Source organism: Gymnodraco acuticeps, unplaced genomic scaffold (assembly GCF_902827175.1).
Source record: "Gymnodraco acuticeps unplaced genomic scaffold, fGymAcu1.1, whole genome shotgun sequence".
NCBI lineage: Eukaryota > Metazoa > Chordata > Actinopteri > Perciformes > Bathydraconidae > Gymnodraco > Gymnodraco acuticeps.
Window position 1 is genome coordinate 425,408 of NW_022990032.1, and position 72,089 is coordinate 497,496.

A 72,089-nucleotide genomic window follows, 5' to 3' on the forward strand; every position below is an offset into this window, starting at 1 on the left:
TAGACGCTTTTATCCAAAGTGACTTACATACTCAATACTGCAGGCAATCCCCACAGGAGCAATTTGGGGTGAAGTGTCTCAGGGACACAATGACATGCGTCAGCACCCTAACCAGTGTGTCATTGTTGCAGTGGGATTTGAACCTGTGCTCCCCTGATCCGAACACCAACGCTCTAATAATCTACTGCGCCACAGCCTCCGCTGGTATAATTCCACAAGTGGTGATAGGATGATAATGGTGATACACACTCTGTACACTAGGTGGCGGTATGCACCTTAAAGTTGTTTGCAATCCGCCTTTAAATCGAGAGACGAAGAAGAAGTAATGCACCGGAAGTGATGGTCTCGCTCTTTCTAATGGAACCAGATCACGTCTCGTGGGTTCTCTCGGTTCTCTCGCTACATCCATGGTTCTCTCTCGGTGTTCCTGAGGAAGTGTGTGTGCACAGCTGATCCGTCCATCGTCTGTGTGTCTGGATGAACCTCTGACTTTGTGCTCTTTCTTCTGAAACCTTTAGCTCGGACTCTAGAAGCTAGCTTATCATGCTAGCTGGTAACACGCTAGCAACACAGAGTGAGAGAAACAGGAAGTGGTGATTTAGTAAACATGAGTGTTGTCCTGCTCTCGTTGGTGAAGCAGCGACTCACTGCGGCTGCTGAAGACATCTTTGTTCTGTTTGAAAGAACGATATCAGAGTACGAGGAGGAACTGTCTCGTTCAAAACAGGAGAACGAGAGACACCGGAAACTACTGGACGCTGTTTTACAGCCTCAGCTTCAGATCCACAGAGCAGGTCTGTTCCCTCTTTATTCACTCTCTCTCACTCTTTAGACTCTGTATTAACTCGTTAGACTCTTAATAGCTGTCTCTGCCGCCTGACGCTCTATTTGACACCATGTTCATATTTCTGGAGTAATTATACCGTTTCTTGATGAACATAAATATTGTTTTTCTGGCATCACTTTAACATTTTATGGGGGAAATCTGCATTTTGGTATGAGGGTGCATGCTGAGAGTAAGAGGGTGCAGCGCCCCTGTTACCCAGTTTAGAGAACTTCTGAAGTAATTGGAAACAGGACTCCAGAGAGACACGGGGAGAGCAGGAGCTTTGATGGCTGACGGTTTATTTGAAGTTTCGGCCGGAGAATTCACAAGACGTGTCACGAGCCATGAGTTGACACAACGGATTCCAAACCAATTCCGAGGATCTGTACCCAGACCCAAGTATTTAGCTGGTTCTGAGAGAATAATCAACATTGTGCATGTTGACAGTCACATGTATAGCAATAAACTGGTCATGACGACGAGGTCTTCTTTAGCCTTAACTGGCGTGGTTTATTTTCATATGTGCAGTGCACCACTTGACCTGCTCTCCATGAGAGCTAGAGAGAGAGAGATAGAAGGGGAGGGAACAATCCCTTATATCTGATACCTGACGTCAGTTACAATAGCTGCGCCTCCTTACGCCTATAGTGCCCTCTTACTGTGGAACAGTTATAGTGCAGTTACATGCAGACATATTAATACTTACACTTAACACTCCCACTTATGAATGACATGTATACTGTACAACTTTTCCAAAAAAAATAACAGTTCAAAACATCAAAAGAACAAGGCAGTCAATATTACATAATAGGCAATATTTTACACACCGAACATTTTTTCTATTTCAGTTTGGAGACAGGCTTGGTCATAGCATCTCGTTCCAATTTCGCCCAGACTGTTTCAGGCCGTAAATGGATTTTTCTAGCTTGCACACTAGCTTCTCTCCTTTCTTCTCGTAACCTTCAGGTTGTTCCATATATATGTCCCTATCAATGGGTGCGTGCAGGTAGGCTGTCTTCACATCCATCTGGTGTAAAATCAAGTCGTCTTCGGCTGCCTTCTGCATAACTACCCGTACACTGGTCAGATTAGCTGTAGGGGAGAATGTCTCACTGTAGTCTATTCCTTCCTTCTAATGGCACATTTCCACTGCAGCGGGTAGCCCCGTTTAAGCGTCCTTAACCGTCCTCAAGCGGCCAGGCCAGTTTTTGTTGGCCTTTCCATATAGCCTAGTACCGGCTAGCGGGTACTTTTTCCCTCTTTTTCCGGCCCCATAAAATCGTGGTTCTATCAGGCCAGGGCCAGGGCTGAACTAGTGACGTCAACACTCTCGACTGCTGATTGGTCAGAGAGAATCGTCACAAGATCGCGCGCGACTTCATCCCTAGCGTCGCATATATATTTAGAAGCAAGCTTGCAGCATTTTTATAAACAGCATTTTGTAAACGGATGAGCTACAAAAATGGCTACGTCTAATAAGAAAAGCACACCGTGGTCGACCGAGGAGGTGACGACGTTCCTACATCTCATTGGGGATGATCAAATCCAGCGGGAGCTCGACCGAAGAACTCGAAATGTGAACAAAAACAAAGCCAATCGCCCCGCCTACACTGCGTTGCTACCCCAGGTCCTAAACTGTAATGGAAATGCGCCACGGCCTGGGCCGGCCAGCGAGGCAGCCCGAGGCCTGAGCGAGGACGCTTAGGGACGCTTAAACGGGGCTACCCCGTTGCAGTGGAAATGCGCCATTACTGTAGCCTTTAGCTACAAACCTGGCCTTGTACCTGTCGTGCCCTTCAATACCCTCCTTGATTGAGTACACCCACTTGCCTCCCACTGTCTGTCTACCCTCGGGTAACTTTGTTAGAGTAAAAGTATGATTGTCCTCCAGAGACCTCATCTCCTCATCCATCGCTCTCTCCCATTTTCCTGACTCAGGGGATATCATGGCCTCTTTAAAGGTCTGAGGTACACCACTCACTACTCTGTAGCAGTAATCTATGCTGGTAAGTGTACTGTCATCCTCGTCACTTTCTCTCTGGGCATAGTCTTTCAGATACTTTGGGGGTTTATGTTCCCGGGAGGGATATCTCCCACTGCATGAGGCACGTGACGTCACCCTAGGGTGCTTCTCGCCATCATCCTCCGGTGGCTGTTGACCGTCTGTCTGCATGTCTGTGCTCAGTACACTAGGCTGTGGCGTCTCTCTTTTCTCACACCCTATTCTGGAGTCCAGCTCTGGCTCCTGTGTCTCGTTCTCACATGTTGTCTTTGTGACAAACTTTACTTACCGGGATAATAGACTAGAAAAGCGGGGCTGCCCTTGTCATGCCCTACAAAAAGTCCTTTCTCACACCTGGACTCGAGTTTTCCTCTGTCCTGTTGGTAAGCATAACACACTGACCCAAACTTGTGCATCCTGGCTAGATCACACCTTTTTCCTGTCAGTGCTGTATATGGGGTGGTGCCCGTGTGCTTGTTAAAACACCGATTTCTGGTGTAAGCTGCTTCTTGGACTGCATAATGCCATAGACTCTTAGGTAAGTTACCGTCTATTAGCTTACACCTAGCCATTTCGAAAAGAGTGCGCCCTTCCCTCTCAGCTATCCCGTTCTGGTGCGGGGAGTAAGGACAGGACGTCTCGTGTCTGATCTTGCTCCTTCTCAGCAGTGACTGAAACTCTCTTTGTAAACTCTGTTCCGTTGTCGGACCTCAGGCATTTTACGCTGCCATACGGAGCTACATCTGCAAGGAATTTCTCTGTGACCTGAAGTGCGTCACTCTTTGCTTTGAGAAAGTAAACAAACACTGCCCCTGTATACACATCTGTGAAAGACTGCATATATTTAAAGCCACCTATGGACTCATTATTTACTGGACCGGCTAGTTCTGTGTTAACTAGCTCAAGTGGTGTCTTTACTTTTTCTGTGGGACCTCTGTTCCTTGTTTGAGTGAACTTTCCCTTTATACACACATCACATTCTTTGTTAGGTCTATGCTTTTCACCGTTAATGTGCATGCCTACTGTTACCGCCTGCAGCTTCAGTATATCCTCGTAATTACAATGACCCATGATCTCATGCCATGTCTGAATATCATGACTGACATTACACACATCATTTTCATTACATTCTGTTTGTAGATAATACATTCTCTTGTACACCTCAATGTTAAATCTCGTACCGTCAGGCTCCACAAGAACATCGTTACCTTCATTGAAGAACACCTTGGCACCATTTGCAGTAGCAGATTTGACAGAAAATAGTTCTTGGGGGAACGAGGCTATGTAGAGGGCGTTCTTCAACGTCACTATACACCGGCGCCCGTCACTGTCTATGAGGCATACCTGTGCGTCTCCTCTCCCGTGCGCCAACCCGAAAGTGTGCTTCCCGTCTGCCAGCTCCATGATGTGTCTCTCCGGCTCGAAGGTGCTGTCAAAGTTCTTGAATCGGTTCCTGTCGTTGATAATGTGGGACGACGCACCTGTGTCCACGATCAGTCCCTTCCTTTGGGCCTGCTGCGACCGGCTGGCGTATGCTGTCTGCGCCCCGAAGGTGAAGTCCTCTCTTCCCGCTGCTCTCCGGGCGTCGTCTCGACTCGCCTCACTTCCACCGCTGCCGCCAACTTGTCCACAGCCGCCATCTTGCACGCGCGCGTACCGAGCGCTCTGTTCGCGCTTCTTTCTACACACTCTGTCTGCGTGTCCCGAAGTTTTACAGAAACTACACCAAACAGTTTTTGTGTAATTATCCTTTCGGTGACCCTTTTCTCCACATCGCCAATACGCCATCTCTGTCGGGGGTCCGGTCTTTTTCTTTGGCGCTGCCCGGGCCTTCATTACCCTTTCTCCCGCCTCCTAGGCGACCGGGTCTGAGTCTTCTGAGGCCTCGAAGTTCCGGAACTTGGCCTTGAACTCCCCCAGCGACATGTCCGCTGAACCGTGCGTCACCAACAGTGTGAACGGTTTATAAATCTCCGGTAGTCCCCTCATAACCATCACCATCATTAGTCCATCGCTCGGTGCGTCTCCTGCACTTTTGAGCGCCGTGATGATCTGTTCCGCCCTGATGACGTATTCAGTCACAGTCTCTGTGTTAGCTTTCTTCAGCGCGGTCAATGTTATATACAGGGATACAATCCGGGGCCTACCTCTGTCGATGTAGTGTTCTCTTAACACTTTTAGACTCTCTCGGCCTTTGTCCTTTGTGTCCCGGAATATCAGCCCCAAGCTTGTGTTGTCTAGGAGTGGTGCTATTTCTTAGTATGCGTCGGCGTTCAGCTTAGTATCCAGGGCTCGCGCGGCCTCCGTTATTTCTCCCGTGAGGCCCGTCAAAATGGTCTTTTTCAGCCCCACTCCGTGCATACAGCACAACATCCGCTCTTCCCAGAGCTTTTCTGGTTCAGATCCGGTTTCCCTTTTCTGCTCCTGCTCTGTTCACACCGCCCAGAGCCCGACTGGTGCTGCCGCTGCTGCGTCATGACGTCGCCGTTTACATCGCTGATTTGCTCCCCAACGGCATTACGGCGCTCACAACAACGGGGAACTGCGTCGGGTCGATGATCGTGTTGCTTTTAATCACACGAAGCCAGAATAAATTGAATAACGACTTCTCCAACCTTATACTTTGCTCCAGAGTGCCGTGGTTCATTGTTTATTATTGTGTTTCTGTGGCATTTACCGACCACTGCAGTGTTGGCTGCTCTTCCACGGGAGTTTATTCTCCTCCGTTAGCTCCCGGTTAGCTCACACTGCAGCGGCCGCTCTAAATTATTCACTGTCCGACTCACACAAGCAGCTGATACATATCCCCAGTTCCCCTTAGCCTAAGTGAATGTGTGTCAGTCTGAATTGACGCTGTTTGGTATCACAACGCTGTTATGAAAGTTTCTCTGGTATAAAATGGGTGATGTTAGCATAGCATCCGAAGCTAAACTGACTACTTGCTATTGCTATCCTATTGTGGCATAAACCGTTTTCTACAGGCACATTTTACTTGTGATAGTCGGACACGACAACCTGTGCAGCCCATGTATTGATTCCATCCGATAGCTGCTATAATACAAAACAACACGTCTGCCTCTCTCCACAATGATCAATAACAATGAACGGATGGTCAAAGTAAGGTACAAATAAACAGAATCACACGAAGCCTGGTTAGTGTTGCCTGACTTTATAAAGTATGTTTATAAGCACTACTGCTTGTAGGCAGGCCGCAGGCATGACAGTCGACCCATGTTCAGGGGAGGTGGGTTTAGTTTCCTGCACGCCTCGACGCAAGAGAGACGTAAGCAACGCCACCTCTTAGCTCCGAAGCTCTTGCCTCTAGACCGACAATTTTTTGGAGCTGGAAGTGAACCGGATTCCGGAGCTAAGAGCCGGCGCCGCTGCGGAGTGAACAGGAAAAACCGGCGCTTTTCAGGCTCCAGCTCCGAGCCGAAGCTGAAAAAGCGCTGGTGTGAAAGGGGCATGAGAGCACAGCAGCCAAGCTACAGGTGTGTGTGCTCAGTGAGATCAGTACAAACTGATAAACTGGGTCACAGTTATGGGCCTAGGAAGATATTTCCCCAACAGTTTCTCCCTTTTTATCAATTTTGATAAACAAAATACCCCAATAATACATTTGTTCGAATCACTAATAAATTAGATTATTCGTAAAGGGTGTTGGCATTTTGCATATTTTGTGACACGCTACAAAAAAGTACTTGCTGAGATCAAAATCTCTGTTGCAAAATAATGTGGTTTAATGAAAACTGGAATGATCCACTTATTCTCCTTGGACATGCAAAATAGCCGCGTTCACACCAAGTACTTTGCCGTACTTAGTTCCCAGCACTTAGTTCCCAGCACTTAGTTCCCCTATGGAACTAAGAGCCGATCACGTTCACACCGGAGTACTTTTCCCTGAGGGAAGATTACGCAAATGAAGCCGCTGACGTCACTTCTTCTTCTGCTTTGGGTTTACTGGCAGGCCGCAAACAACTTCACGGCGTAAACTGCCACCCGAAGTCCCGGGCCGGAAGTCCCTGGAGTAAATCGCCAGAATGCCGACACCTCCTCATCTCCACCGCTCCCATGTTTTATTTTGTGTTGCCATAAGTTAATCTCTCTGTATTTGTGCGCTGGGCTGATGCTAATGCAAGGATAATAAAATGGCGGCTCTACAAAAAATTTCAGAGTTTTACGGGGCGTGATTTGCAATTCACCCAGCCAATCAGAACTGGGGCACTTTGTTCCCCCAGGAGAGTACCACCTCTCAGCAGGCACTAAAAATGGGGGTAAAAGTTCCCTAAGTACTCTTTTTGGTGTGAACGCGACATAAGGGGTACTAACGGAACTAAACGGGAAAAGTACTCCGGGTTGAACGCGCCTATTGTTATATTAATCAAAGCAATCATTTCAACTTGTGGTCAACAAACGACCCTGTGTCACCCTCTCTTCCACACATACCTCACGCAGGTGAACAGGATTATAATGAGTGCCGCCCATATCCATGTGACCCAAGCCAACCAATCAATAGTGCTCAAACAAAATATCTTATATTAAAGTGGACCTATCATGCTATATTTGAACAATATATTGTAGGGCCATACCTATATAAATATATATATTTTTTTCAAAATACCAAACCGATCATGCATTTTAGCCATGTCTCATTTCGCTCTATTTGCCCCTTTCCAGCCCTGTTTTTGCAGGGGCTGATTCTGTGACGTAGCTTTAATGCAAATGAGCTGCAGCTGACCACGCCCCCCTGCAGGAGAGGGGAGCATGCTTTGAGATCAGCTGCTGGGCTCTCAGAAGAGGGGGAGAAAAAGTCCTCCGTGTTTTATTCTTATATTATTATATAGTCATTATTCATTTGTTTTAAAGCTCAATAAATAACAAAGAAAACCTTTGACCCGCACTTTTCAAATTTTGTCTGGAAGATTTAAATCTAACTGAAACTCTGCCACACGGTCCCCTCGTCCATTGGAAGAGGCGGAGAGGTGGGTGTTTGTCATCTGCTGGTGGACTAACCGGAGATAATTACAGTGCTGGCCTCGATGGGGAGGGATTGCATTGAATTACAGCTGCAGGAGCAAACGCTTGCCTCGGGGAGGGAGAAAAAGAGCCACAGCGAAGAATAAACAGAAGGGCAACCATGCGCGGGAAGTCTTCTTCTTCGCTGCTTTTGTGGCAGACTACAGCGCCACTTACAGGCCTGGCATATGTACTACAGCTCCAGCGCTTTCGAGCAGCAATGGCCGGCCGTGGCCCAACCCCACATTCCCCTGATAGGTGGAGAGTTGGCCATATAGGCGGAGCTCCTCGTTCCTGTCGTCAGACAATTTTCAAATCTGTATCAGATCCGTTGCAGCCCCGTTTTTAGAGATTTGGGTATGGAGGAAAAGAGAGAAGGTTTTCTGACACTTGGTGAGCTCCCTGACACACCGGGGACACATATTCATGTATAAAAGACATACAGAAGTGCATTTTGCATGATAGGTCCCCTTTAAAACAAAAGGCATTACTATAAATGTTTCATGGCTCCTACACAGTCAATCCATCCATCTTCTCCCGCTTATCCGTGGTCGGGTCGCGGGGGTAGCAGTTCCAGCAGAGAGCCCCAAACTTTCTTTTCCCTGGCGACATCAACCAGCTCTGACTGGGGGATCCCAAGGCGCTCCCAGGCCAGCGAAGAGATATAATCCCTCCACCTGGTCCTAGGTCTACCACTTGGTCTCTTCCCAGTTGGACGTGCCTGGAACACCTCCCTAGGGAGGCGCCCAGGTAGCATCCTAACTAGGTGCCCGAACCACCTCAACTAGCTCCTTTCGACGCGAAGGAGGAGCGGTTCAACTCCGAGTCCCTCCCGGATGACTGAACTTCTCACCTTATCCCTAAGGGAGACACCAGCCACCCTGCGGAGAAAACCCATCTCGGCCGCTTTTATCCGCAATCTCGTTCTTTCGGTCATGACCCATCCTTCATGACCATAGGTGAGGGTAGGAACGGAAATGGCCCGGTAGAGAGAGAGCTTTGCCTTCTGGCTCAGCTCCCTTTTCGTCACAACGGTGCGGTAAATCGACGGCAGTACCGCTCCCGCTGCTCCGATTCTCCGGCCCATCTCACGCTCCATTGTTCCCTCACTCGAGAACAAGACCCCGAGATACTTGAACTCCCTCACTTGGGGTAAGGACTCATTCCCTACTTGGAGTGGACAGTCCATCGGTTTCCTGCTGAGAACCATGGCCTCAGATTTGGAGGTGCTGATCCTCATCCCAGCCGCTTCACACTCAGTTGCGAACCGATCCAGTGAGTGCTGAAGGTCGCAGACCGATGAAGCCATTAGAACCACATCATCTGCAAAAAGCAGTGGTGCAATCCTTAGTCCACCGAACTGCAGATCCCCTCCCCCATGACTACGCCTCGAAATCCGATCCATGTATATTACAATCAAGATTGGTGACAAAGCGCAGCCCTGGCGGAGGCCAACCCTCACCGGAAATGGGTCCGACTTACTGCCGAGGACCCGGACACAGCTCTCGCTTTGGGAGTACAGAGATTGGATGGCCCTGAGTAGAGACCCCCTCACCCCATACTCCCGCAGCACCTCCCACAGTAACTCCCTGGGAACTCGGTCATACGCCTTCTCCAAGTCTACAAAACACATGTAGACCGGATAAGCGTACTCCCAGGCCCCCTCCAGGATCCTTGCGAGAGTAAAAAGCTGATCCGTTGTTACACGACCAGGACGGAATCCGCATTGTTCCTCCTCAATTTGAGGTTCGACCATCGGCCTGACCCTCCTTTCGAGTACATTAGAGTAAACTTTCCCGGGGAGGCTGAGTAGTGTGATGCCTCTGTAATTGGCACACACCCTCTGATCCCCCTTTTTAAAAAGGGGAACCACCACCCCGGTCTGCCACTCCTTCGGTACAGTTTCCGACTTCCACGCAACGTGTCAACCATGACAGTCCCTCAACACCCAGAGCCTTCAGCATTTCCGGGCGGATCTCATCCACGCCCGGGGCTTTGCCACTGTGGAGTTGTTTGACGACCTCAGTGACCTCTCCCCGGGAGATTGGTGTTGATCCCCCGTCATACTCCAGCTCTGCCTCTAACATAAAGGGCGGAGTTGTCGGGTTCAGGAGTTCCTCAAAGTGTTCCTTCCAACGCCCTAACACTCCATCAGTTGAGGTCAACAACGTCCCATCCTTACTGTACACAGCTTGGATGGTTCCCTGCTTCCCCCTCCTGAGGTGTCGGACAGTTTTCCAGAACAACTTTGGTGCCGCCCGAAAGTCCTTCTCCGAACTTCTCCCACACCCGCTGCTTTGCCTCGGCCACGGATGAGGCTGCTGCCCTTCGGGCCTGTCGGTACCTTGCAACTGCCTCGGGAGTCCCCCGGGATAACAAATCCCTGAAGGCGGCTTCCCTGACTACCGGTGTCCACCAGGAGGTTCGAGGATTACCGCCCCTTGAGGCACCTAGGACCTTGAGACCACAGCTCCCCGCCGCGGCTTCGGCAATAGAGGTTTTGAACACCGACCACTCTGGTTCAATGTCCCCAACCTCCACAGGAATGCCCGAAAAGCTCCGCCGGAGGTGTGAGTTGAAGGCCTCCTGAACTTGGGCCTCCTCCAGACATTCCCAGTTCACCCAAACTACACGTTTGGGCTTACCAGGTCTATCCAGAGGCTTCCCCCGCCACTCGACCCAACTCACCACCAGATGGTGATCAGTTGACAACTCCGCCCCTCTCTTTACCCGAGTGTCCAAAACATACGGCCTCAGGTCCGATGATACGATAACAAAATCGATCATGGACCTTCTGCCTAGGATGCTCTGGTACCACGTACACTTATGAGCATCCTTATGTTCGAACGTGGTGTTTGTTATGGCCAATCCATGACTAACACAGAAGTCCAGTAACAAACCACCACTCCGGTTCAGATCAGGGGGGCCGTTCCTCCCAATCACGCCCCTCCAAGTGTCTCCATCATTGCCCACATGTGCGTTGAAGTCTCCCAGCAAGATTAAAGAGTCCCCTTCAGGAGCCCCATACAGGACTCTTTCCAGGGTCTCCAAGAAGGCCGTATACTCTGAACTGCTGTTGGGTGCATAAGCACACACAACAGTCAGAGTTTTCCCCCCCATAACCCGCAGGCGTAGGGAGGCGACCCTCTTGTCCACTGGGGTAAACTCCAACAACGAAGCACCTAACCGGGGACTTGTGAGTATCCCCACACCCGCCCGGCGCCTCACACCTTGAGCAACTCCGGAGAAGAATAGAGTCCAACCCCTATCCAGAAGTAAGGTTCCAGAGCCGACGCTGTGCGTAGAGGTGAGCCCAACCAGATCCAACTAGTAACGCTCCACCTCCCGCACAAGCTCCGGCACCTTCCCCCCCAGAGAGGTGACGTGCCACGTCCCCAAAGCCAGCTTCTGTCGCCCGGGTCTGGTCCGTCGAGACCCTCCGCTTTCACTGCCACCCTTCTGGCAGCGCACCCGACCCCATCGCTGTTTCCCGTAGGTGGTGGGCCCGCGGGACGGAGAAGCGGAGGTGTTGCCCACGTTGCCTTGTCGGGCTGGGCCCGGCCGGGCTCCGTGGCAAGCCCGGCCACCAGACGCTCGCAGACGAGTCCTCCTTCTGGGCCTGGCTCCAGAAGGGGACCCCGGGCTTCCTTCGGGCCGGGTATCCTCACTTCTTGTGTCGTCTTTCATGAGGTCTTTTTAAGTCGTGTTCAATGGCATTAAAACGATAAAAACGCTGCTGAAGGTTAATCCAATGTGTCTGTCACTTTGAAATGATTACTGATAATTAGGGGTGTAACGGTACACGTACCCGTACCGAAATTATTCGGTACGGGCCCTTCGGTTCGGTACAGGTGTGTACCGAACGAATATAACGTTAAACGTAAAAAATTGAGAACGTGAACAACTTTTTGGAAGTAATCTCAGGTGCTGCGTCGCAGCATTCAGAGTAATTTGCTCACATTGGGTTCAACGCGTCATAGAGCGAGCAAGTCATGGCGAACGCAGATAAAGTTGAGCTGAAAATCCTCCAGCATCATTGAAGTCTCCAGTTTGGGAACATTTTGGTTTCGCAGTTACGTACAAGAATGACGGACAAAGACAGGTGGACCGAACCAAAGCTGTTTGTCGGCATTGTTCAACTAAAATTGGTTACGCGGCTTGCAATACATCAAACTTGCACACTCTTGAAAAGGCATCACCCGAACGTGAATATCACCGGTACCAAAAGAAAAAAGACTGAAGTGCAAACCCAACTCCCGCTAGCATGTAAGCCTCCACCACTCGCAAAAAGTTCAGACCGAGCCAAAGCTATTACAAACGCCAAATATCCTTATGTTGCCATGTTAGCAAAGCGCTACCTGGCTGTATCTGCTGCCACTGTCCCTAGAGAGGGTGTTCTCCACAGCAGGAGACATTGTTAGTGCCAGCAGATCTGCCCTTTCAGCAAGCAATGTGGACAAGTTCATTTTTCTTTAAAAAAACATGAAAATACAATGACAAGCAAGTCATAATGTCAAACTGGCTGCTTAGGAACTAGTACAGTTCAAATACAGATTATTTCAGTTCATTGAAATGCTGCACCTTAATGTTTATTTTATTATATTTTGTATTTATTTGAGTGAATACATGATTCACAGTTTAATAATAATAAAAAAAAATATATATATATGTTTTTGTTTTGTGAAAAAAAATTCTGCTGAACCGAACCGTGACCAAAAAACCGAGGTACGTACCGAACCGAAATGTTTGTGAACCGTTACACCCCTACTGATAATCCATCATTCCATTTATGTCAATTTTCATATTAGCTGAGTGTATCACAGCTTCCGGTTCAGGGGCATTCTGGCTATGCATCACTCATTCACCAATGGGTAATGTTTAGATGGATTTTAGGAACTTCCCCTCAATTCTATTGGCTCTAACGGTTAAGAAGAGATCTCAATCATCAAAATCAAACGAGGGGGCCAGAGATATGGAAAATTCACCCAAATGACCCAGAAGTGGGTTTTCTTTTCTAAATCTCTCTAAAAAGGTCAAATTTCACTTGTTTTGCATCAATCTTGATACAGGGTACTTATTATGTTATAGTTTGGATTCCTAAAGCTTTTAGTCTACTATCCCATCATCCAAGGGTGGTTTTCACGATAAGTACTGGTTTTGCTTTTGGACGGACACTATAATTTAATTTGTTTTACTATGTTCAATCTGAATTTACTTTAAAATAAACAAAATCTATATTGATTGTGACTTTTCTACATCCAACTCACAGGTTTATCATTGCTTTGAGAAAAAGGATTATTAATTTACCCCTTTCTTTAAAAGGGAAGATATAGTCATTTGTTCTGGGAATGTCATTTTCAAGCCTGAGACCTGAAAAACAGGCTCAGGGTTAAAACAGGTTAATGCAAAAAGGCAGCTCATCGGCTTATCACGCTGAAATAGAGAGATTTGTGCCGCATTGATGCAGTTATTCACGTTAACGGAGGTCCAACCAAGTACTGAATGCATACACATTAACATGATTTTCAGAAGGACAGCATTTCTATATTAATAACAAATCAGTTTTTGTATTGGTCTTATGTATTATTAAAATATTCTGAGATGCTGGATTTTATTCAAACTTTATAAATTGAATTGCTGATATAAACTCACTTTTCCATGTTATTTAATTTATTGAGATGCACCTGTATGAGTCCAAGTACAGGTTTAGCGAGGCGGTAAGAGATGCTAAACGACTACTCTGAGAAACCCCAACACCAGTTCTCAGCTAACGACTCTGGAGACAGGTCACAAACTATAAGGCTACGGCCTCACACTCCGTGAACGGCCGACCGATCTGGAAAAGCATTTAAAATAAGGAATGGATAAGGGCTGCAAAGTTAAAGAAGTGTTAATCGTGGTTAGATTTTAAATTCTAATACTCTACAGTTTTCTCTGAATTTGTGTTTCCTGTTTCCTGCAGACGTCCAGCAGCTGGTGGTGGTTAAAGAAGAGGTTCCCCCTGAGCAGCAGGAGTGGAGCTCCAGTCTGGACCAGGAGGACCCAGAGCCCCCCCCACACATTAAAGAGGAGGAACACTGTAGTCAGGGGGGAGAGCAGCTTCAAGGGCTGGAGGAGGCTGATATCACCAAGTCCACATTCACTCCTGTCCCTGTGAAGAGTGAAGATGATGAAGAGAAACCTCAGTCCTCTCAGCTTCATCAAAGACAAACTGAACACCTGGAAACAGAAGCTGATGGAGAGGACTGTGGAGGACCAGAACCAGCCAGGAACTCAGATCCAGAGAGACATTTACAACCAGAGACTGAGGACAACCCTGGAGACTGTTCTGAACCTGACACTGAAGACAGTGCTGATTGGAAGGAGACCAGAGAACCAGGTTCAAACTCTCAGAAAAATAAACAAAACCCTGTCAGTGATTCAAGACGTAGTGCAGGAGAGAATACATTTGGCTGCTCTTTGTGTGAGAAAACATTTACACAGAGATGAAATTTAAATCGGCACATGAGAACCCACACAAGAGAGAAAACATTTGGCTGCTCTTTGTGTGGGAAAGAAATTCGCAGCAAGTCAAATCTAAAAGTAGACATGAGAATCCACACAGGAGAGAAACCATTCAGCTGCTCAATTTGTAAGAAATGTTTTGGACGGAGAGGAGATTTAAAGGACCACTTGAGAATCCACACAGGAGAGAAACCATTCAGCTGCTCAATTTGTAAGAAATCTTTTGGACAGAGAGGACATTTAAAGTACCACATGAGAATCCACACGGGAGAGAAACCATTCAGCTGCTCAATTTGTAAGAAACATTTTGCACAGAGAGGAGATTTAAAGGACCACATGAGAATCCACACAGGAGAGAAACCATTCAGCTGCTCAATTTGTAAGAAATCTTTTGGACGGAGAGGAGATTTAAAGTACCACATGAGAATCCACACAGGAGAGAAACCATTCAGCTGCTCAATTTGTAAGAAATCTTTTGGACGGAGAGGAGATTTAAAGGACCACATGAGAATCCACACAGGAGAGAAACCATTCAACTGCTCAATTTGTAAGAAATCTTTTGGACAGAGAGGAAATTTAAAGTACCACATAAGAATCCACACAGGAGAGAAACCATTCAGCTGCTCAATTTGTAAGAAACATTTTGCACAGAGGAAATTTAAAGGAACACATGAGAATCCACACAGGAGAGAAACCATTCAGCTGCAGTGTTTGTGACAAAAGATTCACCTGGAGATATCTGGTCAAAATCCATAAGTGTGTTGGTCGTCAGTCCTCACAGCTTCATCAAACTCAAACTGAGGAGATCAGAGAGGCAGAGCCTCCAGCCAGCAGCTCAGCTGAACACCTGGAAACAGAAGCTGATGGAGAGGACTGTGGAGGACCAGAACCAGCCAGGAACTCAGATCCAGAGAGACATTTACAACCAGATACTGAGGACAACTCCGGAGACTCTTCAGAACCTGACCCTGAAGACAGTGATTATTGTTAGGTTCAAACTCTTTGAGTTAGTCCCAGTAAATGTGTATAACGCGATACCTGCTCGAAATGTGTTAAAATATCATTGCTCTAAGTGAAGTCTGAATGTGCATTAAAACAAATATTAAGCACAGAAACAAGTCCATAGTGCTCTTATGACACAAAAGTAACCAACACTTATGGCGACACTGACAGAGAACCAGAGCCAGCCAAGAACATGACTTTAGCTTCTCCTGACCCTGAAATCAGTGGTGATTGGAAAGATCTGTTATTCCGGTTAAACACTCGAAACCAGTGGTTCTCAACTGGTCAGGCCTCGGGACGCACTTTTTTCCTTTGTCAATAAATCGCGACCCGACATTTTTTTATTTGCTTTTCAGCAGACAAAATCAATCAGTGTACATCTGGACCGGGTGACGACATTACCTATTGACGCAGCAACCACTGTAAGTTATATTCTTGTTTAATTAGACTTCTCTGTTTCATTTATTCTACTCTGTATAATTGTTCTGTACATATTGTAGCTAAAACGGCTAAATCGCTTTTGAGAGATTTTAAATCTCAGATCTGCTCAGGCGAAACCTGCTTCACAGGTCTCAGCTCTCAATCCTGCATTACAATATAGGCAGGGCCAGTCTATTGATTGCGTGAAGTACAACAGCGTGACTCAGTTATCTTTGACCTAAAAAAGCATTTAAATACCGCATTTAAAATCTGATGAACTCAGTGTACATCTGGACCGGGTGACGACATTACCTATTGACGCAGCAACCACTGTAAGTTATATTCTTGTTTAATTAGACTTCTCTGTTTAATTTATTCTACTCTGTATAATTGTAGCTAAAACGGCTAAATCGCTTTTGAGAGATTTTAAATCTCAGATCTGCTCAGGCGAAACCTGCTTCACAGGTCTCAGCTCTCAATCCTGCATTACAATATAGGCAGGGCCAGTCTATTGTCGCCCATCAGCTGTAGATAGTTAACTAATTAGAGGGGCGTGGCCCTACAGCTGTGAGAACTCAGCAATCAGGCGTCCATTTTAGATAGCTCTTTCCTGGAGCGTCAGCTTAAGCGTCAGACAGCCGAAGCCTGACAAAGACATTAGAGTCCTGCGGGAGTCACGAGGGAGGCAAATCCTACTCTGATTGAGCTGGTGTCTTATTTCTCTTTTCTTTAGTTTTATAGCCCCTCATGCTATAATCATGTGTATTTTCTCCATTCCTGTTCATGTGTCTTCTCGCAATTATCACTGGCCCCGTGTATCTCCTAATCGATATAACCGGCCTGCTCTCATCTATCCCACATGCTCCACTGAGATCCAACATCTAGTTTCAGGTGGCCTGTGGAACTGCCAGTCAGCTGTTCCTAAGGCTGACTTCATCTCTGGCTACGCCTCCCTGCAATCTCTGGATTTCCTTGCTCTCACTGAGACCTGGATTACTCCATCCAACACATCCACCCCAGCAGCTCTCTCCACTGCATATTCCTTCTCCCATACACCCAGACCAACTGGCAGAGGAGGTGGCACTGGTCTCCTGCTCTCTCCCAAATGGAGCTTTTCCCTCTTCAAGCTACCTAACTTCACTCCTTCCACCTTTGAATTCCATGCCGTCACAGTAACCCATCCTATACAGTTAACCATTGTTGTTCTCTACCGTCCACCAGGCGCCTTGGGGGACTTCTTGGAGGAATTAGATCATCTCCTCTCACACATCCCTGAAACTGGCCCTCCCGCTGTACTTCTCGGAGACTTCAACCTCCAGACGGGGAAGATAGACGAACTAACATCCCTGTTAACCGCCTTTGCTTTCTCACTGTCTCCGTCCCCACCGACTCATAAAGCTGGCAATGTCCTTGATCTCATATTCTCCAGGAACTGCGCTACTTCTAACCTCTCTGTAAACCCGCTCCACACATCCGATCACTTCTTCATTTCATTCTCTCTACCCCTTTCCAAACATAACAAACTAATCTCTTCTCATCCTTCACTTGTCCGCCGTAACCTTCGCTCCCTCTCCCCCTCTACCTTTGCCTCGTCGGTGCTCTCAGCCCTCCCTTCCTCTGACTCGTTCCAACTCCTGCCTTCAAACTCTGCTGCAGAAACTCTCCTCTCTACTCTCTCATCCACTCTGGACTCTCTCTGTCCTCTCACATCTCGGCAGGCTCGTCAGTCCCCTCCTGCTCCCTGGCTAAATGATGCACTGCGTGCTAATAGAACCGTCCTTAGGGCAGCAGAGCGGAAACGGTGGAAATCCAAACACCGTGACGACCTCCTAACCTATCAGGCTCTCCTCTCCTTTTTCTCTGCTTCGAGCTCTCAGGCAAAAAGCACTTTCTTTCAAGATAAGATCCAATCTTCCTATTCCAATCCTAAAAAAACTATTTTCCATCTTCTCCACCCTCTTGGACCCTCCAAAAGCCCCTCCCCCCTCCTCACTTCTGTCAAGCGACTTTGTTACCCACTTTGAAAAAAAAGGTTGATGATATTCGCTCTTCTTTTTCTGACTCCCCTTTACTCACCGCTGGGTCACCAGACCCTCCTTCCACCAACACACTAACCTCCTTTTCCCCTCTCTCTCCAAGTGAGGTTCTTACCCTCATTACCTCTGCCCGCCCTACCACCTGTCCTCTGGACCCTATCCCTTCAAACCTCCTTCAGACTATCGCTCCTGATATTCTACCGTTTCTCACCCATTTCATCAAAACTTCTCTAACTTCTGGTCACTTTCCAAACAGTCTCAAGGAGGTAAGAGTAAACCCTCTCCTAAAGAAACCTACTCTCAACCCGTCTGATGTTATAAACTACAGGCCTGTCTCTCTCCTCCCGTTCCTGTCTAAATCACTTGAACGCGCTGTCTTTAAACAACTGTCCTGTTATCTCCATCAGAACAACCTTCTGGATCCGCACCAGTCTGGTTTCAAGGCAGGTCACTCCACAGAAACTGCTCTCATTGCTGTCACGGAGGAACTGCACACTGCCAAAACTGCATCCCTCTCCTCTGTCATCATCCTGTTGGACCTGTCTGCTGCATTCGACACGGTGAATCATCAGATCCTCCTTCGCACTCTCCAAAAACTTGGAGTTTCATGCTCTGCACTTTCCCTCCTCACCTCATACCTGAAAGACCGTACCTACAGGGTGACTTGGAGAGGGTCTGAGTCCGACCCTTGTCAATTAACTACGGGGGTCCCTCAGGGCTCTGTTCTTGGTCCCCTCCTCTTCTCCCTGTACACAAACTCGCTCGGATCAGTCATTAGCCCGCATGGTTTTTCATACCACTGCTACGCTGACGACACCCAATTAATTCTGTCCTTTCCCCGCTCAGAGAACCAGGTCGTCGCACGCATCTCTGCTTGTCTAGCTGACAACTCTCAGTGGATGTCTGCTCATCACCTCAAGCTCAACCTTGACAAGACTGAGCTGCTCTTCCTTCCGGGAAAAGATTGTCCCACTCTTGACCTAACAATCAACATCGGCACCTCAGTTGTTTCCCCGACTCAGACTGCAAGGAATCTGGGTGTGACTCTAGATAACAACCTGTCATTCACTGCAAACATAGCTGCTACAACCCGTTGCTGCAGATACACGCTTTATAACATCAGGAAGATACGTCCCCAGCTGACACAGAAAGCGACGCAGGTTCTGGTCCAGGCTCTCGTCATCTCACGCCTAGACTACTGCAACTCCCTCCTGGCTGGTCTACCTGCATGTGCCATCCGACCTCTGCAGCTCATCCAGAATGCAGCGGCTCGTCTGGTCTTCAACCTTCCTAAATGTTCCCACACCACTCCGCTCCTCCGCTCCCTTCACTGGCTTCCGGTAACTGCTAGAATCCACTTCAAGACACTGGTACTTGCTTACCATGCTGCGAATGGATCTGGCCCTTCGTATATCCAGGACATGGTTAAACCGTACACCCCAGCGCGTGCACTACGCTCTGCATCAGCCAAACGACTCGCTGCGCCCTCGCTGCGAGGGGGACCCAAGTTCCCATCAGCAAAAACACGTGGGTTTGCTGTCCTGGCTTCAAGATGGTGGAATGAGCTCCCCATTGACATCAGGACAGCAGATAGCTTGCACATCTTCCGGCGCAGACTGAAAACTCATCTCTTTCGACTCCACTTCGAGCGATAGAACTATTAACAAAGCACTTATATACTAATAAAGGACTGGCTTATCTAAAGCTAGTTGAGTAGCACTTGAAATGTTTTTGGCTCTATGAAACCTGATGTACTTATATGATTCTGTTTTCTTCAAGGTTGTGTCTTCCTGGTCGAATGTACTTATTGTAAGTCGCTTTGGATAAAAGCGTCAGCTAAATGCAATGTAATGTAATTAAAGTGAAGTACAGTGCATATATCCCTTATATCCCTTCACATAACTAAAGTATGCTTTTAAAAAAGTTTAATGAGATGATGGAATCAAAGCTGAACTGTATAACATAAAAAGGCACACATGCTGAAAACCCAACCCCAGCAGGGGGGGTCTGGGGGGATTCTCTCCCAGGAGATTTTTTGAAATGCTAACATATAAACTACGCATTCTGGCAGGGCCATCCCTGGCCATTTTGTGGCCCCACGCAAAGTTATATGATGAGGCCCTCCGTGTCGCAGCGGCAAAACTGTGCCACGCTTACACTAATTGCGCCGCATAACGGTGCGCTCAGTTGAGGGGCCCCTCCTCAAGTTGAGGCCCCACGTGATCTGAGTGTAGGGAGGGACGGCCCTGCATTCTGGTACACTCTGAGAAGAAAATAAATAAATATATTAGGCTACTACCCGACATGTTAATAATATTTGATGCCATTGTTTGTGTTTCACTTTGTTCTGAAGCTGAACTTGCTGCTCCTCACAGAGAGAAGAGCAAAGAGGAGATAGTCTGTGTGAATGACTTTAAATTGTGGGTAAGGGTAGATAGCTCCCATTGTACTGTGACCTGTCAATCATCAAACCGGGGGTCATATTTCATTATGTGTTCATTTGTATCCAGTGGTGTAGTGGCCGTTGGACGCGGGGGTACGCCGTACCCCCACTTATTTGGAGCATGATCTTTTTTTTAAGTCTAATAAATATAAAATCATTGCCAGTGTTATCAGTTGCAAGTGTGTATTTGTTGTAATAATGACGAAAACATAATGCATTTAATACATCATTAGAAGAGCCGCCTAAAGACGTGGATAATGCTAGCTAGTTAGCTGCGCTAGCAACGTTGCCCTGGCTAGCTCAAGCTCACCTTTCCCAGAGGTATGGACGGAGGAGATGTGGCGGAGGAAACAAGAGGAATACCCGTGGATACACTGCAAAGTTTGTTCATCTGTGTGTGTGTGTGTGTGTGTGTGTGTGTGTGTGTGTGTGTGTGTGTGTGTGTGTGTGTGTGTGTTGTGTGTGTGTGTGTGTGTGTGTGTGTGTGTGTGTGTGTGTGTTGTGTGTGTGTGTGTGTGTGTGTGTGTGTGTGTGTGTGTGTGTGTAATGTAGGCTAGGCCTAATCAGAATAATGTCAAGTCCAGATTCAATGTTGTTTGCATAAGTATGGCTATATTTTTCGTTTTGTTTATTTAATAAGTTAATTTCAGAGAGAGAAGCAGGACTGTCTGCTTAGTTGCAATACTGTAGCTTGTGCAATTTAGGCCTATAAATTGTTTATGTGCCAGTGTGTCCATGGTTTTGAGTCTGTGTGTGTTGAGCGCAAAGTGACTTACATACTCAATACTGCGGGCAATCCCCACAGGAGCAATTTGGAGTGAAGTGTCTCAGGGACACAATGACATACTGACTGCAGTGGGATTTGAACCTGTGCCCCCTGATCTGAACACCAACGCTCTAATAATCCACTGCGCCACAGCCTCTGCTGGTATAATTCCACAAGTGGTGATAGGATGATATGGGCCCTTTCTCATTTCTCTAACTCCCCTCCTCGACTCCCCTCCTCGACTCCTATCCTCTATACTTAGTCCCGCCCGCAGGAGATGCGAGCGGAGGAGCCGAGGAGGGGAAGCAGCAGGCGGTTAGAGAAATGAGAACTCCTCTCCTCTGAGCGGTCATTTTAAAGAGACGTCCATTAATGATGACAGGAGGCACAGCAGCTCTCTGTCTGATGGACAGATGTGTTCATGATGACTTATATATTTACTTTTAATTCATTGACAGTGCGGTATAATGAGACAATAACAGGCTACAGATGCGGGGACACACACACACACACATATATATATACACAATTTCAGAATCAAACAGAGCACTCATAACGTAACACTATCAGAGACTGGATACATCCCCCCCCCCTCTCTGGTCGCTACAACGAGGAAAATAAATTACGGGCCAAAAGTTATATTTACAAGTATTAAAAAGTAAGCAGAGGACACCAAACCAACTGAGACCTGTCTGTCCGCTGCATCTACGCACACACTGTACCACACATGCAACTACACACTGTACCACACAAACCTACACCACACACACGCACATACAGTTCCTAAAACAGGCTAAAGCCGTTGTGTATTTTATTATGTGAAGCACTAAATGGTTTTAGAAAAATATCGACTCTTTGTTTGTAGATATCTACTAAACTAAAGCAAATAAAGAGATTAGGCCTGTTATACTGAGTGATATATGTTGAACTGTTGTGAACGATTCATCTCTTGAATGCTCTTATGCTGACGTCATATCTGTCAATCTGTCAATCACACAGCTGGTTCTAATAAAGGGATCATTGCTGGCTCACTCGGGGGAATTCAGTCAGTGTCATGTGAACTACAATGCAAGTGTGTGGTGTCTTTTATTCCTCCGTAGTATTAGTTCAAGGCTATCTAGACCTTTGCTGGTAATGGCTGCTGCGCGAACAGGTTATGGGCCCAGAAAGGATTTTGGAAACCGATGGAATCGTTTGTGCTTTGATGGAGATGAGAAAAACTATGAGTTGTGGGAAACAAAGTTTCTTGGCCACCTGCGTCTACAAGGGCTGAAAAGCACCATATTGAAAGAGCCTGACAGTGGCGGAGGCGAAGAGGACGCAGAAGGAGCCGCGGTAAGAGCCGCAGAAGACGCTGATAAAAATGAAGAAGTCAACGCTGAACTTATTCAATTGTTGGACGATACAAGTTTGTCTCTGGTCATGAGAGATGCAGCGGACGATGGAAGAAAGGCGTTGAAGATTCTGAGGGATCACTACGCAGGTACAGGAAAACCGCGTGTGATCAGCTTGTATACAGAGCTTACGTCTCTCCAGAAATATGCTAATGAAAGCATCACAGACTATATTATACGAGCAGAGACTGCTATCACAGCACTGAGGAATGCAGAAGAGATTTTGAGTGACGGTTTATTGATAGCTATGATTCTGAAGGGGCTGCCAGCGTCATTTAAGCCGTTTTCTATCCACACTACACAAAGTGATGAGAAGATCACCTTCGCCGAGTTCAAGACCAAGCTGAGGAGCTACGAGAGCACTGAGAAGTTCAGTGGGGCAAAGACTTTGATGTGAAGCTGCTGACCTGTTATACTTGCGGCCAGAAGGGTCACAGGGCCCGCGAGTGCAAGGCTGCTGGTCACGGGGAACAACAGAGACAGTGGTGTCGTTTTTTGCAGGAGTTCCACGCACAGAGATGCAAACTGCAGGCGGAGAGGACGACGAGACAACGTAAAACAGGCCATAGATGAAGAGGACCACAACCACCACCACACATTCGCCTTCAAGGCCCGCGAACGACAGGTGGACAGCGACCCGGGCGATGGACTGAAGCAAAGAGGGCTTATGGTCGACACCGGTGCTACATCGCACATAGTGACTGACATGAACAAATTCAAAGACTTTGACGAGAGTTTCGAGCCACAAAAACATGTCCTGGAGTTGGCTGATGGAGTGAGGGTCTCTGGCATAGCGCTGAAGAGAGGTGCAGCCAAAGTTTGGCTGAAAGACAATACGGGTCGAGAGGTGGAGACGATGCTGCCGGGGGCGCTGTACGTCCCATCTTTTCCCCAAGACATTTTCTCAGTCAAAGCAGCGACGACCAATGGAGCCACGGTCGTATTCAAAGAAGGACAGAACAAGCTCATTCACGAGAACGGTACGACATTTGATATTAAGGTGTATGATAGATTGTTTTATTTAAACACAGTTAATGATAAAAATGTTGATGAATGTCATGGGTGTTATGATATCAAAACATGGCACGAAATTCTAGGTCACTGTAACTACGAAGATGTGTTGAAATTGCAAAAAGTTACAGAGGGTATGACAATTAAAGGCAAAACTGATACATCTAATTTGACATGTGAAGTGTGCACAAAAGGTACATTTGCTCAGAGCAGGAGCAGAGAGCCAGATGAAAGGGCAAAGGCTGCACTGCAGCTTGTACACACAGATTTGTCTGGACCTATAGATCCTACAGCTAAAGATGGGTTCAGATACACATTAGCATTTACTGATGACTATTCAGGAGCAGTTTTTGGTTATTTTTTTAAATCTAAGAGTGACACAGTCAAGGCTACTGAGAAGTACATTGCTGACGTTTCACCTTATGGAAAAATCAAATGCATTAGATCTGATAATGGTACTGAGTATACTTCTGGTCAATTTCAGTCATTGCTAAGTAGAAATGCCATCAGACATGAGACCTCAGCTCCTTATTCACCCCATCAAAATGGGACAGCTGAGAGAAATTGGAGAACATTGTTTGAAATGGCAAGATGCATGCTTGTAGCAGGACAGGGAGAAAGTAAACCCACTCCTACAGATTCCCTGAGAAAAAGGGGAGTGGCTAATCAAGCACCCCTGAGAGAAACTGGAGGAAACAATCAAGAGAATGATTGGCACCTGTGTGCTGTTAAAAGGAGGACAGCATGTCATTCGAAGGAGGGAGAAAGAAGCAAGAGGAAGTCGGAATCGAACAAGGAGAAAAGTGGATTCTTGAGGACTTCATCAGCTGAATCAGGCTATATTTTGGGAGTTTTTGTCACTGAACACAGGAGCTGTTGGGGAAACATTCAACTTTCCCCTTCCAAGTTAACCCTGCAATCCAGTGAGCTATTCTGTCACCCTCAGATAAGTGGTTCTCACTACACCAATATCATTTATCCTCCTCTAGCACTCTATATACACACACACACACACACACACACCCACACTCTGGACTGGAAAAGCTGAACTTTCCAACTTTACTTTCACACATCCTTATCCCCTGAAATACACTCCTAAACTGAGTGACAAAGGACAAAAAAGACTTCTCCCCTCCCCCACACTCACTCACAGTCAATCCCCAGGATGTATTGATGTTTTGTGAGTTAACTTGGCTTATTTGTTTGTGTATGTATTTGAGTTAAGTTTATCTGGTAAATGGTCTGTGACATGAGTATGTTTGTTTGATGTACTGATTTATTATTTGGAGTTAACAAAAATACAGACATTTGATGTTGAAAGTGAATTGATTTATTATTTTTCCTTTGTAAAATTCAGTAGCTAGGTCACCGGGCTATCCCTCTTTTTCTGTGTCTAAAAAGTTTAATTTATTCGTTCAGGGATAAGACCTACGCTACATGCTAATTGAGAGTAACCTACCAAAAGAGTTGTGGACATATGCAGTTATGACTGCTGCTGTCATTCGAAATAGGTGTTGCAACAAACGTGTAGGACAGACTCCATACTACATGTTGACAGGAAAGAAGCCTAACCTTTCAAAAATGAGAACATTTGGGTCACCATGCTATGCTTACAAGCAAAACAAGAAAAAGTTGGATTCAATATCTGAAAAGGGTATTTTTGTAAGCTATGATAAGAACAGCCCTGCTTATTTGGTGTTTTATCCTGACACAGGAAGAGTACTCAACAATAGGTTGGTCAAATTCATCACCAAGAGTGTCATTGAGAGTCAGACTCAAACAGAGCAGGAAACGGATGATGTAGATTTCAGTATGAGGAGAGCTGTAAACCACCTACCAAAAATGTAAAAGGCAAATGTAATCCCAAAAGAGTCACAGGAAAATGAGACTGAGATTTGTGATAACATTCAGACAGGTGAAGGCCAAAGTAGCCAGAGGACATCTTCTCCACAAAGGGAAAGAAAACCTCCTCAATATTTGAAGGATTATGAGTGTGAAGTCGAATCTGATGAGCAAGGAGAACTAACCCTTGATTACTGCTATAGAGTTATTTGTGATGTGCCCCAAACATTGAAGGAGGCTATGACATCACCAAATTCTCAATTATGGGCTAAAGCTATGGAGGAGGAAATGGATTCACTAAGGGAAAATGACACATTTACCCTGACCACACTGCCAGAAGGTAAACATGCAGTGGGGGGCAGATGGGTTTACACAGTGAAAGAGAACCCAGTTAAAACATGCAAAGCCAGGTATGTAGCAAAAGGCAAGTGTCTGGTATTGATTATAAGGAAACCTTTTCTCCAACTGCAAATATGACATCTGTACGTAGTCTCATGCAAATCGCAGTACAACATGATTTAGATTTGCATCAAATGGATGTTAAAACGGCATATTTACATGCTCCTATAGACTGTGAGTTGTTTATGGAACAACCTGAAGGATTTGAGGTTAAGTCAGAGAAGGGGGAGAAACTGGTCTGTAAACTTAACAAATCACTGTATGGTCTGAAACAATCAGGACGGAATTGGAATAAAATGCTCCATGATTATCTAAGTGAAAATGGTTTTATTCAAAATCCGGCTGACCATTGTGTTTACAGTAAACTAACATCTAAAGGTGAAAGGATTATTTTGATAATCTGGGTTGATGATTTTATCATTGCAGGAAGCAACAGTCAAACAATCCAAAATGTAAAAGACATTTTGGGAGCCAAATTTAAGATGAAAGATCTTGGCAAACTTAAGAACTTTCTAGGCATTGATTTCACACAGACAGATGGTGAAATAAAGATGAACCAGAAAAGGTACATCATGAAAATATTGCAAAGGTTTGACATGTCTGACTGCAAGGCAAGATCGACTCCATGCGAGTATAAACAACAATTTGACAATGAAGGTGAATCTGTTGATCAAAAGAGGTATCGTGAAGTGGTAGGCTGCTTGATTTATGTGATGACATGTACTAGACCTGATCTAAGTGTTATTGTCAGTAAGTTGTCTCAACACTTATCCGAACCAAAAGAACAGCATATGGTAACAGCAAAACATGTGTTGAGATACTTGAAGGCAACTGTAGACCAGGAGTTGTGTTACAAGAGAAGTGATTCAAAACTAAAACTTGTTGCATATTGTGATGCTGATTGGGCAGCAGATCAAAATGACACACGGAGCACTGGGTACTGTTTTAGTCTCTGTCAGACAGGACCTGTTATTTCCTGGAGATCTAAGAAACGGCCTACAGTTGCTTTATCCACATGTGAAGCAGAATATATGGCATTGGCAGCTGCTACACAGGAACGTTTTTATCTTGTGCAATTATTAAAAGGAATGGACAGTGGAAATGATTATGCACCAGTGACAATCTTTGAGGACAACCAAGGGGCAATTGCACTATCAAAGAATCCTGTGTGTCGTCAAAGGTGTAAACATGTTGATATCAAATATCATTTTGTTCGTTCTGCAGTTAGTGATGGAAACATTATTATTGAATACTGCCCAACGACAGAAATGGTAGCTGATATTTTTAACCAAGCCTGTAACAAAGGGCATTATTGAAAAGTTTGTATTTCATTTTTGGTGTTGAAGGTTAAAATGAGAAAAAAAGTGTAAATGTATGTCAAAGGTTGTCAGAATAAGATCAAGTGGGGGTGTTGAACTGTTGTGAACGATTCATCTCTTGAATGCTCTTATGCTGACGTTATCTGTCAATCTGTCAATCACACAGCTGGTTCTAATAAAGGGATCATTGCTGGCTCACTTGGTGAACTCAGTCAGTAGAGGCTTCTCAATTCTTAAATGTCCCCTCCTCGAGACTTAGTCCCGCCCACAGGAGATGCGAGCGGAGGACCGAGGAGAGAGGAGGGGAAGCAGCAGATGTTTCAAGAAATGAGAACTCCTCTCCTCTGAGCGGTCATATTAAAGCGACGTCCGTTCATTATTACGTGGCAACAGCTGCATCAGCTGTCGAGTGTTTTGTCATAGCGCTGTATTTTATAATCTCTGTTACATCAGCTGAACATTGTTCCCCCACATATTTACTTTTAATTCATTGAGAGTGCGGTATAATGAGACAATAACAGGCAACAGATGCGGACACACACACACAAATATATTTATATAAATATATACAATTTCAGAATCAAGCAGAGCACTCTCATAATAACGTAACAGCATCAGAGACTGGATCCCCCCCTCTCTCTGGTCGCTGAAATGGGGAATTGAAATTACGGGCCAAAAGTTGTATTTACAAATATTAAAAGTAAGCAGAGGACACCAAACCAACTGAGACCCGTCTGTCTGCCGTATCTACGCACTGTACAACACACACCTACATACTGTACCACACACACCTACAGCTCCTAAAGCATATCAGGCTACAGCCGTTGTGTATTTTATTATGTGAAGCACTAAATGGTCTTAGAAAAATATCGACTCTTTGTTTGTAGATATCTACTAAACTACAGCAAATAAAGAGAGGAGGCCTGTTATACTGAGTGATATATATTATACACACTGCTCTGCTTTCTGCACGGACCTCACAGCTGTTCTCACTGTAAACATCGCGACGCGATGAAAGCAGTTTCTAAAATAATATCCAGAGGATGCATGCAGAGCTGTCATTGGCTGAGATAAGTCAGGCCGTGTGTCACGCCTCCACCGTTCCCGGAAATGCATCCGCGGAGGAGCCGTGGAGGAACCATCAGTGTATCCTCGGTTATAGCTCCTCCAAAGAGCCTCCTCGATGCTCGTTCCTCGTTGTGCATTTAGAGAAATTAGATGTCCTTCAAAATGGCGCGCTAAAATTCATTTCCGGGTCACTACCGGAGGACCGAGGAGTCGAGGAGGGGAAATTTGAGTATTGAGAAGCCTCTAGTGTCATGTGAACTACAATGCAAGTGTGTGGCGTCTTTTATTCCTCCGTAGTATTAGTCCAAGGCTATCTAGACCTTTGCTGGTAATGTCACTGCGCCAACAATATATATTATACACACTGCTCTGCTTTCTGCACGGACCTCACAGCTGTTCTCACTGTAAACATCGCGATGAAAGCAGTTAATAAAATAATATCCAGGGGACGCATGCATGCAGAGCTGTCATTGGCTGAGATAAGTCCGGCCGTGCATCACGACTCTTTGAAACATCTCTGTTCCCGGAAATGCATCCACGAAGGAGCCGTGGAGGACCCATCAGTGTGTCCTCGGTTATAGCTCCTCTAGAGAGCCTCCTCGATGCTCGGTCCTCGAAGTGCATTTAGAGAAATGAGATGTCCTTCAACATGGCGCACTGAAATACATTTCCGGGTCACTACCAGAGGACCGAGGAGTCGAGGAGGGGGATTTGATGAAATGAGAAAGGGCCATGGTGATACACACTCTGTACAGTAGGTGGCGGTATGCACCTTAAAGTTGTTTGCAATCCGCCTTTAAATCGACAGAAGAAGAAGTGATGCACCGGAAGTGATGGTCTCGCTCTTTCTAATGGAACCAGATCACGTCTCGTGGGTTCTCTCGCTTCTCTCGCTACATCCATGGTTCTCTCTCGGTGTTCCTGAGGAAGTGTGTGTGAGCAGCTGATCCGTCCATCGTCTGTGTGTCTGGATGAACCTCTGACTTTGTGCTCTTTCTTCTGAAGCCTTTAGCTCGGACTCTAGAAGCTAGCTTAGCATGCTAGCTGGTAACACGCTAGTAACACAGAGTGAGAGAAACAGGAAGTGGTGATTTAGTAAACATGAGTGTTGTCCTGCTCTCGTTGTTGAAGCAGCGACTCACTGCGGCTACTGAAGACATCTTTGTTCTGTTTGAAAGAACGATAGCAGAGTACGAGGAGGAACTGTCTCGTTCAAAACAGGAGAACGAGAGACACCGGAAACTACTGGACGCTGTTTTACAGCCTCAGCTTCAGATCCACAGAGCAGGTCTGTTCCCTCTTTATTCACTCTCTCTCACTCGTTAGACTCTGTATTAACTCGTTAGACTCTTAATAGCTGTCTCTGCCGCCTGACGCTCTAATTATACCGTTTTTTGATGAACATAAATATTGTTTTTCTGGCATCACTTTAACATTTTATGGGGGAAATCTACATTTTGGTATGAGGGTGCACGCTGAGAGTAAGAGGATGCAGCGCCCCTGTTACCCAGTTTAGAGAAAACCCTGTGTGATGGAAACTTCTGAAGTAATTGGAAACGGGACTCTCATACCTCATTCACACCAACGGTGTTTCAGGGCCGGTTCGGAGCTGGAGCTTGAAAAGCACCGGGTTTTCCTCTTCACACCGCAGCGGAGCAGCCTCTTAGCTCCGGATCCGGTTCGTTTCAAGCACCAAAAAATTGTCCGGCCAGAGCAAAAGCACCACATACGTCCCGCTTACGTCGAGGCGGGGGCAGGGGCAGAGACAGATCAACTCCTGAACAACAACAAAAAGCCTGCGTTTTATCCAGTTTGTACACAACGATGGAGAAACTTAACAAGAGTTTCAGTGTTTCAGTGTTTCTGCCATAGACTGTATATATAAAGGTTTCTGCTCATGGTGAAGCAACGTGTCTGCGTGTTAAGGTGGAACCTGAGCATTCACGTTGATCACCTCTCATTATAAATCTATAAAGCTATAAATATTAAACTTTACTTCACGTGTTCATTTGAGAACAGCTGTTACATACCTGGGTGAAGGTTACAGTTCATTTAAATGAAAGATACAAGTTACTCCACACTCGGTTCAGTCCACCTTAAGAAATAAGACCGACCTCGGAAAAAGTTGTGTTTTAAAAAAAACCTTTATTGACACGAGTACACTTTTTTTTATAAGAATATAACTAAACTACAGAAATGACTCCGGAAAAGCTGCAAATAGAGCCATAAGAAATGAATGCAACTGATTTAATCCGTGCGGTTTGGTTTTATGAAACAGGCACGCAAACGTCATGACGCAAACGATGATGCAACGACGCATTACCAGTCGGACTCTGGGCGGTGTGAAAAGAGCCAGAGCTAAACCGAAGAACTGGTTCTGAACCTGAAAAGCTCTAGCACGGAGCTTGAACCGGAGTTGCGTTGGTGTGAGACACGGGGAAAGCAGGAGCTTTGATGGCAAACACTGACGGTTTATTTGGAGTTTCGGCCGGAGAATTCACAAGACGTGTCACGAGCCATGAGTTGACACAACGGATTCCAAACCAATTCTGAGGATCTCTACCCAGACCCATGTATTTAGCTGGTTCTGAGAGAATAAGAAGAAACCGGAAGACAAACCACTGAGAGCACAGCAGCCAAGCTACAGGTGCGTGTGCTCAGTGAGGTCAGTACAAACTGATAAACTGGGTCACAGTTATGGGCCTAGGAAAATATTTCCCCAACAGTTCTTCCCTTTTCATCAATTTTGATAAACAAAACCTACCCCAATAATACATTTGTTCGGAATCCCTAATATTAGATTCTTTGGAAATGGTGTTGGCATTTTGCATATTGTGTGACACGCTACAAAAAAGTACTTGCTGAGATCAAAAACTCTGTTGCAAAATAATGTGGTTTAATGAAAACTGGAATTATCCACTTATTCTCCTTGGACCTGCACAATAGCCGCGTTCACACCAAGTACTTTGCCGTACTTAGTTCCCAGCACTTAGTTCCCAGCACTTAGTTCCCAGCACTTAGTTCCCCTATGGAACTAAGGGCCGATCGCGTTCACACCGGAGTACTTTTCCCTGAGGGAAGATTACGCAAATGAAGCCGCTGATGTCACTTCTTCTTCTTCTGCTTTGGGTTTACTGGCAGGCCGCAAACAACTTCACGGCGTATCCTCCCACCCGACGTCCCGGGCCGGAAGTCCATGGAGTTGGGGGAGGCTACTGAAGCTTTCCGAGTAAATCGCCAGAATGCCGACACCTCCTCATCTCCACCGCTCCCATGTTTTATTTTGTGTTGCCATAAGTTAATCTCTCTGCATTTGTGCGCTGGGCTAATGCTAATAATGCTAATTCAAGGATAATAAAATGGCGGCTCTACAAAACATTTCAGAGTTTTACGGGGCGTGGTTTGCAATTCGCCCAGCCAATCAGAACTGGGGCACTTTTTTCCCCCAGGAGAGTACCACCGGCAGGCACTAAAAATGGGGGTAACATTTCCCTAAGTACTCTTTTTGGTGTGAACGTGACATAAGGGGTACTAATGGAACTAAACGGGAAAAGTACTCCGGTGTGAACGTGCCTATTGTTATATTAATCAAAGCAATCATTTCAACTTGCGGTCAACAAAAAGTCCAACGACCCTGTGTCACCCTCTCTTCCACACACACCTCACGCAGGTGAACAGGATTATAATGAGTGCCGCCCATATAGTGCTCAAACAAATATCTTATATTAAAGTGGACCTATCATGCTATATTTGAACAATATATTGTAGGGCCATACCTATATAAATATAGTTTTTTTTTTTTTTCAAAATACCAAACAGATCCTGCATTTTAGCCATGCCTCATTTCGCTCTATTTGCTCTTTTCCAGCCCTGAAAAGGCTGATTCTGTGACGTAGCTTTAATGCAAATGAGCTGCAGCTGACCACGCCCCCCTGCAGGAGAGGGGAGCATGCTTTGAGATCAGCTGCTGGGCTCAGCTGCTGGGCTCTCAGAAGAGGGGGAGAAAAAGAGATCTCCGTCCTCCGTGTTTTATTCTTATATTTTTATATAGTCATTATTCATTTGTTTTAACGGGAAGAAACTCAGCTAACTGACGATATGAACCATTTTTACCGAAACAAAACACAAGTCTCACAAGAAGCATCTAAATGAGCCCTGAGCGAAAAAATACTAACACACTTAGCACAGAACTCTAGGTATAAATACCCTTATTACTTATCGGATCTGTACAAACAAGATATCGATTAGCAAGCTGAGATTCCACAGATTCCAGACGTATAAGTATCATCACTGAGATAGAACTCGCGACATGGGAAGCAAAACCCGACATCACACCACGTAACATTACGGAGCATTCACGGGACATCGTCTTACCTTAGCTGTTGTTCTGATCAAAAGTCGTGTTCAATGGCATTAAAATGATAAAAACGCTGCTGAAGGTTAAACCAATGTGTCTGTGTCACTTTGAAATGATTACTGATAATCCATCATTCACTTTGTCAATAACGGAGTTTTCATATTAGCTGCTAATGATAGCAACCAGAGTGTATCACAGCTTCCGGTTCCGGGGCATTCTGGCTACGCATCACTCATTCACCAATGGGTAATGTTTAGATGGATTTGAGGAACTTCCCCTCAATTCTATTGGCTCTAACGGTTAAGAAGAGATCTCAATCATCAAAATCGAACAAGGGGGACCAGAGATATGGAAAATGCACCCAAATGACCCAGAAGTGGGTTTTCTTTTCTAAATCTCTCTAAAAAGGTCAAATTTCACTTGTTTTGCATCAATCTTGATACAGGGTACTTATTATGTTATAGTTTGGATTCCTAAAGCTTTTAGTCTACTATCCCATCATCCAAGGGTGGTTTTCACGATAAGTACTGTTTTTTTTTTTGGACTGACACTATAATTTACATTTTTTTACTATGTTCAATCTGAATTTACTTTAAAATGAACAAAATCTATATTGATTGTGACTTTTCTACATCCAACTCCAAGGTTTATCATTGCTTTGAGAAAAAGGATTATTAATTTACCCCTTTTTAAAAGGGAAGATATAGTCATTTGTTCTGGGAATGTCATTTTCGAGCCTGAGACCTGAAAAACAGGCTCAGGGTTAAAACAGGTTAATGCACAAAGGCAGCAGTTCATCGGCTTATCACGCTGAAATAGAGAGATTTGTGCCGCATTGATGCAGTTATTTATTTTGTATTGGCCTTATGTATTATTAAAATGTTCTGAGATGCTGGATTTTGGCTTTCATTTAATCATCAAGATTAAAACAAATAAACGCTGGAAAATAATTCACTTTGTGTGTGATGAATCTGTGATATATACATTTAAACTTTATAAATTGAATTACTCATATAAACTCACTTTTCCATGATATTTAATTTATTGAGATGCACCTGTATGAGTCCAAGTACAGGTTTAGCGAGGCGGAGAGAGATGCTAAACGACTACTCTGAGAAACTCCAACACCAGTTCTCAGCTAACGACTCTGCAGACAGGTCACAAACTATAAGGCTAAGGCCTCACACTCTGTGAACGGCCGACCGATCTGGAAAAGCATTTAAAATAAGGAATGGATAAGGGCTGCAAAGTTAAAGAAGTGTTAATCGTGGTTAGATTTTAAATTCTAATACTCTACAGTTTCTCTGAATATGTGTTTCCTGTTTCCTGCAGACGTCCAGCAGCTGGTGGTGGTTGAAGAAGAGGTTCCCCCTGAGCAGCAGGAGTGGAGCTCCAGTCTGGACCAGGAGGACCCAGAGCCCCCCCCACACATTAAAGAGGAACAGGAGGAACTCTGGATCAGTCAGGAGGGAGAGCAGCTTCAAGGGCTGGAGGAGGCTGATATCGCCAAGTCCACATTCACTCCTGTCCCTGTGAAGAGTGAAGATGATGAAGAGAAACGTCAGTCCTCTCAGCTTCATCAAAGACAAACTGAACACCTGGAAACAGAAGCTGATGGAGAGGACTGTCGAGGACCAGAACCAGCCAGGAACTCAGATCCAGAGAGACATTTACAACCAGAGACTGAGGACAACCCTGGAGACTCTTCTGAACCTGACACTGAAGACAGAGCTGATTTGAAGGAGACCAGAGAACCAGGTTCAAACCCTCAGAAAATTAAACAAAACCCTGTCAGTGATTCAATACGTAGTGCAGGAGAGAATACATTTGGCTGCTCTTTGTGTGAGAAAACGTTTAAACAGAGAGGAAATTTAAATCGGCACATGAGAATCCACTCAGGAGAGAAAACATTTGGCTGCTCAGTTTGTAAGAAATCTTTTGCACAGAGAGGAAATTTAAAGCAACACATGAGAGTCCACACAGGAGAGAAACCATTCATCTGCTCAATTTGTAAGAAATCTTTTGCAGATAGAGGAGATTTAAAGAAACACACAAGAGTCCACACAGGAGAGAAACCATTCAGCTGCTCAATTTGTAAGAAATCTTTTGCACGGAGAGGACATTTAAAGGAACACATGAGAATCCACACAGGAGAGAAACCATTCAGCTGCAGAGTTTGTGACAAAAGATTTATCCGGGGTAATCTAGTCAAAACCCATAAGTGTGTTGGTCGTCAGTCCTCACAGCTTCATCAAACTCAAACTGAGGAGAACAGAGAGGCAGAGCCTCCAGCCAGCAGCTCAGCTGAACACATGGAAACAGAAGCTGATGGAGAGGACTGTGGAGGACCAGAACCAGCTAGGAACTCAGATCCAGAGAGACATTTACAACCAGAGACTGAGGACAACCCTGGAGACTCTTCTGAACCTGACTCTGAAGACAGTGATTATTGTTAGGTTTAAACTCTTTGAGTTAGTCCCAGTAAGTGTGTGTATAACACGATACCTGCTCTGAGTGTGATAAAATATCATTGCTCTAAGTCAAGTCTGAATGTGCATTTAAAACAAATATTAAGCACAGAAACAAGTCCATTTGGCTCTAATGACACCAAAGTAACCAACACTTATGGTGACACTGACAAACAACCAGAGCCAGCCAAGAACATGACTTTAGCTTCTCCTGACCCTGAAATCAGTGGTGATTGGAAAGATCTGTTATTCCGGTTAAACACTCTGAACCAGTGGTTCTCAACTGGTCAGGCCTCGGGACGCACTTTTTTCCTTTGTCAATAAATCGCGAACCGACATTTGTTTATTTGCTTTTCAGCAGACAAAATCAATTAAAGTGAAGTACAGTGCATATATCCCTTATATCCCTTCACGGAACTAAAGTATGCTTTTAAAAAAAGTTTAATGAGATGATGGAATCAAGGCTGAACTGTATAACATAAAAAGGCACACATGCTGAAAACCCAACCCCAGCAGGGGCCAATTTGTGGCCCCACGCAAAGTCATATGATGAGGCCCTCCGTGTCGCAGCGGCAAAACTGTGCCGCGCTTACACTAATTGCGCCGCATAACGGTGCGCTCAGTTGAGGGACCCCTCCGCAAGATGAGGCCCCCTCAGCGAGGTGAGGCCCCACGCAGTCTGCGTGATCTGCGTGTAGGAAGGGACGGCCCTGCATTCTGGTGCACTCTGAGATTAGGCTACTACCCGACATATTAATAATATTTGATGCCATTGTTTGTGTTTCACTTTGTTCTGAAGCTGAACTTGCTGCTCCTCACAGAGAGAAGAGTAAAGAGGAGATAGTCTTTGTGAATTACTTTAAATTGTGGGTAAGGGTAGATAGCTCCCATTGTACTGTGACCTGGCAATCATCAAACCGGGGGTCATATTTCATTATGTGTTCATTTGTGTTCGGCAGTGACTGAGTCGGAGTTGCTGGACCTGAAGCTGGACTACAAAACATACTGTAGTTATGAGACTGAAAAAGACTCACACTCGAGTCCTCACTAACACTAAGAAAGAGGATCAGTCCAGTTCTGAAGTCTTTACACTGGTTCCTCACTAACACTAAGAAAGTGGATCAGTCCAGTTCTGAAGTCTTTACACTGGTTCCTCACTAACACTAAGAAAGAGGATCAGTCCAGTTCTGAAGTCTTTACACTGGTTCCTCACTAACACTAAGAAAGTGGATCAGTCCAGTTCTGAAGTCTTTACACTGGTTCCTCACTAACACTAAGAAAGTGGATCAGTCCAGTTCTGAAGTCTTTACACTGGTTCCTCACTAACACTAAGAAGTGGATCAGTCCAGTTCTGAAGTCTTTACACTGGTTCCTCACTAACACTAAGAAAGTGGATCAGTCCAGTTCTGAAGTCTTTACACTGGTTCCTCACTAACACTAAGAAAGTGGATCAGTCCAGTTCTGAAGTCTTTACACTGGTTCCTCACTAACACTAAGAAAGAGGATCAGTCCAGTTCTGAAGTCTTTACACTGGCTTCCTGTGTGTCAAATAATTTATTTCTAAATACTGCGGCTGGTTTATAAAGCATTGAATGGTTTAGGCCCAGAATACATTTCTGACCCCGTGCACAGAGGTGCGGGAAGGTATTTTGAGTGGGGGTGCTGGACTCCAGTGAACACTATTACGGGCACTATAGAGCACGCACAAAAGCACTCCCCACACGTAAACACACAGTACACCCGCGACTGTTACAATGAAGGCTCGATAATCAGCTCACGGCATATAGGCAGGGGTAAAGTGCTATTTTTTTATGTGTGGGGAGCGGACCTCACCTCCTCTAGGGGGGTCCAGGGGGATGCTCCCCTGGGAAGATTTTTTAAAATATTGACGTTGAAAGCATCAATCTGGTGCACTTTGAGAGCAACATGAAGAGATCTATGGATACCTCTCTCAGCACCCAGATGAAACAACTGTAAACAGATTTACTTTTTCTTTATGGATATTTTACAAATCACTCTCCTTTCAAACTGTATTCTTGTTTTACTGCCATATAGTATTTCATAACTGTTTTTCCTTTATTCTCTTATTTGTTTTATAACTATAATGATCATATGAAGGTGTGCCGCGGAAATAATCTTTTGAATAATTTGTGACCAAACTAATTGAGACCCACTGAGATAACTTAGACTAAAGTGAACTATCTAAATACTCAGAGTCCTTTAGCTCACCTGAGCCTCTCAGTCTGAGAGGAGAGCTCTCCTCCAGCTTGTTGTGGAACAAACAGCTCCTTGTGTCCGTTAGTGCAGCTAGCTAACCAGATGCTAACAACACGGTCCCTGCTGCTGGCACCGGTACCTCTCTCTCTCTCTCTCTCTCTCTCTCTCTCTCTCTCTCTCTCGCTCTCTCTCTCTCTCTCTCTCGCTCTCTCTCTCGCTCTCTCTCTCTCTCTCTCACATACACTAAATGCGCTGTTTCCACACACACACACACCCATCATGAAGTATCATATCATTTTTGAAGTTTGTAATGTATGCTGGATATGACAGACGAATAGATCCTGACATTTTATTAATTATTCTTTGTGTTCAGAAAAAAATTTCATCTTGAGATCCAGATTTCTAAAACCAGGCTAGGTGACACACACACACACACACACTGTAGTTTAACAGTCAAACACTGACCCTCACTTTGTTCCTCACCAACAGAAACTGTCTATTTAAGGTTTTTGAAAATGTCCATTTCTAAAACACGTGGATCTCAGAAGCTCCTGTCTCTTTCTTCACCTCTAAAACTACAATGCATGTTAATAAAAGCACCGAATAGCAGTCAAGGAGGAACAGGCCTGCGTGTTATTAAGATAACATAAGATGAGATAAGAAGTACTTTATCGATCCCAACTAGGGAAATGTTTGTGTGGCAGCAGCATAAAAAGACAAGACATTGAACATTAGAGAAATGAAAAGACTAGAAATAAACCATTCAACATGTAAATAATACATGCACTTGTTTTGCTGGATAAACGTGTTCTCAAAATATAAATAAAGTTGTATAAAAAGAGGATTACAAATATTATTATATTTAAATATCAGATAGTTGGCGAGTCCCCCCCTCAAATGACATTTTCCCTGTGTCCTTTCTTCTTGGTGACCAACTTCCATGTGAAATTACATATTATTTGTTACTTTATTTATTTAATGACTTCATTGCTTTATTTCTATTTATATAAATATATATCCTGTGTTCCTCTGCTGCCACCTTCAGGATAGCTAGAGTAACATCAGCTCTACTGGACAGCCTCTACCTATGAAGGTCTGATACAAACACTCTTTTCATTGAATGTGAAGCAGTGTTAATCAGTACTGCTTGTAGCACTTCATTACTTTGTTTACATTACTTGTTACTTGTTAGACTCTTTTATCCAAAGTGACTTACATACTCAATACTGTGGACAATCCCCACAGGAGCACTTTGGGGTGAAGTGTCTTGTCAGTGGGGTTTGAACCTGTGACCCCCTGATCCGAACACCAACGCTCAACCCACTGCACCACACGCCTCCACTTCAGGATTTGAAATCAAATATGAAGTGCTTTATAAATTAAACCCATTATTATTATTATTACTGTAAAAATCAGAGTTTAATAAAGAATTGTTGATGAATTAGTCTCTGCGATTTTGCACGAATGTTTTTCTTCATTTTATTAATAAAAAGAAACATAGCAACGTTATATCTATCTATCCATCTATCTATCTATCTCTCTCTTTATCTATCTATCTTATAATAGCACGGTGCAGAGCGGGGTCGCCCAAGAATGCGTGGGGATAGGCGTGTATATCCCAGAATTCAAAATATCAATCTCAAAACGAGTGTCAAATAACTTGTCAGTTTATACAGCAGAAATACTCGCAGCAATTATTGGGCTACAATGGGTTGAAGAGGTCAGACCTGATAGGGTGGTGATATGCACAGACTCACTATCTGCTTTGGAAAGCATACAGTTGACAATAACTGTTAGAGAAGATTTAATCATTGAACTTAACCACTGCTTACTGAGACTTCAGAATCAGAAACAGGTTTATCACCAGGTGGGTTCACACATACGAGGAATTTGACTTGATGTCATGGTGCAGACATTACATATAAAACAAGAAATCTAATATCAAACAGAAAATCTTTAAGGACACCATAATAAAATATTGTTAAATAGCAATAAAATAAAGCGGTAATTTACAGTGAAATAGAGTGCAGTGAATTATAGAATATAGAATATGAAATAAGAATATTTGCAGTAAGCAGTATTTGAGCATTGTGTGCATGAATGTAATGCATATAGAGTCTATGATGTGGCTGAGGTAAAGTGTCAGTGGGGGGGGCCGGGCCTTGTTTAACCCTTGTGTTGTGTTCAAAAGCTGTTACCGTTCATGGTGGTCGCGGGTCAGTTTTGACCCATGATTTATCTCAGTCCAAAACACTCAAAAAATATGACTATCATTCAATAGTGTTTTAACTACATCATAACTAACTTATAATGCATTCATAACCGTACAATCCTGTTGTAATTGTATTTTATGGCCCAAAACACATTACACCACATATTGCACACGTGCATGTGTGTGTTCAGGTTCAAGTGTTAGTGTCCATATTCTTATTGTTACAGTGGATGAAGGGGGGGGGGGGGTCGTGTCTAAAGTCAAAGATGAATCTTGATTGGGCCAAATTTGACCCTGAGTCACCCAAAACAATTCTGCTGGGTCTCCCCAGACCCGAACACCAAATGATACACTTGTTTTTTTAGAGACCTTCAGACTTGGCTTAAATGGTCAAAATCTGTGTTGTGGTGTTTATAAAGCTGTTGTGGAGGATATCATGAAACCTTGTTCCGATAAAAAAAACAGAGCGTAGTTATTATTCAATTTTAACTTGAAACGGGAATGAGCATGCTGATAAGTTAGCAAAATATGCATTACAGAAGGAAATAGCAATACCAGTTTCACTTGGAAAAGGAGAAGGAAAAGCAATAATTAAGAAGAAGGGTATGGAAATATGTAAATATTTAAAACAACGTGTGACGACCCCTGCCTTGTTATCTCTGGTGTGTGTATGTTCCTTTAAGGTTTTCCCTTTGGTCTATCAGCTGGGATTGAAGACACCTGGCGGCCGGTACCAGAGGGTTAAAGGGCCTGAGTGAGACCTGCAATCTCTCTCTGGCAGGAGGACACAACGCGAAGAGCAGCCACGACCAGCTGACCTCTTGTTTCGTCGTTTGTTTCGCCTGTTTGTGTCCTTCAGCAGCAGTGAATACATTCTCTTTTTCTATTCACACCCTCGTTTTCTGTCGCGCGTTTGTTGTGGCTGAGAGCCAAGCCATGACAAACGTAAATACAGTGGTATTACATTACATTACTTGTTTACAAGCCACAGGGAGGCTGTGGCTCAGTGGGTAGTGTGCTCGACTTGAAATCGGGGGTAGCAAGTTCGAGTCCCACTGCAGGTCGTTGTGTCCCTGAGACACTTCACCGCGAATTGCTCCTGTGGGGATTGTCCACAATACTTAAGTACTGAAAAGTCGCTTTGGATAAAAGCGTCTAACAAATGACATGTAATGTAATGTAATGTTACTTTTTAGACGCTTTTATCCAAAGCGACTTACATACTCAATCATAATGAACAAAAATGCACCCCCCATCCAAAAATCCCCACAAAGTCCCATTCAAAATGTTAAATCTTCCTTCAAGCAATCCTCTGCATTTTTGCTAAACCCTTTCAGTCAATGGGCTCTTCCTGGGCCTCATCAACATCCAACTCTGAGTCTTCCTCTTCAGTGTCACTGTCCAGCCTTGTTGAGGATGGCTCTGTGTCCGGCTCAAAGAGCCTTAGGTTTGCCCGAATGCCAACCAGTTTTTCCACTCTCACATGTGTGAGCCTGTTGCGAACCTTTGTGTGGTCTCAATAGCCATGCAGTAAGCAGTGTGCTATGGCATGGATATTCAAGTGTACTTAAATGGCATATAATAATAATAATAATAATTTCAATTTATATAGCTCCTTTCACGAAACCCAAGGACGCTTTACAATGGGAACTAACACAACACAAAGTAATAATAATCATACAGATACATAGGCTGATGAAAACAAAACAGGAACAGGTTGCTGAGTACTGTATATTAGTTGAGGCCAAAGGCCTGAGTGAACAGATGGTGTTTGAGGTGTGTTTTGAAGGTGTCCAGAGTGTCTGCATTCCTGATTGCAGAGGGGAGAGAATTCCAGAGGGTGGGGGCTGCGACACTGAAGGCTCTGTTGCCAAATGTTTTCAGCTTGGAGCGCTGGATGGAGAGCAGCCCTTTGTCAGAGGACCGCAGGTGACGAGAGGGGGTGTAGGGCTGAAGGAGGTCAGAGATGTATGGAGGGGCTAGGGAGTGGAGATATTTGTAAGTTAGCAGGAGGAGTTTGTACTGGATGCGTGACTTGACCGGGAGCCAGTGAAGGTGGATGAGGGTAGGGGTGATGTGTTGCCAGGGCTTAGTGTGGGTGAGGAGCCTGGCTGCAGAGTTCTGGACGTACTGGAGCCTGTCCAGGGCTTTGCTGGTGACCCCGAACAGAACTCCATTGCAGTAGTCCAGACGAGAGGAGATGAAGGTATGAATGAATGTTTCTGCAACGGGGTCGGGGAGAGAGGGCCGGAGTCTGGAGATGTTTCGTAGGTGAAAGAAAGTGGTTTTGACAGTAGACCTGATGTGGGAGTTGAAGGTGAGGCTAGAGTCCAGAGTGACGCCCAGAATGCAAACCTCAGGGGAAGGGTGGATGGAGCCGCCATCGATGGTGAGGAACAGATCTCCAACCTTCCGGAGCAGTGTTTTTGGGGCCACAACCATGAACTCTGTTTTGTTATTGTTGAGTTTAAGTAGATTTTGTTTTTGACATCCAGGCTTGGATGTTGCAGAGGCAGTTGACAAGTGACAGTGGGGGTAGCTGGGATGATGGATTGGTACTGATGTAGAGTTGGGTGTCGTTGGCATAGGAGTGGAAGTTGAGACCATGTCGGCGGATGATTTCACCGAAGGGGAGCATGTAGATGTTGAATAGAAGGGGGCCGAGCACCGAACCTTGCGGCACACCTTGGTTGACAGGGGCTGGGGCAGAGCTGTATTTTCCGATGGTCACAAACTGTTGCCTGTTGGAGAGGTAGGAATGGAACCAGGAGAGGGCTGTACCAGAGAGGCCAAGGTAGATGGATAGGCGGTTAAGTAGGATAGTGTGGGAGACTGTGTCGAATGCGGCGGATATGTTTGTTTTAGTCAAGATTATGCTAAAATATACTTTCCCCAACTATATTGAAGTTCCCTATGAAGAGCCAACCTTCAATTTTGAAAATTCCCATAAATTCCTGTTAATTCCCATGGAAAGTTTTCCATCTTTGAAAATTCCCGGAATTTTGCAACCCTACCCCACGCACATGTAGGGATGGGTATCGTTAAGGTTTTAACGGTACTACTACTTTTATCGATACCGCTTATCGGTCCGGTCTTTTAACGGTACTTTTATCAGTTCTTTTGGAGAAAAAAATAAGGTAAACTAACTAAACAAGTTGTGAACAAAACTAACATTGGTTTTTATTTAAATTAAATACATAACATTTCACATCAAAAGAAACAACAACGTTTTAACAAATCGTATTAAATAATCTGATGACAGAACTGTAAACAGATGTTGAGATCTCCATATGAAGTGAATACTTAAAATGAAAGTTAATTATAAATCAAATATGATCAATCATATTCTTGTATAAACCCATAATGAAAATGATTTTTGATGGTTTTTGAATATGTATGTATGTTTACAATTGTATCTGTTGCTGTTTAGATAACTTTGCGTTTTAAAAAGAGGGTGTTGAGATCTTCATATTAGGTTGAATAATTAAAACGAAAGTTAGTTATAATCAAATATAATCAATTATATTCTTGTATAACCCACAATGAAAATGCTTCATATTTTATGATTTACTATATTTACAGTATAAACAAAACAAAGTGGTTTGTTAAGTTGAGTGTAAGGCCTATAATGGTTTATGGGTGTCACTGATAAGGGAAGGCAGTTTCTTCCCTCTCCTCTCACAGCAGTACACAGGGAGGGGGAGAAATACATTGAGGCCCCAAAAAGGAGGTTATGTCATAGCCGAGAATAATATTTTGCAAGTCCTGCAGAGGTCATGTCCTTTTTACACAAACATGGGAAGGTGTGTCTTATGCCAGAGCCATAGAATATGTCTGGTCATGTCCAGTCCTGTACATCAGAGGCCATGCCCAGTTTCCACAAATATGGGTATGGAGGTGTCTTTAGGTTTTTATATCCCCTGGTATACTCTCTCCCGGTAAGCTCTGGCCCTCAGAGCTGGGTTTTAGCTCTCGGTAAGGTTCTCTCTAACTTGGTAACTATTGCTTAAATCTCTGTGTATTGAATGTTGAGGGAATGGTTTAGATGAACGTTTTTAACGGGATTTTTTAACCAACCATTCTTAAATGTGTTGGGATTTTTAAACCTACCATTCTTAAATGTGTTGGGATTTTTAAACCTACCATTCTTAAATGTGTTGGGATTTTTAAACCTACTATTCTTAAATGTGTCGGGATTTTAGAACTAATTAGAGAACCTTCTCCACCACGAGGAAATTATTTTTGGATTTTGTCGGAAGACTTTAATGGGTGAACTATGAATTAAGGTTTTAGATTAGAAAATAACCCCAGTATGATATGTTTAGTATGATTATAATGTTATAACGAGAGAAGGTAAAAACCCTGTATTAGTTTGGTCCTATTTTTCTTCAAATAAACTGATCCCACCTTTTGGATTGGGACAACTTAAAAGACATCTGCACTCTCCTCTCCTGCTTCAAATGTAAGATTGCACACTGCCACACTCACACCTAGGTAGGGCCACACCTCATTTACTGATATCAAAATCCTTCGAGATCGCTTAAACCGATTAAGAGGGTCGTCTGAATTGAAACAGCAGTTAATTGAACCTGGTTCTTCAGGGAGTTAATAGAGGTGAGATCTTGCTGACGTTGGTGGATCTGAGCCAAGCAGTAAACTTACATAGACTCAATAACTTCAGTTAGGTCAATTAGTAGGTCTGAGTAATTTGCCGGAATAAATTATCAGCTCCTCACCAACTCTTACACAGAATAGCTGAAACTTTAACAAAATAAACGACTCTGTTACCTCTAATCATTAACCCATGTTTGTGTTTCTGCTAGCATACCTGACGTGGAAAAGTTTCTCGTGGATGGGGCTACAGAGCTACTAGGAAGACAGTCGAAAACGGTGCATTTCTCCGTCTGAATGTGGTGCACTTTTGCAAGATGTTTAGACAAATTGCTCGTGTTACTGCCCTTACATGCTAAACTCTTATTGCACTTTAGTCCACGAGCATCGAGACGGGTAAAGTTTAACCACACCTCGGAGCGCGTTCTCTCCGACATCTCCTCCGTGGAGTGAAAGAAAATGTGGAACACATCATATTACACTGCAACATGTACAAAACAGAGAGGGAAAAACTAAGAGACAGGGTCAGAGAGGCAGGATAGAGAGTGGAGCCTGATGGGGACACTGGGGACAGACGGTGAGGGGGTAAGAGCTACCAGGAAGGCTATTCTTAAGTATTTGAGTGAAACAGGATTGATTGGAAGAATTTAAAACAACGTAAATACAGTGGTATTATACATTACATTACATGTTACTTGTTAGACGCTTTTATCCAAAGTGACTTACATACTCAATACTGCGGGCAATCCCCACAGGAGCAATTTGGGGTGAAGTGTCTCAGGGACAGGGATTTGAACCTGTGCTCCCCTGATCCGAACACCAACGCTCTAATAATCCACTGCGCCACAGCCTCCGCTGGTATAATTCCACAAGTGGTGACAGGGTGATAATGGTGATACACACTCTGTACAGTAGGTGGGGGTATGCACCTTAAAGTTGTTTGCAATCAGCCTTTAAATCGAGAGAAGAAGAAGAAGTGATGCACCGGAAGTGATGGTCTCGCTCTTTCTAATGGAACCAGATCGCGTCTCGTGGGTTCTCTCGGTTCTCTCGCTACAGTGCTGGAATTGGGCCGGTACTCACCGGTACGCAGTACCGGCACTTCTGGTTCTGACCCATGGAGTACCGGCACTTCTTGCTCAGTACCGGCATGCTGGCGGTACTCCGGTACTCATGCACCGTGCCAGTACTCAACACTCTCCCGCCGTTCTTATTATACATCCATATATATATATACAGCCGCCCGGTACTCAGTAGATGCGTCATGAGGTGCCGAACGGACATTCTCATCGCTCTAACCGCTGGAGTTTCACAGCGGCTGTCAGCTGTTTACTCCTGTCATTCAAACAGAACGTGCTGGAGAGGGGGCGGGGCTTATCTTCTCCATGTAAATACTGTGGTGGAAACGACTATGTCAAAATTAACCTATTTGACCGTGATTTAATAGTAATACACGTTTCAAAATAATAATAATAATAATAATAATGCCGAAGTAACAACATACTGAAAACTGTTAGTAAAACCATGTTTTAATGCTTTACAATTTACATACCTAGATGCACGTGTGTTGTGTTTATGCAGTGCAACTCCCACCCAGTGGGTGGCTATGTAGAGTGATAGAACAGAGCAGGCACGCCCCCGAGAGAAGGAAAGCAAGTCACGTCACAAATTAGCATTTCTAAAATGTTAGCGTGGATTAATAAAAGTGCAAAAAGACAGCGGTTGTCGCCGGAAGAAACTTCAAATACAGAGAATGCTGTGCCTGTGTTGGAAATTGTGTCTGATGGGGAGCTTTCTTTGGTTGATCTTCCTGCTCCAAGTTCTAGTGCATTAGCATTAGCACTAGCTCCGCCGCCTCCTCCAGAGCCTCTAACGTTAGCTGCTGCTGGCTCAACTGCCACCACCAACACCGGGCAAAGCGATGCACCTGACTGCTGGACAACGGACCAGGTGCAATATTTTTGCAAGACCAATGCATGGCTCCTTCTTAAAGATAAGAAGCTAGGATGTCGGATATGCAGAGATGTCAAATCTTTGGGAATACACACTGGACAAGGACTGAAACTGTCAACTGAATGGGGTGAGTGTGCAGTGTCTCATTTCGGTGTTGACAAGGGCAAACAACAAGCTAGCCTGAGAAAAAAAATCAAAGAACATAAAGAATCACAAGCCCATGTAAAAGCTGCTGACATCCTTACATCTGCTTCACATGAAACTATTCAACATCAAGTGCAGTCTATGCATACATCTGAATTAGACACCACTATCAGAGTTTTTCGAACGGCATATAAAATTGGCAAACATAGCCGGCCATTCACAGACATGCCAATTGATTTGAATGTACAGAAACTGAATGGGCTGAACGTGGGCAGGGTTTTGCACTCCAATAAAACCTGTGGCGAAATCATCGACCACATAGCTCATGAGCTGAAGAAAAAAATGGCAAAAGACATTACAGAAAACCAAAGAAAACTCTGTGTTTTGGTCGATGAATCTACCACTATTAGTGGTAAAACGGTGCTTGTTGTGTGTCTACGCTCAGCATTAGCTGATGCTGAGCCCGAAACGTTTTTTTGGGAGCTGATCGAGTTGGATGGAACAACGGCATCACAAAGGCGTTAATGGAGTGTCTTGGAAGAGATTTTAACGAGGACTTTTTAGGTCAGTGTTTCGTTTCTTTTGCATGTGATGGGGCTTCAGTCATGCTAGGGAAGAGAACAGGCGTTGCTACCCAGTTGTGTAGTAAATTCCCAAGCCTGTTTGTGTGGCACTGCTCCAATCATCGTCTAGAGCTGGCAGTTGGGGATGTGGTCAAGGAGGTCTCAGGGCTCAATCATTTCCAGATCTTTTTTGACAAACTCTATTCCTTGTTCCATGCCTCCCCCAAAAATCAGAGGCAGTTAGCGCAGTGTGCGCAAGCAGTCGGACAGCGTCTCCTGGTGATAGGGCGTGTTTTGTCCATCCGCTGGGTGGCTTCAAGTGAAAGGAGCGTCAGAGCAGTCTGGGAAAACTACCGAGTGCTTCATGATCACTTCACAAATGCTGCAAACGACACGAGCAGGGATTCCAGAGACAGAGCAAAGTACAAGGGCCTGGATGATGTGCTCACATCTGCAACGTTTGTCAGCAATCTGGGACTGATGTACGATGCGCTCACAGAGCTCAGCAACCTCTCTCGGCGACTCCAAAAAAGAGAGATGACACTGCCTACAGCAGATAGGCTCTTAACTCGAGAAATACGAGTTTTTGAATCCATGGTCACCATGCCTGGCCCACACATGACTACAGTTCATACAGCTCTAGCTGAGAAGTCCTTCAAGGGTGTTGCCCTGCGTGAGAATGGCAGGCTTGTACAGATTCATGCAGGTCAGTTTTTCCGCAGTATGGTAGAGAATCTGAGACACAGAATGACTTCCACAACCTCCTCTCATGTCAGCACAAGAGAAATCCCATTACATGGCCGGGAGGCCCGGGACAATCAGCTAATCCAGGACATGAAAGTTATCCATCCTGGAAGTTGGCCTGAAGAGGAGTTAGACGTACAGTATGGGGACGTAGAGGTGCTACGTTTGTGCGAAGTGCTGAAAGTGGACAGAAGAGAGACTGTTCAGGGCTTTCGCGAATACAAGGAAACCAGGGCATCCCGTACACCTGCTGCCATGGAGCCTCTACTGAAAGCAGTCCGAACCATCGCTGTCTCCACTAGTGAGTGTGAGCGGGCATTCAGCTGCATGAACGATATCCTTACTGCAAAAAGGAATGCTCTCTCTGTCAGCCGACTGTCCAGCCTGGTTTTCATTAAATGTAATGGACCATCACTAGGACAGTTCAATCCGGAACAGTATGTGAGGTCCTGGCTGGCAAAGGGAAGGAGAAGTGCTGATGAAAGAGCCTGTCCAGCTCCAGCCCCTGATACTGATGTCCCCAAGGCCTTCTGGAGCCTTTTCTAACAATGTGAAGTATATTGCAAAGCAGCTCACCCAGTGAGAAGACTTTTGGCATAATGTGCCGATTTGTACAGATCCTGGAGATAGAAGGACTTCAGACCAACCAGGGAGTTATCTGATCAGCTTGGTGTTCAATGTAACTCTTTACCATGGCTCAGACTTTGTTACTTGCAGTTACAGTTTCTCATTTTAGATTGTGCAAATTTTGCATTTGTTTTTACATGTTCTTTGTTCATGCTCTTTATCATTTTTCTGAGTTGGAAAGTTAGATTGCATCATAGTTTACTTTATACATATTTGTATTCTTCAGTGGTGAAGTATATTGCAAAGCAGCTCAGCCATGTGAGAAGACTTTTGGCACTTTTTCGTTTTTCGTTTTCTGAGTTGGAAAGTTAGATTGCATTCAAAATGTACAGAAATACTTAATTTTGTTAAAGCTTTTTATAAAAAATGCTTCTGACCAGAGCTTTGTTTCCTTGTCATTAATGTTGAACACCACCAGAGGGGCTCTCACCTGAAAGGTCTCTGCTTCATGTGTCTTCAGCAGAAGATCTAGACTTTGATTGCTATATTTTCAGTTAATATTGACCTTACTGAGCTTTAGCCATATCCGCTGCCTATCATAAAAAATGTTAAGTACAGTGAACCTTTCTAAAATATACAGTAGTAAAGAGACAAACCCACCAGCATTATAGTAGCCAAATTCTTGTTTGTGGGCTGTATATATAAAATTGACTTGAAAAAGTTGCTGATTTTAGAGTACTGGCACCTTTTTCATTCCAATTCAAGCACTGCGCTACATCCATGGTTCTCTCTCGGTGTTCCTGAGGAAGTGTGTGTGAGCAGCTGATCCATCCATCGTCTGTGTGTCTGGATGAACCTCTGACTTTGTGCTCTTTCTTCTGAAGCTAGCTTAGCATGCTAGCTGGTAACACGCTAGCAACACAGAGTGAGAGAAACGGGAAGTGGTGATTTAGTAAACATGAGTGTTGTGCTGCTCTCGTTGGTGAAGCAGCGACTCACTGCGGCTGCTGAAGACATCTTTGTTCTGTTTGAAAGAACGATAGCAGAGTACGAGGAGGAACTGTCTCGTTCAAAACAGGAGAACGAGAGACACCGGAAACTACTGGACGCTGTTTTACAGCCTTAGCTTCAGATCCACAGAGCAGGTCTGTTCCCTCTTTATTCACTCTCTCTAACTCTTTAGACTCTGTATTAACTCGTTAGACTCTTAATTGCTGTCTCTGCCGCCTGACGCTCTAATTGACACCATGTTCATATTTCTGGAGTAATTATACCGTTTCTTGATGAACATAAATATTGTTTTTCTGGCATCACTTTAACATTTTATGGGGGAAATCTGCATTTTGGTATGAGGGTGCATGCTGAGAGTAAGATGTTGCAGTGCCCCTGTTACCCAGTTTAGAGAACTTCTGAAGTAATTGGAAACAGGACTCAGACACGGAGAGAGCAGGAGCTTTGATGGCAAACACTGACGGTTTATTTGGAGTTTCGGCCGGAGAATTCACAAGACGTGTCACGAGCCATGAGTTAACACAACGGATTCCAAACCAATTCTGAGGATCTGTACCCAGACCCATGTATTTAGCTGGTTCTGAGAGAATAATCAACATTGTGCATAACAAGATAAAACCATAACATCTCTATCAGCTGACGCCAACAGGCAGGAACAGGGAGACAAACCACTGATGCGGCTTTCACACCAGCGCTTTTCCCTTTCTAGCTCCGAGCTAGAGCTTTTCTGGTTCAGCTCCGGTTTCCCTTTTCTGCTCCCGCTCTGTTCACACCGCCCAGCACCCGACTGGTTCTGCCGCTGCTGCGTCATGACGTCACCGTTTACATCGCTGATTTGATCCCCAACGGCATTACGGCGCTCACAACAACAACTGCGTCGGGTCGATGATCGTGTTGCTTTTAATCACACGAAGCCAGAATAAATTGAATAACGACTTCTCCAACCGTATACTTTGCTCCAGAGTGCCGTGGTTCATTGTTTATTATTGTGTTTCTGTGGCATTTACCGACCACTGCAGTGTTGGCTGCTCTTCCACGGGAGTTTATTCTCCTCCGTTAGCTCCCGGTTAGCTCACACTGCAGCGGCCGCTCTAAAGTATTCACTGTCCGACTCACACAAGCAGCTGATACATATCCCCAGTTCCCCTTAGCCTAAGTGAATGTGTGTCAGTCTGAATTGACGCTGTTTGGTATCACAACGCTGTTATGAAAGTTTCTCTGGTATAAAATGGGTGATATTAGCATAGCAACCGAAGCTAAACTGACTACTTGCTATTGCTATCCTATTGTGGCATAAACCGTTTTCTACAGGCACATTTTACTTGTGATAGTCGGACACGACAACCTGTGCAGCCCATGTATTGATTCCATTCGATAGCTGCTATAATACAAAACAACACGTCTGCCTCTCTCCACAATGATCAATAACAGCGAGCGGATGGTCAAAGTAAGGCACAAATAAACAGAATCACACGAAGCCTGGTTAGTGTTGCCTGACTAACGAGAAACTAGCCCGTTATCCCGACTTTAAAAAAAAAAGTTTTTGGAGAAAGTTACCGCTGCGCCAAGGAGGAAGTGGAGCACACAGGAGGAAACAACCATCTCATTGCAGACTGTTATGTTTACTTGGGGAAATGACAGTGCATATATTATTTGAGGGGGGGGGGGGGGTGCTAGTGCACTGTCAACATGGGGAAACGGTAAACCTCTGTCAACTTCAATGATGCCGTTTAAAAACGTAAAAAATTAAGGGAGGTGCTGGCCCTTGACGACCGCCCGTTCTGTGATTCTACAGATGGCCAGTCCGCCCAACACAAACACACACACCTCTACACACATTGAACTGCCCAATTACTTCCCCTTTTTTGTGTGTGTGTGTGTGTGTGTGTGTGTGTCCTTTCTCACGCTCTGACATCTGAAAATAATAATGGATTTTATTTTTAAAAGTAGGTTTATTGCTTATGGATGATCAGAAATCATTTCAAAGTTACACAGACACATTGGATTAACCCAGCGGTTCTCAAAGTGGGGGGCGCAGAGGGATGACAGGGGGGGGGGGGCGCGAGAGACCAGGAGGAAAAATGGTTATTTAAAAAAAATCATCATTTGAAAGATTATTGATTCGAAAATAATATGATGCAGTACTATCACGTCTGTGTTTCATTAAAGCTCGGCTCTGTGTGTGTGGAACGAGCCATTTTGTGTGCGTGAGCGAGCGAGAGAGAGCGCACTGGTACCGGAGATCGTTGTTGTTAGCGTAGCTCGCTAGCACCAGAAGCTAACGGATATAAGGAGTTTTTTCAACAACAAAGTGGAGGAGAGTCCTCTCCTGTCAGACTGAGAGACTCAGTGAACTAAAGGACTGTCTAAGTGTTTAGATAGTTCACTTTAGTCTAAGTTATCTCAGTGGGTCTCACACGTTTTGGTCACCATTAATGTAAACAATTATTTCCGAGGCACACGTTTATATGATCATTATAGTTATACAAAAATAAGAGAATACATGAAAAACAGGTATGAAATACCATATGACAGTAAAACAAGAATAAAGTTTAAAAGGGGAGTGATTAGTAAAATATCCATAAAGAAAAAGTAAATCTGTTCACAGTTCTGTTTCATATGGGTGTTGAGAGATGCTCTCAAAGTGCACCAGATTGATGCTTTTAACTTCAATATTTAAAAATATTCCCGGGGGAGCTTGCCCCTGGACCCCGCTATGTGAGGTCCACACACCACCTATAAAATAGCACTTTACCCCTGCTTATGCCGTGAGCTGATTATCGAGCCTTCATTGTAACTGTCACACTGTGTATATGCGTGGGGATTGTTGCAGTAGAACATTCCTCTGTAGCGCCCAGTACATTAATGGGAAACCCTAAATGTTTGAGCACCCTCTATGAAACGTCAAGCTACCCCACAGCACCCTCAAAATAAATCTCTGTCGCCACCACTGAGCCTGACCATTTGTGTTGGGGGGGCCCGACTTTTTCTTAACTCCAAAGGGGGGGCCTGACAGAAAAAGTTTGAGAACCATTGGCTTAACCTGTTTAGCGGGGGCTATCTGTTTTGTTTTTTTCACGAAACTGTGTCTCAGAGCGTCTTAACATTTAAAAACCTATGATTGTGTTATACCCACTTAACGGGAAGAAACTCAGCTAACTGACGATACGAACCATTTTTACCGAAACAAAACACAAGTCTCACAAGAAGCATCTAAATGTGCCCTGAGCGAAAAAATGCCAACACACTTAGCACATAACTCTAGGTATAAATACCCTTATTACTTATCGGATCTGTACAAACAAGATATCGATTAGCAAGCTGAGATTCCACAGATTCCAGACGTATAAGTATCATCACTGAGATAGAACTCGCGACATGGGAAGCAAAACCAGACATCACACCACGTAACATTACGGAGCATTCACGGGACATCGTCTTACCTTAGCTGTTGTTCTGATCAAAAGTCGTGTTCAATGGCATTAAAACAATAAAAACGCTGCTGAAGGTTAATCCAATGTGTCTGTGTCACTTTTAAATGATTACTGATAATCCATCATTCCATTTATGTCAAAAACTGAGATTTCATATTAGCTGCTAATGATAGCAACCAAAGTGTATCACAGCTTCCGGTTCCGGGGCATTCTGGCTACGCATCACTCATTCACCAATGGGTAATGTTTAGATGGATTTGAGGAACTTCCCCTCAATTCTATTGGCTCTAACGGTTAAGAAGAGATCTCAATCATCAAAATCGAATGAGGTGGGCCAGAGATATGGAAAATGCACCCAAATGACCCAGAAGTGGGTTTTCTTTTCTAAATCTCTCTAAAAAGGTCACATTTCACTTGTTTTGCATCAATCTTGATACAGGGTACTTATTATATGTTATAGTTTGGTTTCCTAAAGCTTTTAGTCTACTATCCCATCATCCAAGGGTGGTTTTCACGATAAGTACTGTTTTTTTGGACGGACACATAATTTACATTTTTTTACTATGTTCAATCTGAATTTACTTTAAAATAAACAAAATCTATATTGATTGTGACTTTTCTACATCCAACTCACAGGTTTATCATTGCTTTGAGAAAAATGATTATTAATTTACCCCTTTTTAAAAGGGAAGATATAGTCATTTGTTCTGGGAATGTCATTTTCGAGCCTGAGACCTGAAAAACAGATTCAGGGTTAAAACAGGTTAATGCACAAAGGCAGCAGTTCATCGGCTTATCACGCTGAAATAGAGAGATTTGTGCCGCATTAATGCAGTTATTCACGCTAAAGGAGGTCCAACCAAGTACTGAATGCATACACATTAACATGATTTTCAGAAGGACAGGATTTCTATATTAATAAAAAATCAGTTTTTGTATTGGTCTTATGTATTATTAAAATGTTCTGAGATGCTGGATTTTGGCTTTGCCGATTATCGGGGCCGATATTCCACATTTGACCGATTATCGGTATTGGCCTTTTTTTTATCAAATTGCCGATAAAACTTTGGCTCTGATGCGGCCGTTTCTCTGGCTGCAGTCACCACTCTGTGTACAGAGCAATGTCCCGCCCACAGCGCTATCTGATAGGCTATTACTGAAGATTTTCCGGGTGGGAGCCAGAGAGGCGGGACCTTCTCAGATTACAGGCAGGTGCGAAAGAACGCAGACTGAAGCAAGCAGCAGCGCTGAGCGGCAGAGCCATACATGTGTTAAACCGAAGTTCAATACACATCCCTATCCTATATGCTGAAGTTGCAAAAACACCACGATCTTATGATCCAATTCTATCAGTTTCCCAGTGTTGGAGTTTTGAGGTTTTTACAACCCCACTCGGCTCCGCGTGTCGTTTTGACGAGTCCTGCTTAAAATCATAACAGGAAGGAAATCAGACAGAGAACACCCAGATACCAGTTTAAACAATCTGTTTTAATTATCAAAGGTAATAATGCAATGCACTAAAATACATTACAACACAATATAATACAATATACTAAAATCATATTGTAATGTTTTAAGAAGTAGCCGGCCACTTCTGCCCTGGTTCGCGTGCTGCGGAGATCCTTCCGGTCCTGACAGCATGTGAAGAGAGGCCGAACTCAGGAATCAACAGAATATATACCAGAAGACAGAAGGAAGGGGTGAGGTCAGCTGGTCATCTTTTCAGGTCCTCTCATTGGCAGACGCAAAATATGCTTTGTCACAATGACCCAGCGCTGGCCAGCAGAAAACCAAACGGGCCCATTTTACAACAAAACACATCTTATCACCCAAGTCATGTGTTTCTTTATGAAAGCCATACTTGTTAGGAATAAAACAGTCACTATCCCATGACATCCTCAGAACTAGCTCACCAACAAGCCTAACTGTCTTCATACCCCCCCCAATCATCTCTGAACTTTTATTCACCCGAAGTAAGCTCACCCTTAGTCTAAAAGGACCATTGTCTCTCTTAACTGTGTGACTAAATTCTCAAGGCCTGCAGGATGCGCATAATTAACTTAGAACAAATTTAGCCACTATATCTAATGGTTAACCAAGAAAAACACTCAAAAGGGTAATCTTTTCACTCAAAACAGAACTCACAAGTAATTCTGCATTTTACCCCTCAAAAATAGCCTAAACCACCCTTTTGATGAAAAGGGTACAAGTGAAAGAAAAAGACTATTGCGCTAATCTACTTTAAAGAAAAAGGGAACATTGTTTCAGGAATCTATAAAAAACCTCTATATTTAAGAGGAAAAATGTATTTTGTTCCTTCAACTATTAATACAAAGGAATGTATATACCCACACATATATTTAGGGATAACATGATGCAATACACCTCTTATATATTGGTGAGATTAAAATGAATATACCAAAAATATGCTGCATCACATCTTCTGCATAATTCTCTTCATAAACTTCCGCACCAGTTACACAGGGACGCGGGAAGTCAGTCAGAGTTAGGGGTGCGTGCAGCGTCTCGCAGCGGAGTAACTGTGGTGCGGAGGGGGGGGAGGGGCTGCGAGTGGAGCCTCGCAGTTTTTCAGGTTGATATGTGAAGCTCATTAGCTAGCCAACATGTATCTAGCAAATGTTTAGCAAAATATTAGAAGTGAGGCTATTAGACTAACGTTAGGTCTACTGTAATAGCCTCACTTTTAATAATTTGCAAAACATTAGCTAGCACCTAGTGTTTTGCAGTTGCTAGCAGCTTATTGGGATTTTATGCTAGATAGACTGATATAATAAATTAAGCATTATTGTTAGTTAAGCATGTCAGCCTGCAGCCCCACTTCTTGTCTCTCTCTCTAACTCATTGCAGATGACTGCACTAAAGAAAAGGGCACAGAGATGAAACCAGTTGTAAGATGTTTAAAAGTTCATTACACATAATATATGCTTAAATGCATTTCAAAGAAGTTGTGTTGAGTTGTGTTGGAGTTTGTGTTATTCTACATTTTAACACCAAGATTTTCTGATTTTACTGCAAATGTATATCTGTTCCAAATATCGGTTATCGGTCTCCTTGATTACAAATTATCGGTATCGGCCCTGAAAAAGCCATATCGGTCGATCCCTAGTAGGGATGCTCCGATCGGTCACCGATCGAGATCGGTCGATACTCACTCTCTACCGATCGATCGGTGCTCTCTAAACATGCCGATCGCGAGAGCCGATCGCAAGACGTAAAATACATGACACTTTTCTCTGTGTGCGGCAAAACAAGCTCGCCAAAATGGCTTCACCGGTCTGGCATTATTTTAAGGTGTCCGAAAAAGCCAGTAAAATAGCGGTATGCAACGTGTGTGAAGCAGAAATCCTGCAGCTCCGCCCGCCGGACCGGTAAGCGCAGCGAAACACACAAGAGTTAGACCTAACACACTTAGCTATTTTATCTACCTCTGGAACAAGCTAAACTAGGCATTATACATATATGTATTATTCACTGTCGGGTCACTCATTACTGGATCAGTGAGCTGCATGAGATACTGACAGGCTGTTGGGGGAGGAGGAGAGAGGAAAAGAGAGCGCTTTCGCTCATTTCTCCCGTGTTATTATCCAAAGTGAATGTAAACTTGAATAATGTACATCATTTGAATGTAATAATTAAGTTGTTTGTGGAAGCTCCAGTGACTGAGCCCCATTAACTGAGTTTTAAACATCACTTTAAATGGAAGATTTAAAGTGATGTTTAAATCTTCCATTTAGGCCCCACTCGATCGGATCGGCCCGAAATTGGCGATCGGAGCATCCCTAATGTGATGTATACATTTAAACTTTATAAATTGAATTACTGATATAAACTCACTTTTCCATGTTATTTAATTTATTGAGATGCACCTGTATGAGTCCAAGTACAGGTTTAGCGAGGCGGTGAGAGATGCTAAACGACTACTCTGAGAAACTCCAACACCAGTTCTCAGCTAATGACTCTGGAGACAGGTCACAAACTATAAGGCTACGGCCTCACACTCCGTGAACGGCCGACCGATCTGGAAAAGCATTTAAAATAAAGAATGGATAAGGGCTGCAAAGTTAAAGAAGTGTTAATCGTGGTTAGATTTTAAATTCTAATACTCTACAGTTTCTTTGAATATGTGTTTCCTGTTTCCTGCAGACGTCCAGCAGCTGGTGGTGGTTAAAGAAGAGGTTCCCCCTGAGCAGCAGGAGTGGACCTCCAGTCTGGACCAGGAGGACCCAGAGCCCCCCCCACATATTAAAGAGGAACAGGAGGAACTCTGGAGCAGTCATGAGGGAGAGCAGCTTCAAGGGCTGGAGGAGGCTGATATCACCAAGTCCACATTCACTCCTGTCCCTGTGAAGAGTGAAGATGATGAAGAGAAACCTCAGTCCTCTCAGCTTAATCAAAGACAAACTGAACACCTGGAAACAGAAGCTGATGGAGAGGACTGTGGAGGACCAGAACCAGCCAGGAACTCAGATCCAGAGAGACATTTACAACCAGAGACTGAGGACAACCCTGGAGACTCTTCTGAACCTGACACTGAAGACAGTGCTGATTTGAAGGAGACCAGAGAACCAGGTTCAAACTCTCAGAAAAATAAACAAAACCCTGTCAGTGATTCAAGACGTAGTGCAGGAGAGAATACATTTGGCTGCTCTTTGTGTGAGAAAACATTTACACACAGAGGAAATTTAAATCGGCACATGAGAACCCACACAGGAGAGAAAACATTTGGCTGCTCTTTGTGTGGGAAAGAAATTCGCAGCAAGTCAAATCTAAAAGTACACATGAGAATCCACACACAAGAGAAACCATTTATCTGCCCAGTGTGTAAGAAATATTTTGCACGGAGAGGAGATTTAAAGAAACACATGAGAATCCACACAGGAGAGAAACCATTCAGCTGCTCAATTTGTAAGAAATATTTTGCAGATAGAGGAGATTTAAAGAAACACATGAGAGTCCACACAGGAGAGAAACCATTCAGCTGCTCAATTTGTAAGAAATATTTTGCACACAGAGGAAATGTAAAGAAACACATGAGAATCCACACAGGAGAGAAACCATTCAGTTGCTCAGTCTGTGAGACATCTTTTGCACAGAGAGCAGATTTAAAGGAACACATGAGAATCCACACAGGAGAGAAACCATTCAGCTGCAGTGTTTGTGACAAAAGATTCACCCCGAGATATCTGGTCAAAATCCATAAGTGTATTGGTCGTCAGTCCTCACAGCTTCATCAAACTCAAACTGAGGAGAACAGAGAGGCAGAGCCTCCAGCCAGCAGCTCAGCTGAACACATGGAAACATAAGCTGATGGTGAGGACTGTGGAGGACCAGAACCAGCCAGGAACTCAGATCCAGAGAGACATTTTCAACCAGATACTGAGGACAACCCTGGAGACTCTTCAGAACCTGAGACTGAAGACAGTGATTATTATTAGGTTTAAACTCTTTGAGTTAGTCCCAGTAAGTGTGTATAACGTGATACCTGCTCTGAGTGTGATAAAACATCATTGCTCTAAGTCGAGTCTGAATGTGCATTAAAACAAATATTAAGCACAGAAACAAGTCCATTGTGCTCTAATTAGACCCTCCAGAAAAACGCGATTCTGCGATCGCAGAATTTACCGCATAATCAGCAAAAATCTACTTTTCGATTCCGGTTCTTAACAGTTCTCAATTCCGATTCTTTGAGGGGCAGGGTAAAAAAATAATACATGCTTCTTCCACCAAAACAATTACATTTATTCGAGAAACTTTTACACAGGTTAGTTTACAGTAATATTCACATTAATCAGTCTGTTTATATTCACTACTATGTAACTGTAACCTGAGAACCACTGAAGCTACAACAGTCCAACTTTAAAAGGAAACCCCCCCCCTCCCCCCCCCCCCCCCATTTAAAAACAGTTCTTGTTGAGAAAAACAAGCATATCTGCCTTCTCAGGCATACCGGGAAGAAATGTTTGAACATTTTAAAGTAAAATGCTTCAATCTGGTGCACTTTAAGCAGAATGACTAGAGACTAGATCTAGGGGGTAAAACTCTAAACACCCATATGAAAAAGATCGGTTTACATTTTAATAATTAAATAAGTATGTGAGCATAACCAATAACCTACCATAGCCAATAACAAATACATGTAACATGTTTTATTTTTGTTCATTCATATCTTATTTTACTATTTTATTTATGCATATTTTTTTATCTCCAGTTTAAAACCATATGTCTGGTTTACTGTCCTATCGTATACATTGGAATGATTTCAAACCTGTTTTATCCCAATAATTATAAAGGAGTGCCTTGGAAATATGTGTTTATGTAAATTGTGATCAAAACGTTTGAGACCCACTGAGATAACTTAGACTAAAGTGAACTATCTAAACACTCAAGAGTCCTTTACCTCACTGAGCCTCTCAGTCTGACTGGAGAGGACTCTCCCTCCACATCATTGTAGAAACATCTTCTTCTAATATCTGTTAGAGCAGCTAGCACCAGATGCTAATAACAACAGCGCGTACCGGTGCACCCTCTCCCTCGCTCGCCCCCACGCTCACTCGCACTTTGGCTGTCAGCTGCGGGTGCCAGATAAGCCAACATCCCCCATTTTCATCACTTACAGCAGTAGTTCTCAAACTTTTTCTGTCATTCCCCATCTTGAACAGGTGGGCCTTTTCAAGCCCCACCTGTTCCTCATCGCTCCAATAAAATGGTAGGCCAAAAAATTGTCAAATGTATCGTTCTATAACAGGGGTCTCCAACCTTTTTTAGGATGAGAGCTATTTTCAAAAAATAAAACAAGTCGTGATCTACTTTTACTCCTCTTTTTTGTTTTTAGCAGTGTATATATTTAGCACATTTTAACATTATTATATGCTACCTTTAACCTTTGTGTGCTGTTTGGGTCTGTGGGACCTGTTTTCAGTGTTTACTAAAATAAAATGTATTCAATTTAATTATTTTAACCTGCTTTATTTGGTGGTCACCTCCTCTAGGGTGGTCCTCACCTCCTCTAGTGGGGTCTGGGGGCATGCACCCCCAGGAAGATTTTTTAAAATGTTGAAGTTAAATGCATCAATCTGGTGCACTTTGAGCTAGGGCTGCTCAATTAATCGTATTTTAATCGCAATTACGATTTTGGCTTGCAACGATTATGAAAACATCGAAATAAAACGATTCTATTTTTTTTAAAATAGGTTTTTCAGTTGAATTATACTTAAAGTTCAGGGTAATCAACTGTTAAAAACATACTTTTCAAATTATTTTCTTCAATAAATGGATGTTTTCAAAGTTCAAAGTTAATCGAGCAACCCTACTTTGAGCCCAACATGTATATTATGGATACAGCTTCTCAAGCACTTCAGGATGAAAGGGAGCTGTATACGTTTCAAATATCCCAACTATCTTTAGATAATGATCACATACAAATCATTTAAACTTGTTTATTCTTATCTTATGTTACCTAGTTAGGCATTCTTTATTTATGCATATTTGACTAATCCCTGCACCCTTTTAAACTTTTTACTGGGACCTGATAGGACACATTGGAATGATTTCTTCTTAATTTTTTTTACAACTTATTAAATAATAAAGGGTGCTTCTCTCTCTCTCTCTCGAGAGATCGCAACATCGGCTCTCTCGGTAGATACTCCTATCTCGTAGAGGATCTCTACTCTCTCTCTCTCTCTCCTATTCTCTTCTACTCTCTTCTTCGCTTATTGATCGCTCTCTCTCTCTATATCGTCTCTCTCTCTCTCTCTTCTCTCTCCACATTGCTTTCCTGCCCTCTCCCCCCCCCGACTGCAACGCTGTTGTGTGTGTCTGTGAGAGCGTTTCACATGTGTGTATGAGAGATTTTACCAGTGGCGAGCCTGTCTCTGAGGACCTAAGATATTCTACAAAATAATATTTAAAAACATTAAAACAAATTATATTTTTCTTTATATAATTTTTTTTAAATATGTTTTTAGTAATATTTGTCATTAGTTTTACCAAAAATAACTCGATTTAATTGTATTTAAAATAACATTTCCAAAGAAATAAATCCTTTGAATCTGCCTATTCAGTTTCTGTTTGAATGTGAAGGGTTAAATGAAAGAAGCTCTGCGAGGTGAAGACAGGAGCTGATTGGATGGCCAGCTATGAATTCACAGAGGGCCAGCTATAGTAACTGAACGAGAGAGTAATGGCAAATGACAGTACAATTGACCAATCATATCTTCCCTCTAAATTGGGTGGGCTTTATGACAAGTTCCGCCCGCTGTGAAACGTTTCTTGTTTCCAAAGCAACAACAACTGTCAACAGCGTAAACTCGCCTTCAAAATAAAAGCATGCCAAATTACACTTAAGACATACAACTGCAACGAAAGTAACAAACACAATGCAATATCCTTTTCAATTTCAAAGAACACAAATTGGGTTATTTACAGGTGTTGTTTTGTGTGGTAGAGGGTCGCTTTCATTGATGCGTTTTGCACCCCGGGCTGTTGTTTTGATATTCCACCAGTGAAAAAAATAATAATTTAGATTTTTAATAAAAAAAAAAGAAAAATGTTTTTTGTATTTCTCGACCCACCTATCACATCTCTGCGCCCCACACTTTGAGAAACGCTGACTTACAGTGACCATCGTACAGGGCAAATGAAAAGTGTAACCGGGATGAAAAGGGTGTTACATTTACTAAATTATGAATGTTGTTACATCAAGGCCAAAAATTAGGATGAGCACCAACGGTCAAAACATTTTTTTTTCTCCCAGAGCTGTCAGCGCAGCGCCTCCACAGATCTGGCGCCCTAGGCGAACATCTATAACACCAGTGCGACGGGCTGGCCCTGGTCCCAGGTTACGCTGTGGGAAGTGTAGGTACAACGCTACATTTCCCGCCCCGCCGTAGTCATACAATAGGCTACGGAGAGCGGCGAGAAACATTTCCTCAGGCATCGAAAAGCGGAACCGAAATTCACATTTCTAAACCGGTTCTGAACCGGTTTTCGGTACCCAACCCTAGTGACGACCCACTTTGATTCATTCAAACATTCGAAAATGCTTTCTGCTGCTGCGGACAAGAAAGCCAAACAACTCACGTTCACCGAGGCATCAACCTCCAAAACCCTTTCGAGGGCTACAAGAAACGAGATGAGTAGCCTACAAGATTGAAGCTGGACAGATAAAGAACGAGTAAATGAAAACAGAATGAGGCGGAGAATTGTGTGTGTGTGTGTGTGTGTGTGTGTGTGTGTGTGTGTGTGTGTGTGTGTGTGTGTGTGTGTGTGTGTGTGTGTGTGTGTGTGTGTGTGTGTGTGTGTGTGTGTGTGGCTCGCTCGCTCGCTCGCTCGCTCTCCCTCCTGTTTTGCCAGTCCGGTGCTTAAATAAATAGTGTGTGAGCAATACGAAAACAATATTTAACATAAACTTAAACAGCAGATCCTAATAATCTGTATTTGACTAAGTATAAGGTTGCGTCTGCGTGTCAATGACGGTATTGCTGCTGCTCTCCCGTCACACACCGCAACTCCAACTTAAAGCCTTAGCCCTGCCCCCTTCACCTGAGCAAAGCACACCTCTCACTGAAACAGAAAAATGCATTACTAAAGGTTCCAAATAAATCAAAACAAAATCAACTTAAATGCGGCTCCTGCAAAGAAAGTGAATCAGTCCAGTTCTGAAGTCTTTACACTGGCTTCCTGTGTGTCAAATAATTTATTTCTAAAATACTGCGGCTGGTTTATAAAGCATTCAATGATTTAGGCCCAGAATAAATTTCTGACCCCGTGCATCTCCTAATCGTTGTAACCGGCCTGCTCTCGTCTATCCCACATGCTCCACTGAGATCCAACATCTAGTTTCAGGTGGCCTGTGGAACTGCCAGTCAGCTGTTCCTAAGGCTGACTTCATCTCTGGCTACGCCTCCCTGCAGTCCCTGGTTTTCCTTGCTCTCACTGAGACCTGGATTACTCCATCCAACACATCCACCCCAGCAGCTCTCTCCACAGCATATTCCTTCTCCCATACACCCAGACCCACTGGCAGAGGAGGTGGCACTGGTCTCCTCCTCTCTCCCAAATGGAGCTTTTCCCTCTTCAAGCTACCTAACTTCACTCCTTCCACCTTTGAATTCCATGCCGTCACAGTAACCCATCCTATACAATTAACCATTGTTGTTCTCTACCAGGCGCCTTGGGGGACTTCTTGGAGGAATTAGATCATCTCCTCTCACACATCCCTGAAACCGGCCCTCCCGCTGTACTTCTCGGAGAATTCAACCTCCAGACAGGGAAGATAGACGAACTAACATCTCTGTTAACCGCCTTTGCTTTCTCACTGTCTCCATCCCCACCAACTCATAAAGCTGGCAATGTCCTTGATCTCATATTCTCAAGGAACTGCACTACTTCTAACCTCTCTATAAACCCGCTCCACACATCCGATCACTTCTTCATTTCATTCTCTCTACCCCTTTCCAAAACATAACAAACTCTTCTCTTCTCATCCTGCACCTGTCCGCTGCAACCTCTGTTCCCTCTCCCCCTCTACTCTGACCTCATCGGTGCTCTCAGCCCTCCCTTCCTCTGACTCGTTCCAACTCCTGCCTCCAAACTCTGCTGCAGAAATTCTCCTCTCTACTCTCTGGACTCTCTCTGTCCTCTCACATCTCGGCAGGCTCGTCAGTCCCCTCCTGCTCCCTGGCTAAATAATGCACTGCGTGCTAATAGAACCGTCCTTCGGACAGCAGAGCGGAAACGGTGGAAATCCAAACACCATGACGACCTCCTAACCTATCAGGCTCTCCTCTCCTCTTTCTCTGCTTCGATCTCTCAGGCAAAAAGCACTTTCTTTCAAGATAACATCCAATCTTCCTATTCCAATCCCAAAAAACTATTTTCTATCTTCTCCACCCTCCTTGAACCCCCCCCTTCCCCCTCCTCCCTTCTTCCAAGCGACTTTGTTAACTATTTTGAAAAAAAGGTTGATGATATTCGCTCTTCTTTTTCTGACTCACCTTTACTCACCGCTGGGTCACCTGACCCACCATTCACCCACACACTAACCTCCTTCTCCCCTCTCTCTCTAAGTAAAGTTCTTACCCTCATTACCTCTGCCCGTCCTACCACCTGTCCTCTGGACCCTATCCCTCTCAAACCTCCTTCAGACTATCGCTCCTGATATTCTACCGTTTCCCACCCATTTCATCAACCCAACAAACTCCCAGAAACCTGCCGGTCCGCTGCAACTCTGACTACTTTGAAATCCAGGCTGAAGACTTTTCTTTTTGCCGCTGCTTTTAGCTATTCATACTTTACACTGCACTGTAACTGTTATTCATGTATCTGTGTTATTCATGTTTTATTATCTTTGCTTTTAAATTATTGTTTTTAAATGCCATTACATAAATTGTTTCTGCTACACTATTTCTAAATGCTCATAATGTTTTTCATTTTTGTAAAGCACGTTGAATTGCCTTGTGTTGAAAGGTGCTGTATTAATAGCTTGCCTTGCCTCACACCGCTTATGTTAGTGACTGATCTCAACCTGGTGGTCCTGAGATGAATGGAAGTGTTTATCTTGCTGGATAACTGAGACGGGGGATTCAGAGAGGCCAGTATACTTACTATTAGACAAATATCACTCGTCACCGTCTTGAGCTTCAATCTCAGGATCCATGTATTTATGATCCTCTCCAGAATGGAAGTAGTCATCACATACAGAGCATTTGGTACAACTAGTTCCTGAACAGTGTCCTTCACATGCTGATATACAAGAGAGGGAGTTACACCAACCCAGTCTCATAAAAAAACGTGTAATAACTACGTTGGTCCACAACGTAGGACGTAGTATTTCTACAAAAATGCCTCTGAAATTGTAAGATCCCTACGTTTTTTTTCACCATTCATTCCAATGGCTGGCATTTATGTCACGTGATCTTCACATTTCTCCCTGCAGAAAAAACAAAAAACATGGCCGACATTCGTTTTATTCTCTGTGGAAAATGCCTATTTTAAAGTTAGTTTGGCCATTAAAATGCCTTTTGATGTCATTTGATGCGAGAAATATGAGTTGTTATTTCAGATTATGTGTGCAGTGGATGCACATGATCTTTAGTTTGCTAGTTATTACGAAGATTACTTCAGGAAATTGTGTCTCTACAACGTTTTCATTGTTACCAAGGTGGTTGCTAGGGACGCTGCTATCGATATTATTTCTGTTATGTTGTGTAAAATGGTGTTATCTTTATTGCTACCCCCTTCCCCGTCAATGTATAGTGTTGGTCCACAGCGCAAACGTATTAGTTTAACAAAATCCGCATCTAAAATTGTGGCATAGTGTGGTGCCGAGAGATGGGAGTCGGAGGCGGGGTATCAAAGGTACAAGCTAGACTTTTATTTAGCATCTCAAAACACATGTAAACAGCTTCATGCCCGGGAAGCGAAGACCGGCGGAGACAGGAAGTCCGGCTCACTAAAATGTCTGTGCAGAACAATACCCTAACCCATAGATCCGTGGGTGAATAATGTCAATCACCACAATAGATACGTTATTTTCCCCCGTGCAATTCTCCATTTACTCAACAATAACACATAATTATCCTTGTGTTTATTTATTTGTTTGATTAATAAACACAAGTTGGAGTCCGTCAGGACCGAGGGTCGGAGCAGCTCATTTGCTTTACAGAATATTACACCCGGAAGTAAGTATTCCCTCCGCTTCGCTTGACAAACCCCGTGATAGTCCTCAAGCTCTGTGATTGGAGAGTGTGCAGAGCGTCGAACAGCACATGAAATGGGATGGAACCACGGCAGACTGTCCAAAACTGGATTTGAACGGGTCCACCGCTCAAATCTGGCAGTAGCCATCGATCATCTTAAGATAAGATATACTTTATTGATCCCAAGTAGGAAACATTTGCGTTACATCAGCATGTGTATGGTTGTAAATATGCAGTGGTGTTTATTTGTAAATCATTTAGTATAATCACACAAATTCTGTGTTTTATATTTAATAATTCTGTGTTCTTTATTTATTGATTGTTCAATACCTGACAAGGCTGGAGATGAAAAACTTGGGTCGCAGATTCCTCAACAGTGCATCAGAAGACATCTATCAATATTTGTGTACCTCCACCATTAAATTGTCATATTCTGCACATTTCTTATACTATCTACATACATCTTATAAGAGTATAATACATATGTATAATATCAGTTAAAATAAGTGCTTCAACATAGTTAACATTGCTGGAGGTATACACAAAGTTTTACATTCATTGCATAACTACACCGTTTGTGAATATGTCAATAAACCTTAGAAAATCTTGAAATCTTGAAAGGGATGTGCAAAATAGTCATTATATACAGTCTTTAATGGACTATTAGTAGAGAATAACGAGTAATTAATATACTTTATAGGGATTCTATTAATATCTAATGATAAAAATAATGAAATTCAATAACATGCTTTAACCACTAGGTGTCCCTTTATATCAGGTGTGCACGTTTATGGTGTAAATACAGCCTATCTGCCAATTGGATCAAATATAAAAGTCAGCCGAATTAGTGTCGATACTGCAAGGAGACGTATTGTGTGAAAAGAAATGTAAGATGTTGTTTAATTACTGATATATTTATGATCCGCGTCAGGTTTCCAGTGTTGGCGGCAGTTCCTCATGTTTGTCTAGAAGTCTTCTCATCAGGGCTCTATAAATACAGAACTACGGCAGATATGTAATATTTAATGCAGCCGAACCGTGTATTACAATGCCGTTATGTGATGACTTTCAAAGAGAAAAGCAAGAACACTCGGAATAAAGTGTTTTCGGTCTGTTTCCGGTATTTGTTTATGACGATGTGATGTGAGATGTGAGACTGGAATTGCACAGGGAAAATAACGTTTCTATGCCACCATTTTAGATGCGGATTTTGTTAAACTAATATGTTTGCGCTGTGGACCAACACTATACATTGATGGGGAATGGGGTAGCAATAAAGATAACACCATTAAACAGTTACACAACATAACAGAAATAATATCGATAGCAGCGTCCCTAGCAACCACCTTGGTAACAATGAAAACGTTGTATAGACACAATTTCCTGAAGTAATCTTCGTAATAACTAGCAAACTAAAGATCATGTACATCCACTGCACACATAATCTGATATAACAACTCATATTTCTCGCATCAAATGACATCAAAACGCATTTTAATGGCCAAACTAACCTTAAAATAGGCATTTTCCACCGAGAATAAAACGAAGTTCGGCCATGTTTTTTTTTTTCTGCAGGGAGAAATGTGAAGATCACGTGACATAGACGCCAGCCATTGGAATGAATGGTGAAAAAAAAAGTAGGGATCTTACAATTTCAGAGGCGTTTTTGTAGAAATACTACGTCCTACGTTGTGGACCAACGTAGTTATTACACGTTTTTTTGTGAGACTGGGTTGGTTACACAGTCACAAGATACATGGATACCGGTTCAAAGTAGTATTCTATGCTTAGTTCAGATCAGCTCAAGCCTACCTAAGCAATAAACATTACAGTCATATGCCTATCTCCCTAGGGGCTGTGTCATCATGTTAATCATAAGAACAAAGCTATCGTATGTTCAACACAGTATCTTATGAGCTTCATCTATGTAATCATACATCCTGTAATGTACACAGCTACAGTTGGGCCTTTGTTATCATGTGCTACTCTGATATTGAAAGAGTACATTCAGTATTTTCCCAACAGTTAAATATCGAGAGTGGTGAGGGGGGAAGACGGAGGATCGAGAGAGGTGATGTCCGTTCAGAGAGTAAACGTCTGCGGGGGGCTGAGCTCTGAACACACTGCACAGCATGGCCAGAGTCTGGACGTCACTCATGTGGCTGTCGTGATCCAGACTGCACACACACACACGCACACACACTCACACACACACACACACACACACACACACACACACACACACACACACACACACACACACACACACACACACACACACACACACACACACACACACACCCATCATGAAGTATCATATCATTGTTGAAGGTTGTAATGTATGCTGGGTATGACAGACGAATAGATCCTGACATTTTATTAATTATTCTTTGTGTTCAGAAAAAAATGTCATCTTGAGATCCAGATTTCTAAAACCAGGCTAGGTGATACACACACATACACACACACACACACACACACACACACACACACACACACACACACACACACACACACACACACACACACACACACACATACATACACACACACCCTGTAGTTTAACAGTCAAACACTGACCCTCACTTTGTTCCTCACCAACAGAAACTGTCTATTTGAGGTTTTTGAAAATGTCCATTTCTAAAACACGTGGATCTCAGAAGCTCCTGTCTCTTTCTTCACCTCTAAAACTACAATGCATGTTAATAAAAGCACCGAATAGCAGTCAAGGAGGAACAGGCCTGCGTGTTATTAAGATAACATAAGATGAGATAAGAAGTACTTTATCGATCCCAATTAGGGAAATGTTTGTGTGGCAGGAGCATAAAAAGACAAGACATTGAACATTAGAGAAATGAAAAGACTAGAAATAAACAATCCAACATGTAAATAATACATGCACTTGTTTTGCTGGATAAACTTGTTCTCAAAATATAAATAAAGTTGTATGAAAAGAGGATTACAAATATTATTATATTTAATATCAGATAGTTGGCGAGTCCCCCCCTCAAATGGCACTTTCCCTGTGTCCTTTCTTCTTGGTGACCAACTTCCATGTGAAATTACATATTATTTGTTACTTTATTTATTTAATGACTTCATTGCTTTATTTATATTTCTATAAATATATATCCTGTGTTCCTCTGCTGCCACCTTCAGGATAGCTAGAGTAACATCAGCTCTACTGGACAGCCTCTACCTATGAAGGTCTGATACAAACACTCTAATTCATGAATGTGAAGCAGTGTTAATCAGTACTGCTTGTAGCACTTCATTACTTTGTTTACATTACTTGTTACTTGTTAGACTCTTTTATCCAAAGCGACTTACATACTCAATACTGTGGACAATCCCCACAGGAGCAATTTGGGGTGAAGTGTCTTGTCAGTGGGGTTTGAACCTGTGACCCCCTGATCCGAACACCAACGCTCAACCCACTGCACCACACGCCTCGACTTCAGGATTTGAAATCAAATATGAAGTGCTTTATAAATTAAACCCATTATTATTATTATTACTGTAAAAATCAGAGTTTAATAAATAATTGTTGATGAATTAGTCTCTGCGATTTTGCACGAATGTTTTTCTTCATTTTTTTAATAAAAAGAAACATAGCAACGTTATCTATCCATCTATCTATCTATCTATCTCTCTCTTTATCTATCTATCTTATAATAGCACGGTGATACAGAGTGGGGTCGCCCAAGAATGCGTGGGGATAGGCGTGTATATCCCAGAATTCAAAATATCAATCTCAAAACGAGGGTCAAATAACTTGTCAGTTTATACAGCAGAAATACTCGCAGCAATTATTGGGCTACAATGGGTTGAAGAGGTCAGACCTGATAGGGTGGTGATATGCACAGACTCACTATCTGCTTTGGAAAGCATACAGTTGACAATAACTGTTAGAGAAGATTTAATCATTGAACTTAACCACTGCTTACTGAGACTTCAGAATCAGAAACAGGTTTATCACCAGGTGGGTTCACACATACGAGGAATTTGACTTGATGTCATGGAGCATGTAGAGGAAACTTCTGTGTAGCTATGCAGTGGGAGTCACCGACTCAGGAAGGAGACACGGGAAGAGCAGTAGCTTTGATGTCAAACACATGATGGTTTATTTGGAGTTAAACGGCCGGAGGATTCACATCACAAGTCCAAGAGTCAGAGGTTCTGACTTCACGGTAGAGTTGCCACGTCAATTCTGGAGAGCCTCTCTCTTGCCAGCCCATCTAACTGGTTTCGCAGAGAGTAAACAACATATTTGAGGAGATAGCCTAAACAGTGTGGGAACACAGAGCTACTTGCCTCGGACACTTATGACCTCGAAGATTTTACCTTGGAGTCCACAAATACAGAGAAGGAAGTGTCCCAGTGTACCCACAACACAGACCATCTGTATCCCAGTATTGACCAGTCACAGAATGGGAACAATAACATTATTGGCTAAGCCGCCTGTGTCCTTAAAGAAGGTAAACAGACATCGAGGTTTGTCCTGTATGTTACTAATTGGCGTCTTATGATAATTATTTCCACAACAGAGCAGACATTACATATAAAACAAGAAATCTAATATAAAACAGAAAATCTTTTCTCATTTGCGGAGCCTGTGAGAGATATAACCTACTATTCTTAAATGTGTCGGGATTTTAGAACTAATTAGAGAACCTTCGCCACCACGAGGAAATTCTTTTTGGATTTTGTCGGAAGACTTTAATGGGTGAACTATGAATTAAGATTTTAGATTAGAAAATAACCCCAGCATGATATGTTTAGTATGATTATAATGTTGTAACGAGATAAGGTAAAAACCCTGTATTAGTTTGGACCTATTTTTCTTCAAATAAACTGATCCCACCTTTTGGATTGGAACAACTTAAAAGACATCTGCGCTCTCTTCTCCTGCTTCAAAGGTAACATTGCACCCTGCCACACTCACACCTCATTTACTGATATCAAAATCCTTCGGGATCGCTTAAACCGATTAAGAGGGTCGTCTGAATTGAAACAGCAGTTAATTGAACCTGGTTCTTCAGGGAGTTAATAGAGGTGAGATCTTGCTGACGTTGGTGGATCTGAGCCAAGCAGTACATTTACATAGACTCAATAACTTCGGTTAGGTCAATTAGTAGGTCTGAGTAATTTGCCGGAATAAATTATCAGCTCCTCACCAACTCTTACACAGAATAGCTGAAACTTTAACAAAATAAACAACTCTGTTACCTCTAATCATTAACCCATGTTTGAATAATTTTTTTTTTTTTTTTAAAACCATGCATACAAAAACATTAATCAATCAATCAATCAATCAATGTTTATTTATATAGCCCAATATCACAAATGTTACATTTGTCTCAGTGGACTTTACAGTTTGTACAAAATATCAGTATGACAATACGACACCCTCTGTCCTTAGACCCTCACATCGTACAAGGAAAAACTTCCGGAGAAAACCCACAGTTTAAAGGGAAAAATGGGAGAAACCTCAGGGAGAGCAACAGAGAAGAGATGCAATATGCCAGATTATAGCTAATAGCTCATTTCCATCTGTGGTCCTCAGACAGTCCTCCTAATTGAGTTAACTTTTTTTTAATTTTCTTATCAAGCTCCACATTTGTGGAATCAGCTTCCAGTTTGTGTTCGGGCGGCAGACACCCTATCCGTTTTTAAGAGTGCGCTTAAGACCTTCCTTTTTGATAAAGCTTATAGTTAGGGCTGATTAGATCCAGCCCCTAGTTTTGCTGATATAGGCTTAGTTTGTCGGGGGACATCTTACTTCTTCCTTCTCTCTGTCTATACCTGTGTACTCTCATGTTCCGATTAACCCAGCTTCCCCAAATGTCTTTCTTTTTGGTGTCTATATACGCCGGGATCCGGAGTCATGGATGATCCTGCGCTCCTCTGTCCTGGATCGCGAGCCCTGGATCTTGAGTCGTGGCTGTGGTCCTGGATCATAGGTCCTGGATGGATATCCTCGTGGATTCATCTTCCTATTATACACACATGCATTTCCAAACATTTGGACTACCTATGTTGCAAATGTATTATCTTTTCAATTTACACACGGCATCTATTGCACGTCTGTCCGTCCTGGGAGAGGGATCCCTCCTCTGTTGCTCTCCCTGAGGTTTCTCCCATGTTCCCTTTAAACTGTGGGTTTTCTTCGGAAGTTTTTCCTTGTACGATGTGAGGGTCTAAGGACAGAGGGTGTCGTATTGTCATACTGATATTTTGTACAAACTGTAAAGTCCACTGAGACAAATGTAACATTTGTGATATTGGGCTATATAAATAAACATTGATTGATTGATTGATTAACTCAGTGTGTTTCTGCTAGCATACATCAGTGGTTCCCAAACGGTGTGCTGTGGGATTTTGTGACAACCATACGTTATTATTGCAATATACAACTACACAAAAATAATAATATTTTAATGTACTATATCAGTACTTTGTAGGTTTATATGTACGTAATCTGCGCGACTTGCGCATCCACATCTCCACGTGCAGTGCTGCATAAACATGGCTGAGTCAGCGATAACTTTCGAGGGGTGAAGGTATGCCCATTACTTTGAGTTCGTCCGAAGAATAGACAGGAATGTGATGGTGAGGTGCAAACTGTGTCCAGGCCAGAAGCTGTTATCCACTGCTGGAAACACCACGTGGTCAAACCTCAACACACACCTGCAAATAACACATGCTAAGGTGAAGCTACCGCACACGCTATTTGTTGTTTGTTGATATCACGTAGTCTGTTCTTCTTCTCTGTCTTCCGGTTGTTGCCTGTTTTGAATGACAAATACACACTACCGCTGCCTGCTGGTAAAGAAAGTTATTGCCACTCACGCATGCGCAGTTAGTACTCGTGCTCGGCGAGTAAAGTAACGAGTAAAGTAACGAGTTCCTTTATGTAGATAGTAACGAAGTAGTGTAATATATTAATTTTTTTAAAGTAATACATTTATAATTTATAATTTGTAGTTCAGGACCATGGACATTCTTTGACAATTGTTTTTGACAATTCAATTGACAGTT

At 43.6% G+C, this 72,089-nt stretch overlaps 2 protein-coding genes and 1 pseudogene across 2 annotated transcripts; all 3 read left to right on the forward strand.

Annotated features, from left to right (window-relative positions):
• Positions 1-273: 273 nt before the first annotated feature.
• Positions 274-35,973, forward strand: LOC117545314 (zinc finger protein 436-like). Its single transcript, XM_034215041.1, has 3 exons — positions 274-794; positions 13,807-14,223; positions 33,738-35,973. Exons 1-3 carry the CDS (start codon positions 608-610, stop codon positions 34,859-34,861), a joined length of 1,728 nt encoding a protein of 575 aa, XP_034070932.1. The 5' UTR covers positions 274-607; the 3' UTR covers positions 34,862-35,973.
• LOC117545328 (gastrula zinc finger protein XlCGF8.2DB-like) lies at positions 14,230-17,027 on the forward strand. The gene is given in 4 exon segments (XM_034215056.1): positions 14,230-14,998; positions 15,000-15,325; positions 15,707-15,772; positions 16,992-17,027. Coding segments are annotated over 3 exon segments (1,029 nt in total). The 5' UTR covers positions 14,230-14,348; the 3' UTR covers positions 15,760-15,772; positions 16,992-17,027.
• Positions 35,974-48,771: 12,798 nt separating the features above from the next.
• Positions 48,772-57,909, forward strand: LOC117545324 (annotated as a pseudogene).
• Positions 57,910-72,089: the final 14,180 nt, after the last annotated feature.

Bases quoted from the DNA above. Each gene is read 5' to 3' on its own strand.
- LOC117545314 (XM_034215041.1), top strand. From the start codon at position 608: ATGAGTGTTGTCCTGCTCTCGTTGGTGAAGCAGCGACTCACTGCGGCT. The intron at 795-13,806 runs GTCTGTTCCCTC...TGTTTCCTGCAG, and splicing joins GCTTCAGATCCACAGAGCAG to ACGTCCAGCAGCTGGTGGTG. The intron at 14,224-33,737 runs GTTCAAACTCTC...TGTTTCCTGCAG, and splicing joins GAAGGAGACCAGAGAACCAG to ACGTCCAGCAGCTGGTGGTG.